Source organism: Vanessa cardui, chromosome 15, assembly GCF_905220365.1.
Source record: "Vanessa cardui chromosome 15, ilVanCard2.1, whole genome shotgun sequence".
Taxonomy (NCBI): Eukaryota; Metazoa; Arthropoda; class Insecta; order Lepidoptera; family Nymphalidae; genus Vanessa; species Vanessa cardui.
The window spans coordinates 11,198,914-11,256,871 of record NC_061137.1 but is presented as its reverse complement, the minus strand read 5'-3'; the positions used below and the strand labels follow the sequence as shown (position 1 = coordinate 11,256,871).

Here is a 57,958-nt window from a genome sequence, read left to right as displayed (position 1 = left end):
TAAAAGAATACTAAAATAAAAGTACGCAAAGTTCCGAGTTTCTGTAATAGCAGAGGTTCGTATCGGGACGTATGATTCACGCCAGAGGTCAGGACATCCAGTTGCGAGGCAAATGAATGAGCGCCCCTACTTCGATTACGCGAAACGTTGCTCTTTGCTGCTTATCAGAAGTACTTTTTAGGTTTTTAATTTCGGAAAATAAGTATTCCTCAATACAAAAATTGCTATTTTTTCTTGGACGTTCCTTTATCATTTCAAAGTGTAATACATATATCGTTATTACATAATATATATTTTATTAGATTTTTTTAATTTTTTTTATATTTTTCTTTAATTTCCTTTTATGAGATAAATCAGTACTTATACACATATTACAGCCCAGTAGGTACATGATAATGGTTTTGCCGTGATGGCTTAGTGGTTAGATGAATCTAAATTTTAACTGATAATTTCGAGTTCAAGTCCTGGCATTTACTAATGAATTTTCACGTTATTACTTTGTTTTCATAATTCAGTGAAAAAAAACATCGTGAAGAGACACATTCTAATTTGCCATTTGTGTCTTACCATTGGTCCTAGCATTGGATCAGCGTGATGAAGAAAACTTCCCCTCAAAAAAAGAAATACAGTAGATTTGACAACCTCCTCCTTTTTTTAAGTCGTTACAGACGGCGCAAAACAACTTTGTTTCATTACTTAAATAAGTAATTCTAAATTTCCAATAAATTGTTATTACAATATACGTTACTGATCATAAGGTAGAGTTAATTAATCAATATACTGAATATAGAGCTCTTATGCCTAGTTCATGTAGTAGGGCTACATGAACTAGGCATATTCTTTAGCACTTTGAACATTGAAGTAACGAGGTGTACCACACATATATTCTAATGTGATGTCTTAAATAAACAAATTTTTTGTGCTTACATTGGTTTTAAAATCCATTTTATATTATTTAGTAGAGGTTAAGGAACTCAGTAAAAGTTGATTATTTTATTTCTAGTACATATTTGCCGAAAAATATCTTATTAAAAAATCCATTTTTAAATAACGCGCGAAAACGCTACTTGGACAATATGGCGCAAGGGCGTCGGTGACGTGACATTGCTGTATATTAATCTTTGGTACGTACAGTAGAAAAGCAAGGTTTACAAGAAAGTGACTTCATCATAAGCCCGGCCAATCAGGAGCGTTTTGTGTCACGTGACGAACGTTTGAAAAACTGAATTTTTATTTATAGATTTCTGAATAAATTAAGTATTATTTTCAACTTTCGTTAGTAAATAACCATTTTTATACTCATAATATACAGTAATTTATTTTTCGCATTGTCAAATAGCCTGTCAACAGTTGTTAGACATTCTGTAGCATATCTAGAATCAACATTACAACCGAAGATGGGGCGGGTCGCTAGTTTATTAATAAAGAAAATTATATGATGTAGGTATTTATAGCAAGAAATAATGTAACTTTTTACTTGTGGTATCTTTTTAAATGTCTTATTAGTACCGGAGTTTTTTTATACAAAGAAACGATGGTTGTGAATTTTGTAAATAATGGAAGAATTATACTTAAATCTAATTCAATTATTTTTTAATTGATTTTTCTTCCTTGTATATTATATGGATTTATTTGAAGTATGAATGAAAAGATTATAGATAATAGCGACAAATAGATACATAAACCTAAAATAATTAATAATAAAATTAAAGACAAAACATTATACTATCCTCCTTCGTTAGTCATTTTTTGTTTGTTAATTGAAAATAAAATAATGATTTTGATATCTTAGCATTAACACAGATTGATTACTCGTGTTTTATACATTGTTAGAAATAAGACGAAAATGTTTTTTATTTGTTAATTTAAGATACGGTGGCTTATTTTATTACGATTCTATTCGGTCTAGTGGTTCACAAGCAACGTGTGAAGCGACCGTGACCGTTTTTATAAAAAGATTTATTTTTTTATTATTAACAGAATATATTACTAGATAATAGTTATTAAGGTAAGAACTTCATTGAAGGGTCAATGAACTTTTTAATTTACTTAAGCGACCGTAAATGATTTTCCTTGGCTACATTTTGTTTGTGAATATTTAGCCTATAAAACTTAATTTTAAATTGCATTCGTTTATAAAGAATCTTATCTACGAATAGCGACGTTTGAAATATCTATTTGATTTTCAAGTTAATGTTGAGTATCTTAATTAACGCCATGTTTTAAATTACCTTGTTTAATAGATAAGTATTAAATGGTTTTATAAAATTTATTAATAGTAAGTATAAAATAACATATCGTGCATGTTATTTCTGTCTAGCCAAATATACTTAGGGATAGGGATTGCTTGGAAGAGATCATGTCAGATATAAGTTTACTTCTGCATAATTTATAGTTTACATTTTTCCTTCTTTTGTAGATTTTTTTGTATATTCAAAAATTAGTTAAAGAATTGATTAAAGAATGCTTGGAAGGTACGGACTTATCCATATTGATCCTACGATATTTTCAAGAATATGGACCTGATCCGGTGAAAGAGAACTCTTCAGAGGGAGCTCGAAGCTTTGATGCGACAGGAACTATGAAGGACTCGACACTATGTTGAACCATCTCTTTGAGCAGTGGATTTACCAATAGGCTAAGTACGCTGGAGAGCCTAGGGCGGCAGATTTGTAGGGGAGGCTAATTTAGCCCAAATTTGTTACATTATCTTACAGAAAAAAAAAAAACTTATAATTATACGTATACACATTTCGTCCGTAATCCGTATACTCGTCACTACACAGCGGGCTAGAAAAATAATCTAGTAACTGATAGAAATGTCACCTATGTTATAATCATACTTATAACGGGAAAAAACAATACATAGATGTTGCAAAAAAAAGTAGGGGATTTGTAAATCCGCAACTGTCTTTGAGGGTCGAATGATACTCGTATCCTTACGATTTTTGCAGATAATGCTTGGTCCCGTTTGTTTTGTATTGCGAAGGAACCGATTCGTTTTGGAATTTTTAATTTTTTGGAGATAATCTTCGAATAAACTTATTGCTCTTACCACAGACTATATAATTGCTGGCTGGTAGAATATTTTACACGAGCATTGTATGGACAGAAATGGGTATGATTTATTTATGAATCAGTAAAGTAAATACGCAAGACGAATATATATATATATATAATATACCACACAAAGTCATAATATTTTTCGTATGATTTCTAAGTTTCGTTTCAATTTTTATGCTTTAGTATAAAGGTTACGAGGTCAATCAAGTTGCACGGGTAATAAGTATTCGGCAACCGACACGATTACAAGGACTGGCGCCAGCACTCGTTTAGAAATTCCTATAAAATTACGGATTATCTTGTTGACATTAATTAACAAAATGAAAATAAAAACAACTTCGGTATTTATATATTGAAGCTATAACCGGAATTATAAATATAAAAAACGTTTTTCATTATAAATAAAAACAGTAGGTAGGTATAAATTTAATTTTTTGATTTATTCCTTCATTCAATTTAAAACGAAATAGATTGATTGAAAAGCTTCAGCAAGAAGCGAGGGAACGGAATTTCCTTTCAAGAAAAGTCTAGCGACTGCGCTAATTGGGCATTAGTCGTAAGCCGTACTTTGTCGAGACACATTTCTGTTATTGCAATTACAACTCTATTTTCTCGAGTATATGACATAGTATCAGTTGATGAAGTATAAAAAATATTATATCATTGTTAAAAAATTGCCTTCTTGAGCATCGAACAGAAAGTATAAACTATAGATATAATCCTTTTAAGTCTGTTAAAGGCTTAATAGTGCGTAGATCTGACAGCACTCGTTTGTTCGGACTACATTTATTTATAAACCTGATATATATAATACCATGTCACAATAATCTATTGGGTTTTATTTTACATTCTATAGTAAATTCAATGCTACCTTACTTTGATATGGTCCTGCACACATTATTGATTCCGACTGTACGAGTACATAGATTATACGAACAATTCAAGCATAAAAAGTATCGCAATAGCTTTAAGAGGCGCTCTACTGGTAATATATCATATTTTCTACAGCTCTAACGACGTGTTTAATTCAGAATACAGTTTTTAAAGCATTCCTTCGGTGGTCAAACGAACGCTCGTTTCTCATGTCCTTTTCTGTTAATTAGGCTTGAATTGATTGAAGTTATGATCTCCTAAATAACTCTTGACAATAATTAAGCTAAGTTCGAAACATGTGTCAATAATATGTTGCCATTAAAAAATTAAATTACCACAGATTATGTATTTTTTTAACCACATTGAGTTTTTTAATTTGTGACAAATTTTGTACCAGTTACAAGAAAAAAAAGTTAAATAAATTGTTGTTTTTTAGATTATTTGACAAACTTGTTACTTATTCAAAAATTAGTTACTTGAATTTCGTTCAATATCAAGCGGTTTTTCGGTGATATGCTTTGAACTCTTTTCAAAATTAAAATTAGCTAATATATATATTTTTTTAACTATTAAAACAAATTCTACACGTGTCTACTAGTTTTAAAAGTTACTTTATGGTGGTCTATTTCTCATGAGAATTGTTCCCATAGATCGTTCCATCTATGAAACTAATTGGATAATTGGAGAGTGATGTCGATCACACAATAAGAAAATTTGTCGTAAGCTACGTTTAGGTAGGTACGTGTATTTAAAAATAATGGCTGACGCTTCTACATTTCGTACACGTATTAAGATGATTGTTTATCTGTAGAGTCTAGTTTGACGTCCCTTGTAATGGTCTTCACCTATTGCGACAAATACATAATATGTAGGTATATAACAATACAGAGTTTTATTTCTTGCCAATAACTTAGAAAAATTTTGAAACAACAATTTGTGTCTGATGATTTTTTTTCTATGATATTATGTAATTGAATGAATATAGATATGTAATTATGTAAATAATATTGTTAATTTTTGTATTGTAAAAGTTAAATTAAAATGTTGATAAGGTGTTATATTGTTTCAAAGAACATTTAGTACCATAGTTCAAATACAAGTTTACCCAGTTAGGACACTCTTTTAATATCCTAAAATCAATAATTTACAGTTGTCATTAGTTAATCATTATTGATATTATATTTTTATTTTATTTAAGCGCAGCTTCATGGCGATTGATGATAGTAAAATTTTTGAGTACAACTTTTCAATCAGAAGAAGAAGGTTTTACGCAAATTAATAATTTAATACTTTTACCTAAAGCTAGACCTAAGTTTTCACGACTTTTTTATCTGGAGTGTAAGTAGTAGCAAACGTTCCAAATTCAAATTCAAAATCACTTTAATACGGATACTTATGAATGCAAACCTAGATAAGATATTATCAATGGTCTAAGCATTTGGCATTGTTAGGGGTTAGATCAATGATATTCTAATAAACAGATATATTATACCCATACTAAACAACAGAAAAAAGTATGCCGCGCCGGGGACCGTTTATTTTACATTTCGTTACAAGTAAAAAGGATAGCTTGATAAAAACAATAATGAAAACGACTAAAGGCAAACGTCCCAATTAGGACGTTTTCTAGTCTTCACTTTTTGCGCGTTAATGACATATCTGTTTACTAGAACATCATTGGGTTAGATAGTTAAGTTTTGAATAGCGAAATTGTCAATGCACGTATTATGATCTTAATATGCTTAGGTCTATCTGATTAAATTCGAACACTTCATGCTACAAAGAAACTGAATGAAATTTATCAGGAGTAATCGTACCTTCTACATTGCGTAATGCATAATATCGAAAGTGTGTTAATTGAGTATACTGATGATTAATTCACTCGAAGGCGCCAAGTATATTTTACAAAAATATATTACAAAGGACGCATTACCTTTAAGTCAAACACCATATTTTGAATCTAAGCATATACAATCGCTATCAAATTGCTATTCAAAAAATAATAACAATCAATAATCACTTCTATGCTGTACTATCAATGTTCAAAATCGCGTAAACGATTTACTGCGCTCGTTAATTTTAATGTAAACAGTATCTTTGCTTAGACAGGGTTCTGAAGATCTAAATAGTTGACCATTTACAATGATATGTTTAAGTCAGCCTTATTTCATGCCCAATAAAGTTGAAAATTGAATATGCTATTTTAGTGGACTGCAAAATATATTTGACCAAGTAAAGTTGGCTAAATCTTTTAAGGTAATCTAGCAAGATTCTTGTGGTCTCGAAAGATGTAAGGTGCCTTGATCTGAGTGATTAGTGATTGATGTGTCTGATAAACTTTTGTATTGTGGCAACATTGTTAAGATTTTGCATATGAAGTAAAGGAGATAAATTGACAATAGATAAATAAATTTAAAAGTCACATGGGTCATTTGATTAATGGCCAAAAAGCTGTTGAAACATAATATTGGGAAACATTTTACATGTTATCACGGACATTTCATACACAACCTACCTTTCCTTGAATCCCTAAATTAATTACAGATCTATCATGTAACAAGACAAGACAATAATAAGAAAATTATGCTTTAGTTTATTTTCACGAAATTGGAACGGTTGAAAACGTTATTATATAGACAATTAATGAGTTCAACGTTGATTCCAGATCTTGGAAATAAAAAGACTATTTCTTTATGATATTAAATGGAAGTGAACTACCATAGATCGACAAAAAAGCTCCCTGAGGGTCTTCCAAATAATCTTCTCAGAATAGGGTATTTTCTTTTCCGAACACTAAACTACCACGTCTATAATTTGACAATCAATAACTAAGTGTAACACGGGTGGAGGGTGTGGAAAAGATCAGCTGACGAATAATGGAAAAAAGACGCTGCGCTGATCTCAAATCGTTTGGCAAAGGGAGCGGGAATAGACGAAGAAATAGGTGTTGAATTGGATTGAATAAAAGAATTAAATTCAATTTTACAGTAAACTTCTATCTGAGTAAGTATTGTAATTTAAAACTTGTAAATATTCACTTAAAGAAAAGGATTTCGCTTCATTTTGGGAGTAGGTTGTTGCACCGATGAGATTTGTGGATACCTTTGGGGCAGATTTTAGAGAATCACATGAAGATTTCACCGGCCCATGAGCCAATTTGTACGCACCAATTTACATTAAAATTCAGTGGTGCTCATCTGAGTGTGAATACACAATCATCGGTTAACGTTCAGACGTTTTAATTACTGTACTATCACGATAATGCTAGCTAATTTAATATGATCAAAATTTAGACCATTGCCTTACGAGATTCAATGAGTATTAGCGTAACAGTTGAATCACTCGATACAAAATTTCATTCATTAAATAGAATTGTTGCTAGCCTTCATCGTACATATGAACAAGTGATAAATTTTATATAGAGATAAGACATTCGTATTGTGACTGGCTCGTTGGTATAGAAGCTTATAAGCCTGCAGAGGTCGACGTTTTGAGTTCAATCCCAGGCTTGAAAGAATAGATACTCGGTTTTTCGTTCAAGAAGTTTTTAAAAGTATGCCGGAGATTGGTAGGTATATGGCAGTATTTACAGTCCTGTAACTCTGAAATCAAAATTTTTCCAATCGTGCAATTTTTGTTCCAGTCGTATCAATATAGTGTCCCATGGAATTATAAGAGTATGCATTTATGTTTGCACACACCCAAACAGACCTTGAGAATTGATACTGCCGCCAAAATTGGTCAGGAGAAATGCATCATCGCATTCAAAATATAAATTCACTTATTATTACATAGAAATACTAATAATAATTTATTAGTGCTGGTTCTTTTTAAATTAACATTCTTTTAAATCTGCATTTAAATTCATACAATGACCTGATTATTCCTTTTTGGGATTATAACACAAGACTAATCTTTACTGGAAATTTACGCGATAAGACTGATTAATTATCAATCTTATCGCGTAGAAAAAAAAATTATGGTACGTTGCCTTTGAGAAAATCTTACTATAATAAATCGATTGTAAGAATTTGGAGAAGGGTTTCTTGACTATTTTAGTCATCATTAACATATCACGTAAATGCAGGCATTTTATGCTTATGTCACCTCTAATATCTAAAATTGATAGACCTTAAACCATGTTAGCCTTGACCAGCTCATCAGCCTATACGAGAGTTGTCACTGACAGCAGTATTATGCTTGTAATTACGTCCTATTTTTATATTTTTGCCTGACTATTAATCAATTACATCTATTCTTTACCGTGCCCTATATGTAATGGCGTAACAAATCGTAACATATATTTCAACTTGACATAAAATTCAATCGTCGCATATTAAAATTAATCATTGCAAACTTGACTGAAACAAGTCGAATTCAAGTAAGAAATCAATCAATCACAGTTAGATAACGAGTAACATATAAAATCATCAATATTTTTGCCGACTACCGTTTACGGTCAATCTCCTTATATGGTGCAATGGCTGTGTCAAAGTGGTCAAATCGTGTCGCTCGCTCGCACTGAGTCACGTTTGTTATAATATTATTATATCAATATTTATTATTTTTCTTTATATATTTGATTGATATATGAAAATTGGATAGGAAATTGTATTTTATAACCAAAAAATTGGTAATTTTAAAATGTAATTGATGGAAATTGAAGAGATAGCCGATAGGTGAGGTAGGTACTTACTTTGTTTTTATTCATGAAATGCGTAAGGTACGTTCTGATCCGCGATTGGTTGTGAAGGTTGACAATAATATTTTATAGCGCCTTATTATATAAAGCTCTTAGAGTAATGAAAGGTTTTTAAAGTGTTGGAGTATGGACCTAATTTTGGATGGTTTGGGCCTATCGATTTATGGTTTATTATTGTTTTATACTAGAAGCTCTTTCCGGTTTCACCTTAATTTAAATGTAGTACTTCGAGCGCTGTAATAAATAGTCGTAATCTATTAGGTACTTTTGTCTTTAACGCGAAGTTTTTTTCGAGTCAGACATGTAAATACTGAGATCAGTTCGTTTAATCAAACAAAATTTAAGCCTTATCCATACTAATATTATAAGTGGGGAAGTATTACTTTGTGTCTGTTTGTTTGTTGTTCTTTCACGGCCAAACCACTGATCCAAATTAGACGAAATGTATTATGACTTTTATGGAATACCACTGCCACTAGATGATAAGTGGTCACCATCATCCATAGACATTGACGCTGTAGGAAATATTGACTATTACTTACATTATCAATGCGCCACCAACCTTAGGAACTAAGATGTTATGTCCCTTGTGCCTGTAGTTACACTGGCTCACTCACCCTTCAAACTGGAACACAACAATACTGAGTGCTGTTGTTTGGCGGTAGAATAACTGATAAGTGGGTGGTGCCTACCCAGACGGGCAAGAACTTGAAGGAAGGCTATAGGCTTTTTAGCCCTAATAACTGAAGATCAAGGCCTTACACAGAGAAGCCGCAGGCGACAACCAGTTTTATTCATATGCCCTTAAAGCATTCTTCTAATTAAATAGTGATTTTGAATTAGTCTTTTAAATGCAATTCGTTATTAATTTATAACGTTGCAAGCGTAATGTCTTAAATGATTCCACTTAATTGGGCAGTGTAAAGTAAGAATTAATTAGTACCGCCTACTGAATTGAGTCATCATAAGACGCAAATTTTATTTATGATTTCCTGAATCACGCTATAGATGCTTTGCGAATAGTTGCTATAAATAGATTGTGACATTATAAACAAATTTGAATAAACTTAAAGGTTTGCGGTTTTTTTTGCTTTACATTATCATTCAGTTTCTTTGTTAGTATAATTAAAATATAAGCATATTAATTATGTACTACGAACTTTTTATATTCGGACGGACGGACAAAATACTATAACATCTTCGAAAGAATCTTTCGATTTTGGTATGTCTCATAAAGGTAACGTGATTCTGAAGAAAGTCATGTCTTTATTCTTGCTGGTGTACAAATTTACACATTTAACAACGGTTCCAGTGATGTTCACCAAAGACGAGGGGGTTTTCGAGATAAAATCAAATCAAATTATTTTATTCAATATAGAAGCATTACACTTACTTATATGGATTGTCAATTTAGAGCTAGTGTAGTGTCTTATTTTTCCAGACTAATGTAAAAATGAATTTAACATTTCAAGCGTCGAGGAAAGATATCTGACAACAAAGGTTTTCTTATGGCATCTTATTTGCCATCGATTGCTTATCATACAAGATATTTTGCGAATAATAGTGGATACCAGGATTGGAGCTACGTTACAAACTCATCGTCATCATTATCCAATTGCAATCTGCTGCCGAATGAGGAGATGTCCCAAGGTGCACCAAAGCTCCCAGTTCTAACATGACAATCATAGAATAACAAGACATTTCAACAACAACCTGTAAATTCCCACTGCTAGGCTAACAGCCTCCTCTCCCTTTTGAGGAGAAGGTTTGGAACATATTCCACCACGCTGTTCCAATGCGGGTTGGTAGAATACACATGTGTCAGAATTTCTATGAAATTTGTCACCTGCAGGTTTCCTCACGATGTTTTCCTTCACCGCTGAGCACGAGACGAATTATAAAGACAAATTAAGCACATGAATTAGCGGTGCTTGCCTGGGTTTGAACCCGCAATCATCGGTTAAGATGCACGCGTTCTAACCACTGGGCCATCTCGACTCTTAGAAGACATTTGGTGCACATAAAATTTACTAATTCAGGACTGTTTAATACCTTCCATTTACAGGCACAAACATAATTTACTAAAGTAATTTATAGCGACACGACTTGCATTTACCTTGAGTTACGACATGTTGACATGAAAAAAAAAGTTTAATTTTATTTGGGCCACATTTCGTACACAAATTAGAATCGTTATTCAAAAGAATCGCAATGCCATTGAACCATCTATTCTTGTAAACGGATAGATTATGACAATCCATGATCTCACAGGTCTAAGCCTTTCCCAATCACACGTTCACCATTCCTAATACGTCCATGTCAGGTGGACATGCCCTATTTACGACAACCCCAAAAATAACACTCATAAAACGACAACGGAAACTATATTAAACTTTATCCCATTGACTTAAAGACTGTTTTAATCATACTTGATAAGATTGAGTTGCTTTTGTCGCTAGTCGTGTTTTCAAAGCTCACGATCATAGAACGTATTGTATTTCTTTATAAATGATTACAAAAATGAGCTCATGACCGTAGTCAGGTCTTGACAATTGGGCTACGTGATTGAGTGAAATATTAGACTGAAACAAGTACTTGGTAATGAGAAATGACAGCTTAGTTAGTACTCATCGATTCTTGGAGATCACTTGAGATCATCTTTATATTCCTGAAAAACAATTGAGTTCGTAATAACGATAAATCTGGAAAGAACAAAATGCTATCATTTTATGATAGCTGTAATTTTGCTGTTATGTTATTCTATCCCAAAAATTTAACTCTTTTTATATTATATTGGAATTTAATCCACAAACAGAATAATTATAAATACAATATAATACGAGGTTCATCAGTCGATTTTATGATTAGTATTCTATCAAGCAAATATTTGTTTTGTTTTTTTTTGACAAAACGTATATAACAAGCCAATTGAATAACCATAATATACAGTTACACAAATAAAAATAAGACTCTTACAATACATAAAGATCAAAAACTAACTGCGATAAATAACTTTTCAGTATATCATATTTCATATATTGCTAATTAAGTTTCAATAAAAATTTACCCTCCCAACTGACGATGACATTATAGAGATATAATTAATCAATGAAAAGTTGGCCGGATTAAACAAACTATGGTGATTTGAAAGTGGTACGTTGGCGTATATTGCCTTTATATTACGAGTCCCACGCAAGCCCGCAGGAAGCACTAGCTAATAGTGGGCGTGGGAATATGCAGTTTCTCTATGAGTAAATTTGCTGGTTTTTACAAAAGCTTGATTAATATCTAAGCATATACAAATAGGTAGATATCAAAAATATCATTAGTAGGTTTAATTGCAATCAAAATAACAGAACACAACATTACATAGTATAAAACAAAGTCGCTTACCGCTGTCTTTCTCTATGTATGCTTAAATCTTTAAAATTACGCAACGGACTCGGATGGTTTTAATAGATAGAGTGATTCGTGAGGAAGGTTTTTGTATATAATACATAGACACACTAATAATTTTAGATGTTTTTAATGTGATGTCGTTAATAAACAATTTCTGTAGTGTATTTAGAACAAGCACCTATTGCACCAGTGCGAAGCCGGGGCGGGTCGCTCGTATTACATATACTTTTAATAAAATTTACATATAGTCTTTACATTCTTGACGTTCGACGATCTACAGGAAAAAGTGTAGTTATGTGTTACGAGAGTAACCTTAGCCTTCTATACGGTTTTATGACATTTGATTCTATATCATAATTTGTATCACATTATTATTGCATATTATTAATATAGCAGGAGCTATTGAATTTACTTTATTATATACAATTATTATTGTAATTAATTGATCAATAATTTGTAAAACTGTAATTAATATTATTTTATATGGCATAGCATTTAATACCGGCATGTAACACTATTTCTTATTTTAAATATGATTGAGCTGTCATTACAAGACAATTGAACTATAGCGTGGGGCATTCTAACAAGAGATAGAGACATTGAAGCATAATTGTAGAACGATAATATTATTTTGGCCATCCCGAACTTCTGAAATTACATATGTGACAACCTATTTTATATTTGTAGCTATTAATTTTAACATATAGTTACCATAATACTGAATAGTAAGTTTTGTATTACAATTCATTTTAAGGTTTAATCGACTGATTCTATAATCAATATAAAAAATTATTCAAAGGAGTTCTTTATAATATATAAACGAAGAATAATGTCTGAGGAAAATCTTACACTTAAAATATTAAAAAAATTGTTTTATATTTGTAGTAACCATCTAAATTTTTTGTAATTGTATTTAAAATGATATCGTCATCGACAATCGATAGTAATATAATAATAATGACTCATATTTCAGTGATTTTCGTTTTTTAATTATAAATAATAATAAAAAGTTAGTATATTTTACATTGTTTATTTGTTGTCATAAACATTTATTTAAAAAATTGGGTTACTCTTTTGGCGCGGAATGTCGTTTTCGCTCGCGCAATTAGAAGTCCAGTAGATCATACCAGTTGACACGGTGTACATATAGGGTCGCAGCTCACACGAAGCGCTAACTTGTATCTAGGTGAGGGCTAGGATATTTTTCTCACACTAGAATTACAGAATCTAGATACACTGCGCCCTGCTAGGCGCCTGCGTCACCCGCTGCGTTCTTAGGTCATGTGTACATAACATTGTTTACCTAAAACGAATGTTTTTTTTTTTTTAAATATCGATGAAATATCGATTATGTGATAATTTTTGGTTTTAGCTCAATCAAAAGTTATAAGTATACTATTATAGATTTTCTTTTATAAATATATGTATACAATTGTAGAGCAAAAATTACAAAGACCGACCACTAGATATACTGTAAATAGATCGATGTAGAGACTAAAAACTGGCAACAATTCCCCTTTGTATAGCAACTATCAAATGATATTTGTAATATAGCAAAAAGGTACGATATTAAATATATAAATCAATATAAAACCGTAGAGTATATGAAAATCTCAAATAAGTCATCAAAGTGTACTCCTAAAAAAACTTTATTCCATTATATCTTGTATAATATATACATTTTTTTATCTATTGGACTTCCAAAACCAAGTTATATATATTGAAATAACAGAACAGAAAAAAAAGAATTCCAAATTTAAAACTTTCAATAATACTACAGTCCATTATGCATGTGCCCGAAGTTGACATAAAACAAACAAGTACAATTTCATGGTTATACTTCCAAACGTATTGGTAATCAATCTCACTGTTTTGGATTCCAACGAGGCATGTTTTAAAGTCTTCGCTTATTAGGACTGTAACTAATTTGATGTATTTGAGTGATATTGCTGTAATTAGATCGAGTGTCACTAATTATACTTCAAGTAAATTAAAAACAATATCGTCCTGTAGCTATATATATGTGTGGGATAAAATTATCTTTTTTTATAGTTATTGATAGATTTGAATTTAAAAAGTAACTGCCTGTAAATTTCCCACTGCTGAGATAAGGCCTCCTCTCCCATTAAGGATAGGGTTTGGAACATATTCCACCACGCTGTTCCAATGCGGGTTGGTGGAATGCACATGTGGCAGAATTTCTATGAAATTTGTCACATGCAGGTTTCCTCACGATGTTTTCCTTTACCGCCGAGCACGAGATGAATTATAAAGACAAATTAAGCACATGAATTAGCGGTGCTTGCCTGGGTTTGAACCCGCAATAATCGGTTAAGATGCACGCGTTCTAACCACTGGGCCATCTCAGCTGTTTTGAATTTACTTAACCTCCAATTATTTTTATGTTTATTATTATAATATTCCGTAACCTCACATTATATGTGAAGCCAAATATATTTGATAGAGCTTTGTACAAAACAATTTTGGGATGCAAGGATGTTGCCAGTTTCAGTTGCCTTCCCCTAAATCCGGGCCTAAGGTAAACAAACTTATGTAGTGGATTTATATAGGCTTTTATATTACTTTTTATGTTTACCGAAGTGTTTTATTTTATCTTGTGTCAACCATAACTGTTAAAAGTACATGTTGTTGCCAGTTACAAAAAAGGCTCAAATATAACCTTTAAGAAATGTAAATATAGATTTTTATGTATTTTTCCGTACATTTTTAAAGAAGCAATTATTCTGATTTATTTTCAACTTAACGGCATTTAACGACACCTTCGATGCTCCGAGAAGGTCATCATATTACAAGCGATGTTTTTTTGCGTCGACAAAGAGTTCGGATGTTAAATTAACTGGAAGTAATCAAAAACACGACTTACACATAATTGTTTTTAATTGTATTTTGATTTATGTCAACGGAACTCAGGTTTTCAGTTATGGGCAGGATTTTTTTCTATCACCAAGTTCAGTGCTTGTAAGAATTATTATTTTCTTGAGATTTTTATGTGAGTAGGTAAAGTTACATACACGATCAATGTTAATTTTTTTATTAACTAAGTAAAACTATGACTTATAATTCATCTTGGTTTTTTTCGGATCCGAGCGATGTTCCGCGTTCGACTGGGCTTTACTAAGGGTTGGGGTGTCTTGACTTATACAGAATCGAAAGGGGAGAAAATTATCCAAATCTAAGTAAAACATATAGTGAAATCAGGCCTCCTCAAAATAGGCTTTTACCAAATTCTTTGCCAAAGACTTCGTGTGTGTGTTGAATTTAAGAAAACAGTGCTTGTTATAGCCTAAGTTACTCCTTATCACATCTGCTTTTATGATATTTATAGAAGTATAGATAATATTTGCATACTTGTCCACATATCAATACAAAGAAATGTTAATGACGAATCGAGACAAAGATGTACATAAATATATTATGAGTTAAATTAGAAGTTATATCTCCTTGTTGTAAACCTCTGTTGACGTAAGTTAACAAAAAATTAATTGTATTGTGAAAAGTGTACTATTTTAATGTATGTAATGTAAAATTATAAAATTACCATTTATTTCAGACAAATATATTTAAAAATTATTCAATGAAAAAAAATAATAATATTATAAGGAAATTTAAATGCACATATTGTTATATAAGACTGGCGCTCTAACGTCAGATATTTAATCTTGATCATAAAATGAATCTTCCGAAATTCGTGTCTTATTTATACCAAAATATTATTCCACATGCTACTTGACTCTTAAACTTAAATCTTAAACAATGCTCCTTGTGCCTTATATGTCCTCGTAACTTTTAACAGATTAAAAAGTACGGGTCAATGAACTTTGTATTAAAAAAATATGATTGTTGTTAATACATTTAAACATGTACATATTATAATGACTGACTATCGTTGCAGTAATGATTCTAGCATACCTGATTTCCTAAAGTACATATAGTCAATAATTATTTTCTTCAGTTTGCAATAAAAAAATCTATATATTTGTTTATACAAATATCTTGTATAATATAATATATGCAACTGAATAATAATGGCAAAGCTTTTTATAGGGCGGTAGTTTGAAAATGTGATTGGGATTATGGGATTAGCCAATGATTGGGAGTTCAAACCCAATTAAGCAGCATTTAATTTATAATCGTGTACTTGATATTTATATTTCATCTCGTACTCGGCGTTGAATGAAAATATCAGAAGCGAATCAGCAACATTCACCAACCCGCATTGGAGCAGAGTGGTGTACAATCTCCAAAATCTCCGCAAAAGGAAGAGGAGGCCTTAGCCCAACTGTGAGATATTTTCAGGCTGTTATTTTACCATTTCATGACGTATTAACAGTGGATAGAATATTTAATACGATATAATATTTTGTATTGCCTCGCACAACCACTCTGTAGAACCAGCTTTCGCCAGAGGTTTTTTTGAACCGATACGACTTAGGACCTTTCAAGAAAAGAGCGTATTCCTTCTTTGAAGGCAGGCAACGTACCTGCAAGCACCCCGGTGTTGCAGATGTCCATGCTTGGTGGTTATCACTTTCCATCAGGGTATTTTCCTGCTGGTTTGCCCCTATAACTTAAGACATAAAAATACTTGAGATAATATTCATTTGTAAAAAAAAAGGTGGAAAACTGTCGTAGCTAAAACAGAAATTTAAATAAAAAACAAATACAGTCAGAGGAAGAAAACCTTTGTCAGTTTTCAAATTAATTCCTTTATCAAGTCTTTTACTCTTAGTACCTTTCGAATCTAAACGTCAAATCATTGCGACGCAATATGTCATTCTCGATCGGTAAAGCAGATTATCGTTCATACTGAGCACACGAAAATAGATCTTAAGGTGACGAACCTTTTCCTACCCCGACTGTACATTGAAATGCCCACGGAGTCAATTTAAATGACTTTTAAATTCTTAATTTTATATTCAACGAAATAGGGTTAAGGGAATGCGCACGTTCTGTTTTCTAGATCATTGGTAATTCAAATAGCAGTCAACGAATTTTGATATGTTTTTCAATGATCTCTGGAGCTTACAACGCCTTGTTGAAAATTCAGATACAGTGACTATAGGCAGGTGAATATACTGAAGTCAAAATCGTTAAGTAAAGTCAATGACTTTAGGTTAAGCGAATATAAATATTTTATAAAAATTACTTTAAAAAATCTACTTTTTATAAATAATGCTACCATAGCATAATCAAATTGAAGATTGTAATATTAAAACAGCCCTTTTTTACTCAATGCATATGATGTATACCAAAATAATATTTTTTTACAATTTTTGTCTGTCTGTTCTGTGTCTGTTTGTTCGGGCTAATCTCTGGAACGGCAGGACCGATTTTGACGGGATATTCACTGGCAGATAACTGATATAATAAGGAGTAACTTAGGCTACAATATTATTACTTTTTTGCTAAATTCAAATGCGTACAAGGTCGCGGGCATAGCTAGTAATAAATATGCCAATACTTTTATTTTAATGCAAATGACATGAAAACTTATTTCTGAAGAGACTTAAGAAATTAAAGTATGAGGTTGTATAACTATAGAACTTTAGAATGTAACAGATAAAAAATGGTATATTTGTTGTCATTTTACGACTCAAACATTGATTAATTCGTCCTGACTGATTTCGGTGAGGACATCCATTCGAGTATCTGAATATAAGAGTAAAAGAGTCCAACTAACTGCGCAAGAAATATGTTATAGTATATTGTAGAAGTGTGTATGCAACCACAAATGCACTTGTTATTCCCCTTTTCTTATTAACCGAAAAGACGACAAATCCCGGACGAACGTCATGAATTTAGGCGCAGTTACAACAGCTTTACTTGCTCCAAATATATATATAGAATATACAAATTTCTCTCTCCAGTCTTCGGACTGTTACAGAGAATTTCTCCATAGAAAAAAGTCCCAGTCATTTTTTTTGGTCCAATTACTGAGGGGTGATTTTTGAAGTCGACTTCTGAGGCGTCATATCTAGCCATTATTTGTAAATTATATTTTTATAAGTACATTTTTTTAATTCTTAGTATTTTTTACCTTAGTACTTTTATTGAAATAATATGTTGTCTTGTGGAACATCTTATGAAGTGGTAAGTGCTACTACTTTTGTTTATATGAACATTGTCGTTATATGATGTAGGTACGATAATGTATAAATAAGTAAAAAAAACCTTCTCGATTTGTTTTTGTTTAAATACCAATGTGGAGAATCCTTCTACTCGTTTTCTCACTTAACGAATCGATTTTAATCGTGTTGTGATAAGAGAATAATTACGCCCATTAGATAACTTTAACAATGCTATTGTAGATCTTAAAAGGATATTTAGGTACTATCTGATGTAAAACATTTTATCAAGATGTTGAAGAAAAAATCCACTAGGCTCATTAAATATCTACCTCGACCAATACACAGTAAAAAAAACATATAAATTAACATTAATGTAATAAATAAAAATTGGAAATGGCAACAAAAAAATAAAAATAAATGGTTAAAATATATTAAAAAAAAACTTATATCCACCCGTTCGAAGCCGGGACGGGCCGTTAGTTAAGTATAAATGACTTATCGTCTATATAGAAATATATTTTACTTTTATTATATGTTACATGTTATTCTAACAAAATAGGGGCGTGGCCAAACTGTTCGGCCAAATAAGACACACTGACGTGTTATCCATCTGGACTTATTAGTCTGATTACCTTCCCCACATTCGGCTGCGGGGGAAAGAGTATGTTTCATTTTGTGAAATGAAACATACTCTTTCCGTTACTCTTAGACAAAAGTATCTGAACTTCGGTGATGTGTTTGTATCACACCTTATTTGAGCATTTTAGAATGATTTAAATTGAATATTAATTATGAAATTGCAGAACACTGAAATATTTTCTTTGGTTTTTGGACAGGAGATCCAGATTAACACAAACTCATTCTGATACCACAGATTCATCTGATACTCAGGACTTTTGAGTGAATCGGTTCTTTGGAGTTCAGTAAGTGGCGGTGATAGAAGATTATCGGTAGCAATAGGCTATTTGACAATGTGAAAAATAGATTGTGAATTATTGTAATCAGTGTATATTATGAGTTTAAAAATGGTTATTTACTAACGAAACTTGAAAATAATACTTAATTTATTCAGAAATCAATAAATAAAAATTCAGTTCTTCAAACGTTTGTCATGTGACACAAAACGCTCCTGATTGGCCGGGCTTATGTTGAAGTCACTTTCTTGTAAACCTTGCTTATCTACAATATGTACCACAGGTTAAAATACAGCAAAGTGACGTCACCAACCCCATTGCAGCGCCATTTTGTCCAGGAAGCGTTTTCGCGCGTTATTTAAATATGGAATTTTTAATATGATATTTTTCGGCAAATATGTACTAGAAATAAAAAAATCAACTTTTACTGGGTTCCTTAACATCTACTAAATAATATAAAATGGATTTTAAAAACCAGTCAAATAGCCTATTACTGCAATGTAATGGTTAGGTGAGAAGCCACTTGATTGCAATGGACTATGTATGGACCGATGAACATTATGAGTTAGAAACATTCGCGACTTTCTCAGTGTCTGTTAATCCTGTTGTACCAGCAACCTGATCATGTACTATTGCTTAGCTAAGAATTCCTTATCGTTAATCATGAGGTTTGGGAGTATATTTTTGGGGATAACAAAGGGATACCGGGTAAAGGTCATTCACTTTCAATTTTGATCCAGACTTCGAAAAACACAATGACAAAGATCAGTATATACAGGTGAGTATATTATCGTCATTTTTGTGATCTCTATCGAAATATTTGCGAACGTTTGGAACCGGCCTTATTGTATAAGTGCATGTGGGCGTTGTTGGCGCTTTCTTCGACTTAGGGCTCTGAATAAGAAGCGAAATTATAACGCAGAGTGACCGACGGAACTTAAGTGATGTTTAACGGTATAAATACGTACTTTTGTATGATTCAATTATACATTTTTGTATTTTACATATTATACTCATATATATTTTAAGTAATGATCTGACCACCTCGCCTCAGCTGTAAATATTTGTTTCAATTTTAACAAACTTGAAATCCAGACTTCTGGTCTAACACTCTTTGTGCTTTCTTTTGTTATACCTTTATTCTTCCTTGATAACATTCCTTTCATATTCTTTTACTTTCTGATATATGATTTCGAAAATTAAACAGAATAAACGCTTAGCGTGTGCACAGCCTTAACACCGGAATAACCATCGTCACGTGCTTGAGTTTATTACTTGTCGATCTGACAATGTTCTGATAAATTCAACAGAGTAACCATTTTCGGAACGTCCTAAAAGAACATCAAACTTCATAATACTTTTTACTTAGTTCGATATTACTTTAGAAAATAATTATAGTTTTAGGGTTTTGGTTGTCAAGCCTCAAGTATAAAAAATGCCTATGACTTCCCTTGGAGGTGAAACTAGTTCCATGCCAATTTTTCATCAAGTTCAGTGGTTTGGCCGTGAAGAAGTAACATGTTATAGCATAGGTATACATTACGAATATATTATAAACGTATAACCGAATTTTCCGATTATGATTATTATTCCCCCAAATGATAGTGAATCTGTGATTGCGTATGCTTTTGGATCTCTTTCGTTTATTACCCGTCGATAATGACCATCGTGATGAAAAACCGTCAGCAGGACCTCAACATATTTTAATGTTCAACAGTCAGATCGCGTATATTATCCGAATTTTCTTAGTAGAAACATAATGTTATCTCAATTATATACAACAAACAACAACAACAGCCTGTAAATTCCCACTGCTGGGCTAAAGGCCTCCTCTCCCTTAGAGGAGAAGGTTTGTAACATATTCCACCACGCTGTTCCAATGCGGGTTGGTGGAATACACATTTGGCAGAATTTCTATGAAATTTGTCACATGCAGGTTTCCTCACGATGTTTTCCTTCACCGCCGAGTACGAGATGAATTGTAAAGACAAATTAAGCACATGAATCAGCGGTGCTTGCCTGGGTTTGAACCCGCAATCATCGGTTAAGATGCACGCGTTCTAGCCACTGGGCCATCTCGACTCCCTCTCAATCATATAACAAAATGTTAATAAAATAAATAAAAATATCATTTGGTATTAAAAATGTTATAGTTTATTCGTTATTGTTCGATTTTATAAAACAGATTTCAAAACGAAACTTTGAAATCAAATAATGTATACGAAAATACCTATGAATGACCTCGAGTGTTTATCTACGTGTTATTTTAAGAGCGCTTTACTACTAATTATTTATTAATCATCGTGTTTACTACTTAGTAATTGAATAAACGTTCAAGTAGTTAGTTACATGACTTATAATTTTCCTCTTAATAACTTGTAAGTAATCACTAAATACGTAATATATAAAATTGTATTCCCAAAGCTATTATTGATATATTTACGTAATCTATTCCAGGTGGTCATGATTTGTACAGGAACTATTTTTTATTTCTATTCGTATATAATTATATATATATAATAGTTAAGATTTTTATTGGATATAAATAACTAAATTTCAGAATAAATAAAAATAAGTTATTATAATTTAATCAGAATTATTAATCTTTTATTATTATTAAATTTAAAAGTTCAAATTAACAATTGAAATACAATTTATATTAAATAAGGAATAAACAGACTGCGATAAGTCAATTTAGCTAAAATTATCCTTATTTTTAAACTATATCCCGGTTCTTGTGACTCGCCTATATAATATTTGGCATTTCTGTAATCATTATGTTAATCTTTAAACCACCATTAAGTAAAGAGTTCTTAAAAAAAGACAAAATAAACCTCTTGTATAAAATGTTCATATTTATACAAAATAAGTAATTTAAACTAACAAGGTTTATCCGAATTGATTAGATTTAAGTTTTATCATGAATCGTAATTGCCGATAGACATAGCAGTTTATGGTCTGTTCCAACCACAAAAAAAAACAAAAGTCAAATAAACATTTTACAATTGTCAAATTGACGTGATTTTGTTGGTTGAGAGTTGGAGTAATCTATGTCATTATTACGGATTGGAAAAAATGGCGTTTCGAACGTTGACGAAACTTTCATCGGAACTTTAGAGGCAAAACTAAAATTGATATAAGTAATATGGAATAGTGTTGAATTATAAATAATGAATTATTAGTAGTGCACGGTTTAACCGAGTTATTAGTAAATCGCGTGGCATTCCTAAATCTAAGATTTGTTTATCTTTGTTTGCAATAGACGATACGAAGACTTAGAGAAAATATTTCATTTATTATGACTTTCTTCCATTGACCATAACAATAATTAATGTATTGTACAACTAAGTTGCTAGCATACCCATTTAAGATGAAGATTGATAAAGATGATTAAGAATTTATTGGGATTCCTTTATTGTTTTATTTTATAAATACCTGCAAAATAATAAATTGTTAATCATTTTTTTTTATAATTACCAAAATAACTAACATCGGTGAGGTGACTTATGACAAATAAGTATGGATTAATTCAATGTTATATAGTGTTAAATATCAAATAAAGAAAATTTAAAAGCGATGATAAAACAATGAAATACGAGTTTTATATTCAAAAGTCCCACAAAAGTATGCGCATACTTAAAAAAATCTTTTAAACGTATTTTTCCTTGACGGAGCGGTTTACCCACGCGATCCCATTACTTCTTGTTGCAATCAGAATGGCAAATAAATGTGAATGCATTTCATAAATTTTGTCGCTTTTATGTTTTATTTAAAGTAGCAGTCATCGTTCCTTGGCGCACGCTGAATTTGCACAGATAACTTAAGTACACAGTCCCAAATACATCTTTAATTTATTGTTTAGTAAATTGTTTACTTGTTTTATTGTTTACTAAAAATAATTTAAAGATATATTGAGCACGGTAACAAGGATATGTTACGTACTTACTACACTAAAAATATTCGACTCTTTTTGTAGTTAAAATACATGAAATGTTACCCCACAGATAATGCAATCAACGCGCTTTATAAAAGTCATAATAAGATGGACAGCTTCATGTATAACTGTTCGCGCCCAAAAAAAGTTTCGCGGCCAGTAACTCATATGTCATGTCATTTAATCACATAATTCAATGAACTGTCATGGCGGCCGTATTTGGCGGGAAAGCAATCCGCTTAAACCAAAACGGGCAAGCGCTGGGATACCGCTTGGATCTTTATTGCATGATACGAGCATTGCATAAGATTTGCATTTTTTTCAAGTAAACCCAGAAGGAGTGTTGATTCTATCTTAGCTTGACACGAGTCGAATGATTATGTTGCTCCGTGCACACTTATAATAAACGTAACTGGTTTTAGATTGGCTAATGCGTGGAAAGATCAGTATCAGAAGACTATTCAGTGTATATTACTGTTGTCAAAAACAGTCTGTTAATAATATGTATACATAGTATATAAAGACTATAATATACTCCCTGTGTAGAGTAAAAATAGCCTTGACTGATTCTATTAATCAGAAAAACTAAGTAATAGTCTACCGTTCTATTGAAACCATAGTCTTATAACTGGCCTTTAAAAAAAATAAAGTAGAAAATTTGCTAAATATTAAAATAAGAATTATATGGGATTAATTACGTTGTCGTATTTTTGAGTTGAGATTTAAATTACTTTTTTGAGTTTACAAAAAGTTTTTGGAATAGAAATGAAAACGTTTATTATAATCCTAGAATATACATAAAGTAAAGTAACAGCCTGTAAATTTCCCACTGCTGAGATAAGGCCTCCTCTTCCATTAAGGAGAGGGTTTGGAACATATTCCACCACGCTGTTCCAATGCGGGTTGATGGAATACACATTTGGCAGAATTTCGATGAAATTAGACACATGCAGGTTTCCTCACGATTTTTTCCTTCACCGCGGAGCACGAGATGAGTTATAAACACAAATTAAGCACATATATAGTGGTACTTGCCATCTCAGGTATATATACATATACAAAGCAAATTGAAACGTTTGTTTATATTACCGAATAAGCTGTGTTTTTGCACTTGTATTTGTTCCGTTTTGTATTGTTATGTTTTGACTAATGCAAACAAGCGTTAGTTACAGCTGAGAAATATGTCACAGGTTGTTTATCAGGTAGGTTTCCTCACCGCCAAGTAGAAATCATAGAAATTAAGACCGTGTGTGGAGTAGTAGTAGTAGTTGAGTGTTCTGCAATTATTTATTCAAATATTCTACCCGGAAATGACTATATTATAATACCTATATTTTGACCGTTAATATGAATGAATTGACATAATAATTTAGGTTTATTAGTAATTAAAATACCTTGATATATTATTCAGGCTCCTACGTCTACCAATATCTTTATAAATTGTAAGCAAAAAATGCAGTAATGGCGATTTATTATTTTTAACAAATTTATAAAAGAAGATTAGTATTAAAAAAATATACTTGCTTATAACAGTATACAAAGTAGACAAATAATTATTAATTTGGTTTTAGGCATTTATAGTTTCTTATACTATGCAACATTGTCAGTCATGTTTTATCTACTAAAACCTTCTTTGAAACGCGCTGCATCTTTTGCCATTAGTTATAACTTTATGCACATATTTAGCCGTAGTTAAATAACAGACTACAATAAAAAGTCGAATGCATTAATCTTCCTATCAATCGACAATACAATGAGAGATCAATGCGTGGGCCCGACTGCTTATTACGACAGGGTTTTATCTTCCGTGACGCGTGTCTCCAGGTGGAACCATGTAGTAGTACATTGCCCACGCTTCCTTATTTACTGGTCGCGTTTCGCATCACCACACTGAGAGTATTGAGCAATGTTAATTTTGTACGATTCATCTTAATGATACTTATTACTTTGTTGTGTTCAAAAATTAAGCTTCTGTTAAAGCACCAGACAAAAGTATGACAGAGGAATTGAATATCAATGATTTTGTTAAAAGTTTTGTTCTATTGTGTTGCGATTTGCTTGTTTGGCTAATTAATTATTACGAAATTCAGAGAAGATGAATATTGGCAGGAAGTGTTTTTATGGTCATTGTTATTTTGACTATGTATAATATATTTTAGTAAGTTAAATGAATGAAATGCACCAATTTTTCAGCTGTTCTAGATATGACAATGTCGCAAATATTTTTAAATTATTAGATTCAGTTATTTTCTAATAAATATTAAACTTTACAATTTATAAAAAAGAAAATGCCGTTATAAATTTTATACATTAAAATAAAATATATAAATTACTAAATTTAATTCGAAAGATAACAATATTCGACTTAAATTATATATATAATTTGAAACAATGTCTATTTACCAAATTATATATCGATGCTATTTGTATAGTGTTATTACATAAAGTTTTTCCTGTTACATTATGCATAAATATAATATTCTTAACAACTGCCTAATGTTAAAAGGCTTCAAATGTTGATCTAAACAGGGCATTTGATTTAAACCTTTTTCGATAAACCTTTTTTGATAGTCAAGTTTTTTTCTAAATGTTTCGCTAAGGTACACAAATAAACGATCTTCATCCCAGGTTTATAACATTAGACTTATATAAATGAAACGTAAATTTTTTATAAGCCATAAGTTAAGTTATATTTTAGCTGGAGATAATATCCATACAAGCTATCTATGGGATTATGTCATGCCTTGATTGTCAATAAAACAATTGAACTACAAGAGAAAGAAGAGTCTACGACATCGTATTTTTTATATTTTAAAAGAAAAAGTGTTGCTTGAACTTACTTGTAATTTGGAGTAAGTAGTTTAAAAAATAATATACAATAATTGTCCAAATATATGTAAATAGTAGAGGCAAATGATTTAGATACTGGGTACGGCTGGAAAGATCACTGAAAGCTGTATTTATATTTCAATCATTTATATAAATTATATAGATTTACACGAATATCATGATCCATAGGCTTTATAGGGGTACATAATATACATATCACTCATAAAGGAGTGTGCCCCTAACCGGTACTTAAACAAATATAAAAAAAAAATTATATATTTTTAACACATTTTCAATTTATTAAAAAAAAACATGCTATGACATCAAAGAAGTTTGATAAACACTTTTTTTATTTACAAATATTTAGATATCCACGAACATTTCTTTTAAATATTTTTAATTTAATTTTGTTGAATATGAAAGCTTTCAGATGTCACTACTAATATAAGAAATAAATAAAATCATCACTGTGATTCTTACGGCAAACACTAACACGCGTGTAATAAATATTTTATAACATTATGTTTTATATTTAATTATAGATTGCACTTAAAATGTTCAGATTATTTATTAAAATAAGAATGTAATATTTTGTTTATAACTATTTTTAAAAAAGAAGACAAAGTCGTATATATAATGTGAAGAAATTATGGTTAAGAAATAAATGATTATTTACGTCACAATATTAAAAAAATATATAAAGTGACATCATTATTAGAATAACATTTATATAAGAATATTTATACTTTTAGATCTATGGGGATCCAACGTTAAATAAAATATTGTCCCATGTAACAAAAACAATTTTATTAATAAAACAAATAAATAAAATCTCAAAAACCTCACTCGATAAACTATTTATAAAATTAATTAATATAATTAATATGGCAAAATGAGAATTGAGGAATACTTAGTAAACACTCCAACACTTCACTGTCACGAGAATGTCCTGTCAATATACTCGTAGTCGAATTCCGCGAAGAAGGAGTCAAAGGGCGACAAGGAGTCCTCGGCGAATTCCGACGGGGTTTCCTGCTCAGTTGAGAATTCCGACATTTCCGAGCATAGTGGTGAGGGCCACCGGTCCGGTCGGGAAGAGTCAGTCTCGGGGCTCGTGTCTCTCAAAGCAGAAGATAACGCCGTAATGTATCGCATTGCCAGACGCAGAGTCGTGATTTTGGTAAGCTTCTCGCAAGGAACGGGTGTGCCAGTGATTTCTGCAGCAGGAACTGCTCGCCGCAGAGCTTCAAAAGCGCGGTTTATCTCTCGCATCCTGCTCCGCTCCCTCGCGTTCGCTGTTTTCCTCCTGTATTTGCTGAGGGGCTGCGGCGTGCGGCGCGCACGCGGCTCGCGGGAGCGCGCCGTGCGCGGACGCAGCTGATACTTGTCGTGATCGGGCATCGAGTGCGAGCCCCACGCGACGCCCGCGCCCGAATTCCGCTTAAAAAATACGCTCACTCCGCCCACTTGCCCCGCTCCGTTCATGTATACTCGTGATGAAAATTGGAGGCTGTGTAATGTTTACGGTTGTGAAATTGATGCCTTCATTGATGTTGTAAAAATGATAACTGTTATCATTTTTGTTTATTATTCTCAGTTTTTCATAGTCATAAAGTTTATTTTTCGATCAAATAAATCGACCTTGGCCGTTAATGTAATGGTGGTGTCATTTCCTTTTGCTATAAATTCCTTAGCGAAGATGACAACATCAACAAATCTAAATTAATGTAAGTAGGCGTTAATGGTATAAAGTGCATTTAATATCTGAGTTCAGTCTTTTAGAGAATAAGTATAATTTATAGTGATATTCACGACAAGACTTTATTTATTATAATATCATTTTCTGTTCTTCTAGTGGATCTTTCGCAATGTTTGGTAGATAGATACTTCATATCAATACTTCCTATCAATTTATCTTAAGCACTGTAACACATTGATAACAAGATTTTAGGAGATAAATCATGGTTGTTAGAATACGCTATAACATAACATAGCAATAGATGATTTTAAAATTTACCAACATTGAAATAGCTTAAAATTAGATTGAATAAAAAATATACAATACAAAGTTGACACATAATATTTTTCTATAATTTGATTCACTTAATCACGCGAAGATACTTTGACACAATGAATGAACAAGGCGCTAAGCTACGATAGTGATCATTTTAACAGATTTGAATATTGGTATCGGCATTTCCGTTTAAAAAGAAATCTTAAATGTTAGCTAATTGTTAATTGACCTTGAAAGAGACCACGGTATTACAAATAATGCGTAGGCCAAGGCATTAAGTATACAGTCAGCGTAGGCGCTGTAGCATTGCCTTCAACATTTAAGTTCTACCGCTAATGCAAATTAAATATTAAGTATCGAATTTAAGCGAGGTGTATTTATTTAATAACATAGCGATGAATGAACTTAAGTTATTTATTTAAATGAATAGAAACAAGTGCCTATATAATTATGCATTACGCATTCATATTTTTAATAATATTAGTAAGTAGGCGGATGGACAAACTAAAAACCTGATGGTAATTGGTCTTCACAGCTTATATATAACATTGGCGCTGTAAGAAATATAAACTATTACACAGATCGCTAAAACGACAAAAACTTTGGCAGCAAAGATGTTATGTCCAGTGTGCTTGTAGTTAGTCCATAAATAATAAGTTATGATTTATTTAATATAAGGAGTTAATTTATTTTACTAAATAAATAATTAAATATAATTATTAAAGTAGTTCTTTATCGACTTTTTTTCGAAATATTTTTATGATGTTAGGAATAGCTTCATTAACTTAAGGCTCGTAAAACCATTTAAAAAAAAATTAAAGGGAAAATGTTATCTTTGCCTTGCTTATTATGATAATCTGTTCTGCATGTAAAATATTTTATTCCAGCAAAATGAAACTTATTTTGAAAATTTTGCTATATTTAGAAAAAAGGCGTTTCTTAACTGAAATGAAGAATCTTTGCGAAGCATTCTTAGAAGATTTGAATGAGAAAACATTGCGTAAATTTCCACCGCTTAGATTTTTACTTGAAGTCGACGTCATCGATTTACTCGATGTTTTCCCCGACGTAGGGGATTTTTTAATAAAAGAACCTCTCAAGTGGCAACGATGTTGCAATGAAATTCTGTTCGCGTGTCTGAAATCTTTAGACAATGATACGATACAGAATATACAGGCAACACAAGTTGGCGTCAATATTAGGTTTAAAACTATGCCTTATATCTTAACGACTAAGCATCGAAAATATGAGAATATAGTTTCTCTACGCGGATTGCTTGTCAATATTACAAAGCCTACCAGTTACGTATACCACACGGTGTGGTCGTGTCCAGATGAATGTGAAGGCAACGAAGTTATTATGCATTTTATTCCTAAGGTTCCTCCAAAATGTTATTTATGTAGGAATACACTTTTTGAGAATAGCGGCTTAAGAAGATGCGGAGACCAGGTTTATGCTACCTTTAAATTAAATAATGAATTACTATCTAAAAACTTCACTATTGTTGACGATCTTATCCCAAACTTAAAAATAGGTAAAAAATATACCATCAACGCTGTTATTTTGAAGAAATTAATAGCCGTTTGGTCAATCGAAGAATCGCATATTTTACCTGCACCAATCACAATGCCTGTTCCACGAGATATAAAAGAACTATACGAATCTTGTAAAGGTATTCCTTGGAAGTTTATATACTGTCTCGCTTCTAGTATTGGACTACACGTGTGTCCTTTAAACACCTTCATGAATATTAAAATAAGTCTTTTATTAAGTCTGGTAAGTGTTAAAGCGAACGCGTTGACAAGCTCACCTATAATTCACTTTTTGTCTGGTGGATTCGATACAGGTTACATAGGCAAGATAATGGAACAGGCTGCTTTATTAGCAGATTCCTATACTTACTTGGGAACTGCTCACAACTCCACATCGACAACGTTAATAGGAGCATCGGGAGGCGTTTGCGTAATGCCTTTACCTTTGCAAGCTTACAGTCAAAATCAAATACATTCTGTGCTATCCGCCATAGAAACTGGTGAAATCTCTGATGGAGTTAATAAAACAGCATTGTCGTGTGCTGTATGGGCTCAAGGAATGGACTTCAAAAAAATTGTATTATACAACGTTGGCAGTATCTTTGGGTTTGTATGTCGAGGTGATTTTGGCGAATATACCGATGAATTAGTGGACTACGCTTTGGAACAAGCAATAGTTCCGCCCCAAAGAGATAAACAGGAAAGACAAGCTCTTAAAGACATATCAATTTATATAGATTTGGTGGCCGGTCTAAAGGTTTCATTGGCAAAAAGCGCCGAAAATTTATTACGACGTTATTTCTTAACTACACGAAAAGAAAGACCGAAAGTGGTTACAATCGGTAATTTAGGAGCTCTGATCGCTATTTGTGCCACGTCGGCGAAGTTGTGCCGTCGAGAGATAGCTAATAATGATGACGCTGTTTTTGCAATTTGGTTGCATGTCAGTGGTATGCCAGAACCAAGGTTAGCACCTGATGAGTATCTTCAAACACCTGCTGATATAAAGAAGCTTAAAAAAGTCATAGACAATTTCTATTCATGGCTAGAGCAATTTACAGGTTATAGCATTTCTGATCGAAATGAATAACATTAGTAATAATTTAGTACATAACTTAGGACAAAAGAAAAGATAAAATAACTTATAAAACATATTTATTTATAAGTACAGATAAATATTAATAACGCAATTTGATTTAAAATTCATACTGAACAAAAAATGTAATATACATATATATATCATAAATTTTGTATGCATGACTAGACCCAAACATTGTTAAATAAACAATTTAATTTAAATATAAAATTATATTTTTACAGTACATTTCAGAAAAGAATAATTTTCATTTTGACTAAACAATAAACCTAAATAAATTATAAAAAATATTCTTCCCAAAGAAAGGACATTTTGTTAGGTACTTCATAATGATGAAATTTATAAAAATCTTTGTTACTCTATCAATTTGCATGTATAAAACGATAAGGCACATAATTTTTACTCACAGTTAGACATCTTTAATACCTACTAACAAAAACAGTATTGCACTTGAAACATCATAAAATTATACCTAAAAACTAAATCTCAACTTTGTGAAATACATATATAAAATGTATATACCCTTACATATAAAACAGCTGATATCATTGTGAAGTATCATTTAAAAATGCAAAATCAAAGATTGTTTGCTGCAACATTTTTTTTTGTGAATTTAATTTTTCACAAAGATTTGTGTGATTTTGTCTCAAATTCAAACTCTCTGATATCAAGGATTTCACAGAATCTTCTTCTCTGTGTGGCATAGGCACACTTTGGCGAGACACAGATTCTCCTATTTTAAAATCTTTCTTTTGAAATGAAACTACACTGTAAGGAAGATCGGCAATGTTATCTGCGTCTCTTACGACTACACTTATTGTGGACCAAACACAACTTGTGAATTCATCCATTGAATTTGATAAATCAGTACTTAATATTTCAATATTATCAGTTGCCTTTGCTATAATATCTGAGATCTTGGCAAATTCTATACTCAAATCTTTCAATTTTAAAATGAACTGTTGATGTTGTAACTCTTGTAAAATTTTACTTCTTAGCTTTAAAACATCATAACAAACTCTCACAATGTCTGGACACTGCTTTTCTCTTTCTCTGTTTCCATTGTAAAATTCACTTTTCTTATGTGAAATAAAAGTTTTGTAGGCATTAGAAAATACATTTTGATAATTATATTTTGCTACAAAGCTGTTCATGTCTGCAGAAATTCCATCATTGCTACGTCTAGCAGCAGACTGTACTCTAATCGACAACTGTGACCAAGCACTTTGTAATTTTTGTGTTTTTTCTAATAGAGCATCTATTTCTTTGAAAATCTTTCCAAAACCACCTAAGAAATTGGTCCCTACTTCACTTTCTTTTAACTGCTCAATATGTTTCTTTCCTTCTTCAGTCATTTTCGTGACAAACTCTACCTTAGCCAGGAATTGACCCAAATTCTTGTCCACTGAATTATGTTTCACAAGCAATTGCTTACTTTCTTGTTTCAATGATTCAGCTCTTGAGAATATTCCATTTATCAGAGCCTCATAAATGTCCATTTGGTTAATTACAAAGTAGAAAGCATTTCTATACAAATTTTGACTATTTTTATAATTGTATAAATCTTTGTGGTGTTCCAAACACCTCTGAACCGTTTTGGGTACATTTGGGGCACAGCTACTATCAATTATTTGATTTTTATTATATACATATAACATTACAGTACTGTTTTCATTCCAATATTTTATAACTAACTCTTCATTATCAATATCAGTATAAGATGTTGGTGAAATTAATATTTGATTTTCAGTAGGAATATTAGTGTCCTTACTAATCCAAGTCTTGAGGGTCGAAATTGTGGTTGAATCATTAATTTCATAGGCCACTTGAGAAATGGTTGTAACGGAGAAAATTTTGATAATTTTCCTTGCAAGTATCTCTTCCAGTAGAGTAAATATTATTACATTACTTCCTGAATTATTTCCCTTTTCTTCAGAAGGAATATCAAATGTTACTTTTGATGGAGTATTCCTTCCTCGCATTTTTGGATCCCATTCTAATGCAATTTTCAACCATTCTTCAATTAATGTCTTGAATGGTTTTGATATATGATTTTCAGGAAAAATCTCATTTGAGTAACTTATATCACCATGAAAGGTTTCGTATACACATATATTGTCATGTGTCTTTTTTTTAACAGAAGGCATCCATTCAACTGGGGCTTTAAATGGTAGAAATGGTCGTGTTCCACAAATAATTTCAAAGGCAAGCAGCCCCAAGGACCAAAAGTCAACAGAGTTGCTATAGCTCTTGCTGTAAAAGAGCTCAGGCGCTAAGTATTGAAGGGTACCAACAAAACTAGCACATATTGAATTTGAATCTATTTCTTTAGCATAGCCAAGATCAATTATTTTATATGTAACTTTCTTAGGAGTTTGATCCAAACCTACAACATCTTCCACATGCATTACGATGTTCTCAGGCTTAAGGTCTCGATGAGTAATTTTATTATTGTGAAGAAATCTCATAGCATTTCCAATGTCATTGAGTATTTTACGAACTTGTATTTCTTTTAGTCCGCAACATGCATCTGCTCTGGTTAATACTTGCCTCAAATCGCCACCACTACAATATTCCATGCATAAAATAGGTAAATTGGAGGGATTTGCACGAGCGAGACCGGTTACAAATTCAGGGGGTAATTCTTTTGTAGCAACGATATTCGGATGGTTACAAATTTGCAGCATTTCGACTTCTTTAGTCCATCTTTCTCTGTGTTTGGCGGTGAGCTCATCGCCCCACTTGCACGTCTTGATAGCCAATTTCTGTTCATTATTTTTGTGTTTCCAAAGAACTACTATACCAAAACTTCCAGATCCCAAAACTCTGTCCTTAACCCAATCACCAATAAATACAACATCATTCATCGCGGGATACCAGTGGATACTTTCATAGATTGATTAATAAGTAATATAGTAAAATTAGACAAGTTTAAAAATAACTTTTTTCTTCCTGTCTTTGTGTATTCAGAGAGTATATAAACTTAAGGCAGAGTTGAGAGTAATTTCAGATTTACCCTTTTAATTGACATATGACAACTAGTGATAATCTTATCTGTGGGTGTTTACATGTTGTGTTAACTGCAAATGTTTTTTGTTAATGTAAAAAGTCCTTTAGTATTTGTATTGCATTAAATTAAAGACACTTTTCAAGATTGCTGATGTCTTGATTAGTGAATTAATTGTCTTCTACAAATAGTACAGACTGCTTTTTTAAAATAGAAGGTAATACCGGATCGGTAGTAGGAAGTGCCTTTCCTTACAACTATTACATTTTTATTCCTTATTACTAGTTTAATAAACTTTTTAAATTAATTATAAATTTTCTGTGTAATATGTAGTAATTTAAAAAAATAATATGACACTGTGTGGTATAAAGGTAAACCTATGGTTTTAAGTCAAAAATATGACAAGCTGCCAAAGGAAGATGTCACTATAAACAATGTTATTTCGATATTTTCATTTTGCCTTTTGATAAGTTATGAAGTTACAAAAACAACAAATGATTTAATTTAATTAAATAAAAATTAACTCTGTATTAAATAACTAAAATGATAGATATCGAGAAAACTTGTCGAACTTGCATGAAAAGCGATGTGTCTTTGGTGGATTTGTTTGGTCCTATTAAAATTGAGAATAATAGTTCATTAAAACTGGCAGATGCGTTAATGGAAGCTACTCCTTTACAGGTAATTATTATAAAAGTTTATGCAGTTCTGTTAGGTATTTAATTTTAGTTTGACAATTATCGTAAATAAGTAAAAACGATAAAAAAAACAACGAATTATATACATACGAATGAATGATGATTATCCAACCCTAAAGTTTTAATGATTCCTTCATTTACATCTCTAGATAGCCAAAGAAGACGGTCTCCCTCAAAACCTCTGTGACGAATGTGTGAAAGCCTTACAAATCATGCACATATTTAGAACCCAAGCACTCCACGTCGAGAGCGAATTAAGAAAACTCATTCTTTCAAGTGCTTCTATAAAAAATGAAGAAAATGACTATGATTTAAAAAATGAATTTGATTACATGGGTGATTATGATGATTTTACAATTAATGATGTACTGTCGAATGAAGAAACAAAAGACAAAACCACATACAGTTGCGATACATGTAAGAAAAAGTATACAAACTATGAAAAATATTTAAAACACAAATCAGTCCATAATGAACCGACAAAATCTTGTCCAAATTGTAACAAAAAGTTTTACAGGAAGTCTTTATTAAAGGAACACATGAACAAGAGTTGTGGGTATATTGATAGTAATATTGAATCTGTTCAAGCTAACATTGAAGAAGAATTAGACATTAAAGTTAAGTTGGAAGATGAAGAACATAAGAAAACTGATTTGGTAGAACAAAAACTCATAGACTCAATACAGGAGCACGATGCAACCATAGATAATATAGAGGCAGAAATAAAAATAGAAAGTTCCTCTGATCAGTTTAAATGTTCACAATGTAATCTTGTATTTGAAAAGTATAGATCTCTCATATCGCATTCGAAGAAACACAAGAATCTGCCGAAGAATGGCATTTTTAAGTGCAATTACTGTGATAGAAGTTTTTCCTCCAAAGGACCTCTCAAGAGGCACTTGTTACTTCACTCCCAAGAAAGGCCATTCAAATGTACGAAATGTCCGAAGTGCTATGTTCGGAGGGATGCTCTTGTTGCTCACATGCGTAAACACAGTGATGTCAAGAGGTACACCTGTGAACACTGTAATAAAGGTATTTATACATATACTTAGTAATTAAAAACATTCTATTCAAATGTTAATAAATGTTAATTAATGAATATATTTTACAGAATAGATATACAGCAGGTTAAATATGTAGCAATATAACTATTAATCCATTGTCTGGAATCTTACTGAGAGGTTGAACTATAAACATTGAAAAATTAATTTAGTGTAATTTCAGACAACTACAAAAATAATTAAGAATTATAACCTAAAATCAGCGAAAAAATTATCAATAGCATAAAAATAAAATTAAATATTAGTAACAAAATAGTTGACATATACAGTCATAGCATACAAGGAAATGTGTGTTACTTTTCCTTTAAAAAATACATAGGTATATTAATACATACATACATAATATAATCAAATAGACTAATAGTAGATTTCAGTTAAAGTAATAGTTATCATAACATGTTTCAGCATTTATCCAGCTATGTACTTTAAAGGATCACATCAGAACTCACACAGGAGAGACTCCATTCCTGTGCTCCGAGTGTGGGAGAGGCTTTAAAAACAGTTCCAATCTGAGACAGCACTTAGCACGTCATTCGGGCGTCAAACCATTTGCGTGTAATCTGTGCCCTAAAACATTTTGTACCAAAGGTATGAATTGACAACTTTAGCATGAATTATTTAAATTTAAATTTAATGAAATGTAATATGTATATAAACCCAAACTTACATTTTTGATTGTTTGTAATGATTTTGAAATTATTTTATGGTATAGTACGATACAATTTAGATGTAGCACCGGTAAATTCAATAAAACCGTTTACTGCCGATTTATACAACCAAAAGAAATAGCTCCCTATCACGCCATTCGATGCTATTCTTCGCTATAGATTCTCGCTTCAGTTCAACCCGAAATGCAAGTGCATGTAAATCGACGTGTCATATTGACGCATATATGAGGTCATAATATGACATTACAAGTTATTACATCTGTGTAAAGAACATATTCACATGAAAATTAAATATTGATAATTTGCGATAGCATACTCAATTCGAATGTGATCGGTTTTACGAATTTTGCCGATGCTACATCTAAGTTGGGTCGTAATATAATTATCTTCAATTAAATAAATGCAATTCATTTTAACTTTTTTCAGGGCAAATGAAATGTCACATGGTGTCACACACAGGCGTTCAACCATACAAATGTAATGAGTGTGGAGCGTCTTTCACAAAGGCTAACTCATTGAAAAAACATAAATTGATACATCTTGGGTTAAAACCTTTCGCTTGTGATAATTGCAATATGAGGTAAATGTGCATGGAAATTAAACAATTACTATGAATCATGTTTTTTTTAAAGATGCTTTAAAAATCAAGTTGTTCTATATTGTTTATGATAATGTTATGGGATATATCACAATCAAATATTCATAAATGAAATAATTGATTCAATAAAAATCTAATAAGATATTTATTAATCTTAAAAGTCATTCATTATGTAGGTCTAATCGCTAACGTCACGGTAGCATGCGTAAGCGATCCCGTGGCGTCCGCCGAAAGACGGAGAGGGTACCGCTGGTTTTTTAGTGGGTAAACCCGGTGGTCCTGGGTGCACTCGGCGTCCAGGAAACCGGGGAGTCCCCCCCCCCCACTTCCATCACGTGGGGGAAGCGCGTAAAGCAATTTTCCAGCGAAAAAAAAAGGTCTAATCGCCGTCAGTGTAAGGAGTTGTTAAGCAGGGCTGTGGTCGGCAGGTTCACGGCGAAGGATCACCTGACGCGGCACGTGCGCACGCACACGGGTGAGAAGCCGTACCGCTGCCCGCACTGCGCGCGCGCCTTCACGCAGAGCAACGACCTCGCCAAGCACGTGCGCGCGCACGTCGGCCAGAACATCTACCAGTACGCGCGCACACACACACGCACACACACACACACACACACACACACACACACACACACACACACACACACACACACCACACACACACACACACACACACTAATGGAACTAAACAATATTCTGCATAATATACTTTGTTCATAGTTTTTTCTATTGAAATATTCTTAAAGATTTATCCCTCTGTTAACACCGCGTTAAATTCTAAATATATTTTTAATTGATGTGCCAATAACGAAAAATAAATTCGCTAATCTTTTCAGTCTTAAAACTAACAGTCATCATGGTGACAGCCATAAAACTAATCATTGTACTGTTTTAAAAATTGCTTTAAATTCTAACTAAAGGCTAACAAAGAGGGAATTAAATTTTATAAAGTTAAACCAATTTAGTAAGAAACAACCTCTTTCGTTTCAGATGTACAGTTTGCCAAGCCAGATTCAGGCTGATGAGAGAATTAAGACTTCACTACCCAGTTCACTACTCCGGCACCGAATCCGCTGCCCTCACCGACAAGGACGAGCCCTTAGTGATACTAAAAGGATGTTCTGATACAAACATCGATAATAATATCGATAAAACGGCGACAGACGCACAAATAACTATAACTTTTAATAGAAATATTCTCGATAAAGACGGTACTGGTGATATTACTATAAATATTGGACCGGAGAAGATTAATTAGTAGGTTTTTATGACTATGATACATGATTATGCTTTCTTTTGGGCACATATACCAAAGGATTTAAAAAATAATGTATACCCTATTCCAATAGAAGAAGCAGTACCTATAACAATACTTTAGATTTTGATATACCATGGGATTTGTTCATAGGTATACCACAAATTGTTGTTAGTCAATACTTATAATATTTTACTGCTTAGTTTTTCTTCAATCCGTAACAAATACCATAGATTATTCAAGATTTCAATATCATTTATGATGACAGTTAAATATCGAAGCTCTTTATCAACTAAATTCACTTCTGTCGGAATAGGCTATACATATGAAATATAGACTAAACTACTACTCATTACATTAATCTTACCTGACTTTTGAAACACTGATCAAAATATTAATTCTGACTGGTGATTGGTCAATGGCAGATGACGCAATAAACAACCAATGACGAATCAGTATATCAAAAATCTGGAGGTTAGTTTTCAAGTCATAAAGAAATGGAAATTTAAAGACTTAAAAGGATGTTTCAAATGGATTTATGACCAGTCACAGGTCAAATGTTCTGTTGAACCCTGTTAGGGTCAAAGATAATTGGTAGTTTTTTTTATCTTGGCCAAAGGAAACAATGGCGTTATTTGAGTTCGCGAGGAATAGTACTGTAGTTTCATTTGAATACAAAGTGTGCTAAAGTCTAGAATAATCTGAGAAGGCAACGTGCTTTCGACAATTGGACTGTGTTATCAAATGTCTTTATAATAATATACATTATGTTATTTAGAGGTGGTTACTATGACTAAAAATCTTAATTATTTTTATTAGCGTGTACGAGTTAAAATATTTTTGCATAACACTGCCTTAGTATGGAAGCGATTACATCGCCTCGATTATTTAGTAGTAAAATTGGGTATATCTTAAATCAGACACACACATCATTTTGATTTTTTTTGTATAAACAATAGCGAATTGTTTCATCATATTTTGTATTAACAAAGAAAAAATCCAACATAGTGCAATATCATTTTTGTTTTATAAAAAAAAAATGGTAAATAGTTCACGTTTAGTTAGGAATTATAATGGTATGTCCCTATTAGTTAGACTGGTTTAGCTACACTTCAAACCAGAACACAACAATATAAGCATTGTTGTTTCTCTGTCGACGACTCACGACGATCGTGCATAGAGGTTTTATGCCAGTAAAGTCTGTATTTGATAGTATTATTAGTAAAGTCTCAGAAAAGAATTGCTTAGGAAAATATATTAATCGAAGCAGGATCTCGATATAATTATGCATTCCATGCATATTGTGCAAGCTATGGACCAAAAATTGTAATTTATTTTACATATCCTATTTTCTTATATTATTCTTTTGATTCAAATTTGTTTCAAAGTTAACTAAAATCAAATTCCAAAAATATTTCTTATATTTATAATGTTTACGTTATATATATTACATACAGTTTGCATGAAGGTAATAATTATAATTGAATATTGTGTGTTTATATTGTAAATAGTTTTAACTATAGCAACTAATTAGATATAGAGGACTTTATTTGATAAATTATTAATTTATTATGGTATTTCGTAATGAACTATAATTTAATTTATTACACACGTTATAGAAACTGTGTTAGAAAATAGTTTTTACAACACGCTTAATATTACCGACGGAAACATTTCACCAATCTTTTTGACGAGTAGAATTAGTTGAGAACAAAATGCTCGCACCTCATTGGTCGGTGCGCACCGCCAGTAACACGTCCGACGAATCCGACATGTTTAACAAATTATCTGAAATGTTTTGGCCAACGAAGTCACGCGTAATTAAGAACAAGTTTCTTTGGGAGTTAGTGTCTTGAAATGGACATATAATTCTGTAAAACACAAGAAGACACGAACTATGAAAATAAGGCTAACTAGCACGCGTTTTTAATTTTTATGACTGATAACATATATGTAGGAATTTATTTTTAATCTTCATTCTAATATTGCCAGTTGTAAAAGTATTCTGTCACCAAAAACTTGAGAAGAAATGTTTCCTAAACAATCCGTCAGGGACGCTGCATGTTCCTGTATTATTTTTGCCCAGGAAAAGTTCCTCTTATAATATTCTTAAAATAGTATAATAATAGCGTACTCTATAGTCGATATATCGACAGTGATAATCTGCCTTATATTTTAGCTCTCTAGTAAATAATTAATATATAATGCATCTTCTGTGCTCATATGTTTTTTATAACTTGCATTCGTATTTATTAACATAACTGTTAAGATTTATATAATAGTGTATAATTATTTATTTAGTTGTCGGACCAAAGGTCGATTTCAGTGCTTAAGATCACCGTTATACAAAAAAAAAACAAAATTTAAAAAAGCAATTTATGCGCTGAAATAATTAGTTTCAGTTAAAGTAATGTGTATATAAAATAATATTTTTTAATGTTTCCTTTTTGCAAGCACGATTTTTGTATTACTTTGAAACACAGTTGGTGCTTATAAGGTACAGATTTTTTATACATAATATGCCATAATGTTGCTACTTTTCTGTATAATCAGTTTGTAATTTTTATCGAATAAAATATTAAGATCTTTATTTAAAAATAAATTACGCCTATGATGTATTGAGTGCATCAAAATTATGGTCTTTTATTTATTTACGTCTGTAATTTAAAATAATATACAAACTGTTCAAGTAAATTTCATAGATCTTGATTTACGATTGAGCTGCTAAAGAGAGGCTTCTAAGAGTTTATGAAACAAATTATTTTTTAATTTATTACAAAAATAATTTCTTTAGACGTTTATAGGTTTTTTTTCTCTATTAAAATCACATTTTAATTATCTTGACAGTCTTCTAATTGAGCAGAAACAAACCATTATTTAATTTTTTGCCCAGAGGATCGGAATTGCGATTCAACGGGGAAATGCTGCTAGCATTCTTGCCACCATTCCACGTGGTCAAGATTTATACAGTTACTAGTTTTAGTTCATATTTGTATACATATATTTAAGTATTTAATGTTGTTAATTCTTATGTTAATAAAGATTATAATGTATATAATTATTTAATACATTTGTGGGAAATGTCAAGTTTGTGTGGACCATACATGAATTGGTTGATCTATGAACAAATTGTACATGTTTTTTTCTTCTTTGTTGTTAGGAAGACTAACTGCATCTTTTTTTTTTATCAGTGTCATGTGTAAAAAAAGAACCAAAGGTTACTGGCATATACAAAACCGCTGATATTGAGTCAGAAGTATTGGAATTTGTGACTTGACTAATTTTTGATGCAGAAAATTTGCCTCGATAAAGATTTTTATTAGCTTTCAAAGTTTAGGTTACATACATAACATAGGTATCTATTTATATATACAGGTATATATACCTGCCCGTAAAAATTACATAAAAGCCAACGTCTCGTTTTTCGGCTGCGAGAAGCGAGAGAACACAATTTTTCCAAAATGTCTACTCCACCCTTAGTTTGATTGTAAAACTAGACCATCGTGGGAGTTTTAGTCATCTCATCAATTGTCCCTTCCTCATCACAGTTGCATTCCTCACCATCTCTTTTATAATACGGATTAGCCTCGGCTGGGATTCTTTCTCATTCTCAGAGCAGTTTTCTTCGTCACTATTACATCTAATAACAGCTGACGAATCGTGTCTTAAATAAAAATATATTCAAATAAAAATAATGTAAGTTCTTACTTAAATGTAGGCAAATTAAGTACAAAGTTTAGAAGACACCGAAATAATTATAACACAAAATAAAAATGTAAAATAACTCTGCAAAAATAACGTTAGTACCAGCTCCCTGCTAAATGATCTAGGGATAAGCTATTTGTATACGGGCTTTTGAGAGTTTGTAAGAAGTGAGTTCTATACATATATTGCGGGTTCAAATCCAGGCAAGCACAACTTAATATTCATGTGCTTTACTTGTGTTCATAATTCATCTCGTACTCGGCGGTGAAGCAACACATCGTGAGGAAACCAGCATGTGTCTAATTTAATAGAAATGCTACATGCCACATGTGTATTCCACCTACCCGCATTGGAACAGCATGGTGGAATATGTTCCAAAACCTTCTCCTCAAAGGCAAAGAGGAGGCCTTAGCCCAGCAGTGGGAAATTTACAGGCTGTTGTTGTTGTGTTCTTTAAAAATGTATTATTTTATATTAAATGCATGAATAAAACTATAAATATTTATAAAAACATAGTTTATTTTTAATTAGAGCGGGTCAACTGGTAAACCCGCCTGATGGTGAGTTATCGCTATTCATACATAATAGTACTATAAGAACTTTTAGTTTTTCTTCTTCAGTTCTTTAAGATGTTAGGTTCTGATCTGAAGTGAGTGTGGCTTCACAGTACTCTGGCGCTAACACTCACCATTCAAAACGTCTGACGTGGGTATTGATGATTTACGTTATCTATTGATGTACAAGTCGCAGGATCGAATCCACTCCTAACAAAGAAGTGATGTGCTCAAAAGGAGAGGCAAATAGGAATATTACCAATTCCTTAATTAATTTGGGGCATTGTTAATATTCTTAAAAAAACCTTTTGAACTATGACTAAGGTTAATTAATCTATGATATTATAGTTTTTAATTATCATATATTCACGATGTGTCTACGTAATTAACAACGTATAACCCTCAGCGCGGCGCAAGTCTATGAAAGTAAATTATATTACCTACAAGGCAAGGCAGCTCTTGTGTTTCATATCTATTAAGGAGACACATTAATCTAAGAGCATAATAGTTATTAGGTGCAGGCATGATATACACTATGCCGCTTGATAAATAATGTTATATACATAATGTTTTTTTTTAAACGTCAAATTATTTAATACACAAAGAATGGCTGTATTCTTACGCTACACGCTTAATAAATGCGGGTTCAATTTCCGGTTAGGCGATATCTTCGTGTTCATGCAAACGAAATAATGGGAATAGTCCGCAATAATCCTTGGTAGCAATGTGTAACGTAGTTAACGTTTATTAATTCACTGAATAGCAATAAAAAGGTTATTTTTATTAGGGATGTTAAGAAAAATAACAAGCGCAAGGTATACAAGGTCAACAAGTCCTACAGTTATTAACGCCTTAGGAACAGTAATTCTATAAGGCAATATTATATAAAAAAAACAGCAAAGTAAAAGGATTCTAATGTCCCACTGTGATCAAAGCAATCCTTTGAATAATGTTACGAGATTTTTTGAGCTTATTTCAGGTAGTTTCAAAACGGATTGGTGTAATACACACACGACTGATTTTCATCCAATACTCAAATTTCGTTCCGATGTTTTCCTTCATCACCGCACAGAATTAAGTATAAATCAAGCACATAAAAACTTTTTGCTGCACGGGTCTGATCTGAAAGTGCATTATTTGCTTAAGATTTACGTATTGTAGCCACTGCGCATATAAGCAAAAAAAAAGACAAAAGTTATGAAATAGTCAAGATGAAAAATGAGTTGAATATAAATTTCTGTGAAATACTATAATACACCCCAATCAGTCTTATATCACTTAAGAAAGGTAACATGAGAAGTGTTCTCGTATCAAGGATGCTCTCGTCTCGGCCGACGTGACCCAATAAATGAAAAGTTAGTACGACCCTGGTGCCCGACATTATTTCTATTATTAGGCATATACATTTATTTAATTTGAAATTATTATGTACAAATTTACCATTCAATATATTTCTACAAATAATTTTATTTAATTAATTATTATATAATACTATATACGTACGTTTTATTTTTTATATAATTGCTTAAAAGATATTTACGTCCTATAATTGGCACTATGTTACATTCCTTGGTTATAGATCTTTTTTTTTATAAACTGTTATGAAATTATTGTGATAAAATAATTAGCATTGCAAATATAAAACATGTAGGATTTTTCTAGTCTTTGACAACATTAATAAAAAATATTTTTATGGATATCGGTATTTTAAAACAAAATATCTTGATAAATATTTTATTGATTTAGTTAACTTAACTTACTATAATCTGTTTTAATTATTATGCTTTTTATTGATATGACATATTTCTTCATGGAAATTTGCGTTCGTTCCCTGAGGTTCGTTATTAATTTATTTTGCTCCAGATCTAATTTTATTTTAAATACAAAGAAAAATTGGTAGATTGATGCCGTGAAGGTTCTACGTGTTAATCTATGAGGCTTGGGCGGATGGCGGGCGTGTCGTTATCACAGTGCGCAGGGAACTGCCGTGGGCGGCGCACGAGGTAAGTGAAATTGCATTACTACGACAACACAGCACTATTTATATTTAACAATAAATCGTTATGGAATAACAGAATAGTATATGATAAATTACGGTATTTCTTAGTTAAGTGGTTGATTTTTTGTGATAAATATTCGTTTATTGAGACATTTATAATTGATGGCTCGTTATTTATATTGTCCATGGAATAAGAGAGTCCAAAATGACTTGATTTATTTTTGCTAAAATTATGAAGCTCTAACGGGAATAAACAATTATTTATGAAATATCAATGTCTTTTCCATTGTAATAATTTAATAGATACATTGTTTTGTTTTTAATTGCTTGAATGTTAATTGCGTCCTATATTGCACTCTTGTACCATTACTTTGTTAAAGAGTTTTTAATTACTTATATTTATAATACATTTTTTTTATTTAATAATCACACTAGTAATCATTCTCTAAGCATTCCTTTGTCTAAAAAGCTTTTTTTATCATATTTATCTACCTCAATGATATAAATATGAATCCTTTATGATAGCTTTCAATTATAAATATAAGTATTTTAATGTTCCGATTGATGTAATTTCATTTTGATAAAATGATCCAACGTACTTTTTATTTAAATAATCTTTACGTTTATTCGTACATAAAATTGAATATTAAAACATGTCTGTCATGTTGGCATCTATTTCTTGTAAACCCGGTTTTATATTCTAAGACGGGGTACAGCTATCATAAAAACAGACTTCTTTTGTCTTTTTAACTTTTTTATTGGAATTTTAAGGTATTAAGATAGCAGTATAAAGGTATTACATAAACGTAAAATAGAATAAGATGACATGAACAACAATATTTTAAAATCATAAATATTATATTTTTTACGTATATATTAATACTGGCCGTACTCAATTTGAGCTCGTCAAAAACATTCTTGCTAATGGGTCGGAAGCCCCGGCGTCCTCTCGGAGTCGTTTCAGGATGTGCTAAGCACAAGGCTTAGGATTATATAATTTACAAATAATTTAAAAAAAACCTTTTTTTACTCTGTGGCTTCTGTTTGTGCCAAAAATGCACAGATTATGTCATGTGTTATGGAAAAAACACGATAGAGATTGATCGGTATGAAAAAAAAAATTACCGATATTTAAACAAATTTAACTGTCAACTGTCATTTTACCTTTTTTATATTTATGAAAACTAACTTATATGCTGAATTCATTTTAATTCGAGCTTACAATTAAGGAATAAAAGTCTTTAGTAGTTGGTATTCACAATAGTAATTAAATAATTAAAACGTAGAAATAATTACGATAACTAAATGGATATTGCAATAATTAATTAGTAGTTTTTATTTTTCTCTTTTAATATGATCGTTCAGTGCTAAATGCAGACGACCACTTCACTTCTAATCGATCTTCTAATTAATTATTTAGAATAACTTCAACGGTTGTGTGATTATTAATAAAGTCGTGAAAATCAATATAATATATGCTTATTTTAATGCCTTGGTAAAAATTTCTAAATATATTCTGTCAAATATTACCAACCAAGTAACCAAAAATGTATTAACTATTATATATGTATCTAGTAACTGTAATTAAACACTACTTTTATACTAAATTCTTATTGCTGGATCAAATTTGAACCTTATACAAGCTTATATAAGGTTCAAATATTAACCTATATAGCGACCTACATAATATCCAGAAGCTACAGCTACATTGCCTAGGGTCGTCCCTGTGGCTTAATCCCGGTCCGGGCTTATCCTTGAGGCAATCAATATAAAAGTATTTAAAAATCGAAAAGCAGAAATCACGTTTGAAGGTTCATCGTGATTCTTACCTTTTTTTGTTCACTTCTCAAGAACTTGACGGATTTGAATAATTAATTTTGAAATTAATAATTTCATCCTATTGCGGGGAGTCATTTGTATATTTTCATCAACATTTTCAGTGTGACAGTTTGTAGTTCATAGTTAAGTATAAAACCTTGAATAAAAACCTCAATTGAATTGAGCTACTAAACTTTTTATCATAGGCTAATATCTTAGAATTAATGTTGTCTTAAAGTTGTTAGTCTACCCGTGACCACGAACACTGCAAAGTGCTCGAAACGTCGGGATGTTTAAAAATAATTAATATACGCGATTCATCCGTTATAATTAGTTTTATTTAAATCTTAGAATTACATTAAAAGGTTTCAGATACAATTTGAGTAAAGTTTGACTAAATCTCGATGTCATACTTACGATTATCTATTTAGAGCTGAATCGGTTCTTTCCGTTTTATACATAATTACTTGCCGTGTAATATGTTAGCTATTTTTTTTTTTAATTTATTATATGCCATATCCATGCTACATTTTCTTGCTCATCTGTAATGCTCCTATTGTCACCACTTTACACGACCCTGAAGCAAACGATCCGTCGCCGAAAGTAATTAATTACGAGAATAACTTACTTGGTATATATACTGCGGCTCTTTTGTAGTTCTGAACGAATTAGTTAGGCTACATTTATTAAATGCATTCATTTTAGAATCAAATTAATTTAATTAAAATAATTTCTTTTTACGAAAAAGTATTATCTAACTACGTTCCATTTATTTCTTTTTCTTTGATAATATTGACAACTAAAAACTTTTTGTATTTAATTTTCGAACACGTATAAACTCTTGTTATAAACATATTATGTGATAATTAAAAAAATAATTGAAAACTAGTTGGCTTGAAAGCTATGCCTGACTTAATTATAAACTTGGCTCTTTCTAGTTTGTTCCACGAGTATACGTCAGTTGCATATTATAGAGGTTGTACTGAATAAAGCCTATTATTGAGTCGGTACGAGAAACTTTGATGAAGCGAGCGGTACGTAATACCCGTTCTCTCTGTGTCTTCTCTAATTTACAAATTTTTTAGACATTTTGATTGGATGTATTGATCTATTCAAGTTGAAACACGTTTTTTATGTATTTAGTAATCTCACATTTAATCTTCACATAAGAATTAACAACATTAAATGCTTAAATATATAAATATACAAATATGAACTAAAACTAGTTACTGTATAAATCTTGACCGCGTGGAATGGTGGCAAGAATGCTAGCAGCATTTCCCCGTTGAATCGCAATTCCGATCCTCTGGGCAAAAAACGAACCAGCCCTCCTGTCACCAGTGGTGGCAATGAGGCGAGGTGTACTTTTGATGAAAAGACGAATTGCCGAATTGAAAAATTGAATTGAAATATATTAATTAGTTCAAACACCGGTTTAGTTCGTATATTCTTAGTTGTATTATTCATCTAACGTGACATTGCTGTCCTTTTTGCACAAATATATATAGTTCGGTTCCGGTTCGAATTTATTAAGTACTAGCTGTTGCCCGCAGCTTCGCTCGCTTTTTAGGGGTTGATAGTCACGTTTTAGACAAAAAGTAGAATATATCCTTTCTTGGAGTTTAAGTTTGCTTCATAACAATTAAGTATATAGTATTTATAGAAGTATAGATTGCCCTCTTAAATTATATCTTTGTAATTTTTCAAAATGCGAACACTTGTTAGTTATTATTTTTTAGGCATAAAAGTTTAAACTTTATTTAAGCTTGGTTTTCTGTATTCTATGCATTTATGACCCATAGTGTTTTGTTGAGTTGATACTTTGTACTTCTTAAAGGCACTTACGGAGGCTTTCTGGCATAGAACCATCAAGGTATAATTATAAATGTTTTATTTTATTTTATTTTTATTAGGACAACCAACAGTAGATACAATATCACAAGAAAAATAAATAACATTTCAAAATTATCAAAGTAAAAGTTCTACTATTTACAGGTATGTCAACGTGCATATTATTGAAAATATAAATTAAACATTAATTAAACTAAAATTATATACTACAAAATAAAAACGTACATTAAAATATACGATTAAAATTAATTAAATAATAATTAAACAAAGTCTAGTTTGCCCATCAGTGGGCAATGTTCAAGCAGGTGATTAATGTTTTCTTTTTACGAAAAAAATATTATTTAACTACGTTCCATTTATTTCTTTTTTTTTTAATCTTAATGACAACTAAAAACTTTTTGTATTTAATTTTCGAACACGTATAAACTCATGTTATAAACATATTATGTGATAATTAAAAAAAGAATTGAAAACTAGTTGGCTTGAAAGCTATGCCTGACTTAATTATAAACTTGGCTCTTTCTAGTTTGTTCCACGAGTGTACGTCAGTAGCATATTATAGAGGTTGTACTGAATAAAGCCTATTATTGAGTCTGTACGAGAAACTTTGATGAAGCGAGCGGTACGTAATACCCGTTCTCTCTGTGTCTTCTCTAATTTACAAATTTTCAACTTTTATACATTTTCATTGGATGTATTGATCTATTCAAGTTCAAACACTTTTTTTTTAAGTATTTAGTAATCTCACATTTAATGATAACATATGAATTAATAACATTAAATGCTTAAATATATACAAATATGAACTAAAACTAGTTACTGTATAAATCTTGACCGCGTGGAATGGTGGCAAGAATGCTAGCAGCATTTCCCCGTTGAATCGCAATTCCGATCCTCTGGGCATAAAACGAACCAGCCCTCCTGTCACCAGTGGAGGCAATGAGGCGAGGATACTTTTGATGAAAAAACGAATTGCCGAATTGCCGAAAATTTAATTGAAATATATTAATTAGTTCAAACACCGGTTTAGTTCGTATATTCTTAGTTGTATTATTCATCTAACGTGACATTGCTGTCCTTTTTGCACAAATATATATAGTTCGGTTCCGGTTCGAATTTATTAAGTACTAGCTGTTGCCCGCAGCTTCGCTCGCTTTTTAGGGGTTGATAGTCACGTTTTAGACAAAAAGTAGAATATATCCTTTCTTGGAGTTTAAGTTTGCTTCATAACAATTAAGTATATAGTATTTATAGAAGTATAGATTGCCCTCTCAAATTATTTCTTTATAATTTTACAAAATGCGTACTCATGTGGGTGGGTTATTACTTTTTTTGCATAAAAGTTTAAACATTTTTTAAGCTTGGTTTTTAGTATTCTATGTATTTATGTTCCATTGTGTAATGTTGAGTTTATACTTTGTACTTCTTAAAGGCACTTACGGAGGCTTTTTGGCATAGAACCATCAAGGTATAATTATAAAGGTTGCAAAAAGCTGACAAAAATTCGCTAACAATAATATTTATTATCAATAAAATGAAAACTCTTAAGAGAAATCAGGTTTGCCCATCAGTGGGCAATATTCTAGCAGGCGATTACCGTTATTTTTTATCTAAAAGAAAATATCTTAAAAACAATAGACTTCTCATCACTTCGATATTATCATCGTAATTATCGATTATCACGATAAAAAGTGTACAACACTATTGTACACTGTATACGTATATGATAATAATGTATGTTGGTCCATTAGGATCGAAGCTATCAATCCACGTCCAATATTTATACAAGTCCACGGCCCGGTTCGAACAGCCTTGACCCGAGCTGGCTTTATTAAAGCTCCCTCCATGCTTTCACGATAATGTTCTTCTAAATTGAAATTCCTCTCCGTCGATGGAATTTATCTTTTATTTATTGTTCAGCATATCTCGAGCCTACATCTGGCTTAGGTAATATTTATGGCATTCGTTCTTATTCTTTGTCATTAAGGGTTATTATTGCTTGATATTGAAAAAGAATTAATTTATGATATGGAACGCACTGAGTTGTCTTTAGAAAAATAATTTTATAATTATAAATATGATCTCTATATTTAAACTACTTTTACATTTTCATTGATTTATTTATTTCTCCATAGAGTGCAACCTTAAGTAATACATTATCATATGTTTGTGGAGATTGGTGTTTGTACATCAATACAAAACTGGAGTTGAAATGTACTCTAGATAGTTAAGCGTTTATAGGTTCTTTTTCCTGTGAGGTCCGAAAAGCACAGCCTGCATAGTTTAAATCAATACATTTTGAGGAAATCTGCAAGTGTAGATATTTAAATTCTGACATAAAAGTATTAAGTTTTAAACAAAACACATTGATAAATAACGAGGATGTATATATCTAATAGAGGAAAATTTACGGACCTTTATGTAAAATGCTTTTAAAAGTCGTAATGTTGTTTGGAAACTCTATGAATAGCTTATCTTTAACAATTTTACTTGAATTGGAAACAATAACCAAACCCTAACCTAAATCCTTTTTATTACAATGAATTTTATTACGCGTTAAAAAACTAGAAGGTCGGAGTATCATATAGCATCACTTAGCATGTTCGAAAAGGAATTCCTTATTATATTTTCCATATACAGTGTAAACTCTATATAACGACACTGAACGGACTGTGCATTTTATGGCGTTATAAAGAGCGGTCGTTAAATGAAGAGAAGAAAAATCAGAATTCGAAAAAAATGTTTATTTTAGTCTATTGTTAGTAGTTATGTACAACAAATATATATATATCTTATTTGAACGTTATTGCGTATACTCTGTTATTTTTGTCTGACGCCTTTTACTGCACCAGTAATTTTGTTGTATATTTTTAATTTTTTTATTTATATCTTATATAAAAGAAGTAATTTTCCAATAATTTAGCTGCTTTCAGAACTTCTTTAACGCTTGGCGGAGGCTCAAGCTCATCCGTCTCATCTTCATCTTTTTATTCTTGAACCTCAGTTTTTCTCACTGAAACCAAAATTTCTATGTCTGTGAGTGAAGCTGTTGTAAGTTGTCTACTTCGATGTAGGTTTGAAAATTTACCGTATTTCCTGCCATGTTGACCTGCTGAATCCACTCAGTTAATGAAAGGTCGTCGTCGCTATCAAACTCAAGTTTTGTTTCCACCTCATCAATCGTAGAATACATATGATAACGTTGTAATCCATGACTTCTACTTATTAGGCATGGTCACAGTCTACACGAGCAAGCAATCCCAATTTGTAAACAAATTAACGAATTTCTTAGAAAGTTCCTAATGCGTGGTGCCGACATTCGAGTTTATTGAGGGCTAGAATAATAAAGCGACAAAAGAACGTACACAGATGCGCAGTTTTCTCTAATTTTAGCAACTTAAAAGGAAAAAGACTTAATTTTTATTTCTCAATTTTTGTCGTTATTGAGAGTGGGTGTGATGCTATGTAGAGTGTATCATTGTATAGAATACAAGCTAAACCAACTAAAACCAATTGATTTCGACGCTTTAGAGAGTTTGCCGTTAAATCGAGTGACGTTACATGGAGTTTACACTGTATATTGTAATTTCAGTAGTTCGGGATGTCCAAAATAATATTATCGTTTTACAATGATGCTTCAATGTCTCTCTATCTTTTGTTAGAATGCCCCGCTATCGTCCAATTGTTTTCTAATGACAGCTCAATCATATTTAAAATAAGAAATAGTGTTACATGCCAGTATAAATGCTATGCCATATAAAATAATATTAATTACAGTTTTACATATTATTCATCAATTAATTACAATAATAATTGTATATAATAAAGTGAATTCAATAGCCCTGCTATATTAATAACATGCAATAATAATGTGATATAAATTATGATATAGAATCAAATGTCATAACACCGTATTGAAGGCTAAGGTTACTCTCGTAACAATATATTTAAATAAATTAATAAAACAAATGTGTACTTATATATTTTAGTCATGGTGCTTTACACAACGATTACGCCTGAGATGAGCGACGCAGTGCTCCGGCACTTGCGTGACAGTTTCTTCGCCGATGAGCCTCTGAACAAGGCCGTTGAACTCTGCCAGCGTGGCCAGCCTCACGCCGCCCTGGAGCGCCTGTGTGCTGCCACGATGGCTGATGGACTATCCATTGCCGCTGTTGAGAGAGATACGGTAAGTTAAGCTTTCTACTTCCTTTTAATAAATACTACGTACATATAGTATGACACAAATTAGATGTAAAATAAAACCGTTTACTGTAGATTTACACAACCCATAGAAATAGCTCCCTATCGCGCCATTCGATGCTATTCATCGCTATAGATTCTCGCGTCAGTTCAACCCGAGAAAGCAAGTGTAAATCGACGTGTCAAATTGACGAATATATTAGGTCATATGATTTTACAAGTTATTACGTTTTTGTAAAGATCATATTCGCATAAGAAATAAATATTCATAATTTGGGATAGCGTACTCAATTCGGATGTGATCGGTTACGAATTTTACCGATGCTACATCTATGTTGTGTCGAACTATATCCAAACTGTTCTTTATAATAAAGTCTTCGCCAGCGACTTCGCTTGAGTCTAAGGGCTGGTCGTTAGACGTCATATAGAAACGTAGTCTTCCGTGAGCGCTTGCTTCATGCATGGTATGAAGTAAGCAAGTTGCATCAATTTAATATCGCTTTAATATAATGTTACTATTTAATATTTCACGTCAGCCTTCGTATGTAGTTTTTTGTTTTTGCAACTCTACGTGTAGAACGTATGAACAGTCAGGATAAGAAAAGGTTCGTCACCTTAAGATCCACATTCTTGTGGTGTTGATATATTAGTGGAATAAGATTATATATGTCTGGATTGACTGTCGAAGTTCAGAACACGTCGAAGATGAAGCCAACAGTTGGTTACTCTGTACACGCACACTAGCACAGTTCTATGACGTTTGGCGTTTGGTTAGTTATCACGCACACCAAGATAATATATTAGGCTCGGTGGTATCAGTGGGACACTATATATTCTATGTAGATATATAAATAATCTTACGCCAGTTTACTGGTACAGGCACACATACAGCACACACACACACACCTGGTACAGGTACAGGCATAGGTTATAACCTAGCGTGGGATTGGAGTACTAACCCAGAAAGAAGTATAAAATGTTGGTTTGGGATATATTTATACTTTCTCGGGCAAAGTACTCCTAGGTAACATTTTGTCAAATCCTTTGTCTGAAAAAAAAAAAAAAAAAATATGGAATGGATACTAGTATTAACATTCGGTATTATTTATTACGACTTTGTAGTATTTTAAGTTCTGTTCATCAGTAACATGGCCTTTTATTGTCGTTTATCGATATATTTTATAATTAATTTCTAGGTTTTGGGAGTAGCCTTAAATGGCATATTGTGACCCGGGGACATCGAACAATCCATTGAGAAGATCCACCAATCCTCTGACGAGAAATACAATAAGGTAAACACTTGTGACGTCTTATGTATTGTGTCTGTTTAGAAAAATATACAGGGTTATTGGTAATTCGACGTAGATATATCCGTTAAGAGGTTATAGGAGTGACTATTTGCAATAATTTAACCCCCATATGCATACTCCAAAAGTGAACCATTTTTCGAGTTATCACGTTTTTTAGCTTTTTTCAAAATTAGTCAAAAATGTAAATAGAAAAAAATATAAATCAATTTTTTTCTTCTGATTTATACAAAACGAATAAACACTGAATATTTGTCAATATTTAAACTATCATTATCGGCCCAAATTTAAAAATGGAAAACGGAAAACGATATTATTTCAATATAGGTATTTTTTATATATTTTCCCCAAAAATGCCTTAAAAACTAAAAAAAATCACTATGAAACTTGATCTGCAGATTATTTTAAAATCATAACCGTTGTCTTACCTTTCCAAAAATGTATAAAAGCAGGAATTTCAAATCTATCGAAATAAAATCATCAGAAAGGACGCTGGTGGACATTCGTATTCGAACATGAACGAATTCCTCACCCTCAAGTGTGCAAGGGCCATAACATCGTAATTTCCAAACTTAGCGGGCCATTGCAATCTAAGGAATGATTAATATGATTAATATGCCGAAATAAATTGATAAAAAAAATCAATTTATTTGGGCAATCACTAAATCAGTAGACGGAACATTTCCAGTTTACCTATACTTTTTTAATTCAAGTACCCAGTGATTTTAATTTTAAAAAGGTTTTATATTGAAAAAAATAAATAAGCAATTGTTCAAAATTTTAAAGTGTTATTATATACGAATAAGAGAATAGCTATTAGATGGCTACCGAAACGCTTGTGACTTATTAAAATACCTGTCCAACATTTTCAGATCTTTAGTATTCTTTACACGGTGAGCCGTGACCTGGATCTATTCAACACGTTTCAAGTGGATCGCATTCTTGAATGCCGAATCATATCCGTCTCTCAACAAGCGCGCGGCAAAGGACTCGCCAAGGAACTCATGAAGCGAAGTATAGAAAAGGCTATGGAACATGGATTTAAGGTTTGTTTATGAGAATATAGTCCGCAATTGCTTCTAAATTCAAATTGTTACTTCACAAAATGCCACCAAATAATTCATAAGATGTTGGATAGATGGCGCTGTTGTAAAACAGTTCAGCGTCTCTTAATATTTTTATAGCGAAGTTTTATTATGAAATGCAAATAAAACATTCATAGTAATATTTAATTGCCTAATATACAAATATTATAAATTATTAGAATAGATAAATGATATATTAGATTATATTAGTTATAAAAAATGTAAAGAAACTCTACATAAAAGCTTTCCTAGTGTTGTCAGAGCTTTCACACTAGATGTCGCTGTACAATACTAGCTGAATTCTGCATCGCGCTGGCAAGATTTTTTTCCTAATAGTATATATACTTTGAAAATCGGTTCGATAGTTACTCTGGTTTCCCTTCAAAACGTATAAATCTTTCGCCTTTTACTAAAGATTTCCGTGGAGGGGAACACTCAAATGAGTCTAAACATATTTTTGCAGCCTCACTTTCGGGTGAGGTTAATAATCGACAATCATATCCTTAAAATATATCCTTATAATACATAGTTTTACTGCTAAATGTTGACAGTATATCTTGAAAATTGTCAAAGATAACAATAGTCTATATATGATACCATCGATAAAACTGTCTCGTATCGTTGTCGATAGTACAGATAGCTCTCTGTGAGTAATACTATTGATAACAGCGATAGCATCAAGGGTATTGGATTATCAATAGCCAAGGAGGTATTGCTTTATAAATTTAAGAAAAAACATTAATAACAGCAACAGGTTTGTTAATATTAGTTCACTTATTCAGGAAAACTAATGGTTTTTGCAATACTATTGGTACTATCGATAAACTATCGATGCTCCATTTTTTATCGATTATGATTTAACATCTTAATTATCAATAGAAAATGTATGGTTACGCAAAATATAGTTATTAAGCAATCTCCCTATTGTGACATTTAATTTTGGATACTTTTCAGTATCACTGCATAGCCACAGTTTTTCCTAACAGTCAACGTCATTATTACACGATTTGTTTTATCTAAATAAAACGCATAGGTACAAATCTACACGAACCTAAAAAAATATTTTAAGCCGGTTGTATAGTACTAAAAAATAAGTTCGATAAGTTAATAAAAAAGGAACGTATTTTAAAGAAATAAAACTTAATTTGTGTAAAATATCAATAAATAATATAAGTTAGAGTTCCATTGCTACACTAAGACCTGATCTACGTTTTATAATAAGGCTTGAAGTTTATTTAAAAACACAAATTAAACAGCAGTAATGCTTGGCCGCAATCTTTAGTATGATATGATTGGCAGCTGTTTAAAGTAGACGCGACGGGCGCGTACTCGCAGCGCATATGCAGCAGTCTCGGCCTGCGCGTGTTGCAGAAGGTGCGCTACGCGGAGCACTGCGACGCGGCCGGAGCGCCCGTCTTCAAGGTGCCGCCGCCCCACGACTCGCTCTGCGTCATGGCCTTGGAACTGCCATAAATACCTAACTTATGTCTCATTGAATACATCACTATTAAAAAAAAATCTTCTGACAAGGATTTCGGCACTTACGACATTTATACATCACAACAACACTACCCATGCAGTATTTTAGGATGTCATGTTGATTTGAACATCACTATTAAAAAAAAATTCTTTTAAAAAAATGTAATTCTTCTGATAAGGATTTGGTACTTACGACATTTATAAATTACGACAACACTACCCATGCAGTATTTTAGGATGTCATGTTGATTTGAAAAATACATGATACCAGAGGAAGCTCAACAGTAGATACGTATGTACGATCAATGATTTGGGATTCGCACAATGTTTCATTGTTCCTTTTTTTTTTAAGACACTGAACATAGTATTCCTTTTTCGAATTTCATCTTCAAAGTGACGTTTCCGCTGACTTAGGTCATTATTTATTCAACCCAATTCTGTCTAAACTGCCCATTAAGGAGGTTAGTGTCCCTATCAACTAAAATGTTTCTGTTACTCCTTTCTAAAGGCGATTAATGGTGTCAGTAGTTGTGTATAATTAATGTTTTGGAATATGTGTATTCTTGGTGGAAATAAAATGTATTAAAAAACATTTATCAATATACTTGACAAGTAATCGTAAATAATCAAGTAATTGATGTAAAATAAATAATCGTACATAAATTCACTACAAATATTATTAAATTGTACGTAATTCGACCGTCATTTTATATACATACTATAATAATACACGTAGATACTTTCTTCTACAAATTTATAAATGAACTTGGAAAGATATTCCAGGAAAGTGTAGTCCTCAATTCGCCCATGATGGCTAATTTTAAAATCTATTGTGACTTTTTTGAATAGGAATATATTATATGTCTATTTTTATCTAAAGTTAGAAAGGACACATAATACTGTGAGTGTTCTTAATATATTACTATGATAACATTTCTAGCTCTTAGAATTTGTAATCTGTGGGTAGAATTCTTATTAGAGTCTGTCGCATAAAAATTAAAGTCAAAATTTTTTATTACATGATTTAAAGTATTTTTTCACATATTTTGATCGCATCGCAAACAGTATATAGACAATAAATAATCTGTAAATTTTGTAATTTTTTTTTTATTACGTGTGCTTGTTGCCAGTTCGCAATATTGACGCGACGAATAAAATTTGCGACAGACAATAAATAAAAATAAAAACTAAATGATACATAATATTTAAATGAATATTTACGAATGTTTGAATGTATTAATAAAATATCTATATCAAGTTATATGTGTATTAACGATAAAAATAAATAAAAAATGAATATTATGAATACTTACTTGATGTTTAAAAAATAAAAAGAGTGTTTATGGCGATATAAGTATTAAGAGAGCCGCTAACCGCACAAATCTTAAATGTAAAGCATAGAAGATTCTTTGCACAATAACGAACATTTCTATCGATTTTAATTTATATATATTTCGATACTATAAATGTATATCTTTCGATCGATTATAATAAAAACAAAAAAAAATTGATTTTTATTATATTTTTACACTCAACACACATTTTAAATATAATCTGTCTGTATTGCAACACAAAATATTTTCTGTATCAATAATTTTATGAAATAATTTTTGTAATTCCTTTACAATGTTTATAGATATTAACTTGTAACTATAAAAAATATTTATATTCGTATTTACCTTAATATATAAAAACTATATACACTAGAAACTCTATATGTGTTAGATGTTTGTCGTAGACGTTTGAAATTGTTAATGTTGCGTATGAGAATAAATATATCTTATAGAATAAGAACTTGTTTTGTTTAATTTACGGTTTATTTCCCTTCTCGGTGATGTTATGTTATTAAAGCCTATATATGTTATACATGTTATACAATATATATGTTAGCTGATATGGCTCAGTGGTTAGAACACGTGTATCTCAACCGATGATTGCGGGTTCAAATCCAGGCAAGCATCACTATACATATGTGCTTAATTTGTGTTTATAATTCAACTCGTGCTCGGCGGTGAAGGAAAACATCGTGAGGAAACCTGCATCGAAATTCTGCCACATGTGCATTCCACCAACCCGCATTGGAACAGCGTGGTGGAATATATTCCAAATACTTTCCTTAATTTAAGGGAAATTTACAGGTTGTTACTTTACTATTTTATACCATATACAGGGTTATTGGTTACTCGACGTATATCCGTTAGGAAGTGATAGGGGTGACTATT

The 57,958-nt window shown here is 31.6% G+C and overlaps 4 protein-coding genes, 1 non-coding gene and 1 pseudogene across 6 annotated transcripts; 4 read left to right on the top strand and 2 right to left on the bottom strand.

Annotated features, from left to right (window-relative positions):
- Positions 1 to 26,595: 26,595 nt before the first annotated feature.
- Positions 26,596 to 27,232, bottom strand: LOC124535851 (helix-loop-helix protein delilah-like). The gene has a single exon (XM_047112240.1). It carries the CDS (start codon positions 27,202 to 27,204, stop codon positions 26,740 to 26,742), a length of 465 nt encoding a protein of 154 aa, XP_046968196.1. The 5' UTR covers positions 27,205 to 27,232; the 3' UTR covers positions 26,596 to 26,739.
- A 1,476-nt stretch (positions 27,233 to 28,708) lies between these two features.
- Positions 28,709 to 30,439, top strand: LOC124535913 (minichromosome maintenance domain-containing protein 2-like). Its single transcript, XM_047112315.1, has one exon. It carries the CDS (start codon positions 28,709 to 28,711, stop codon positions 30,437 to 30,439), a length of 1,731 nt encoding a protein of 576 aa, XP_046968271.1.
- A 99-nt stretch (positions 30,440 to 30,538) lies between these two features.
- Positions 30,539 to 33,474, bottom strand: LOC124535557 (inhibitor of nuclear factor kappa-B kinase subunit alpha). Its single transcript, XM_047111795.1, has one exon. The coding sequence runs from the start codon at positions 33,310 to 33,312 to the stop codon at positions 30,991 to 30,993; it is 2,322 nt and encodes a 773-aa protein (XP_046967751.1). The 5' UTR covers positions 33,313 to 33,474; the 3' UTR covers positions 30,539 to 30,990.
- A 47-nt stretch (positions 33,475 to 33,521) lies between these two features.
- On the top strand, positions 33,522 to 38,764 carry LOC124535558 (zinc finger protein OZF-like). 2 transcript variants are annotated; one of them, XM_047111797.1, is made up of 6 exons: positions 33,522 to 33,669; positions 34,300 to 35,185; positions 35,620 to 35,802; positions 36,309 to 36,462; positions 36,909 to 37,055; positions 37,471 to 38,764. In XM_047111797.1, exons 2-6 carry the CDS (start codon positions 34,363 to 34,365, stop codon positions 37,736 to 37,738), a joined length of 1,575 nt encoding a protein of 524 aa, XP_046967753.1. In that variant the 5' UTR covers positions 33,522 to 33,669; positions 34,300 to 34,362; the 3' UTR covers positions 37,739 to 38,764. The 2 variants fall into 2 exon arrangements, with proteins under 2 accessions (XP_046967753.1, XP_046967752.1); XM_047111796.1 differs by lacking the exon at positions 33,522 to 33,669 and adding an exon at positions 33,861 to 34,133.
- A 5,181-nt stretch (positions 38,765 to 43,945) lies between these two features.
- On the top strand, positions 43,946 to 56,005 carry LOC124535503 (annotated as a pseudogene).
- Positions 54,623 to 54,739, top strand: LOC124535964. Its single transcript, XR_006966847.1, has one exon. It is a non-coding gene; the product is annotated as a U5 spliceosomal RNA (small nuclear RNA).
- Positions 56,006 to 57,958: the final 1,953 nt, after the last annotated feature.

Coding starts and splice junctions, on each gene's coding strand:
- LOC124535851 (XM_047112240.1), bottom strand. CDS start 27,204: ATGCCCGATCACGACAAGTATCAGCTGCGTCCGCGCACGGCGCGCTCC.
- LOC124535913 (XM_047112315.1), top strand. CDS start 28,709: ATGAAACTTATTTTGAAAATTTTGCTATATTTAGAAAAAAGGCGTTTC.
- LOC124535557 (XM_047111795.1), bottom strand. CDS start 33,312: ATGAATGATGTTGTATTTATTGGTGATTGGGTTAAGGACAGAGTTTTG.
- LOC124535558 (XM_047111796.1), top strand. CDS start 33,996: ATGATAGATATCGAGAAAACTTGTCGAACTTGCATGAAAAGCGATGTG. Junction 36,463..36,908: donor TGTGATAATTGCAATATGAG/GTAAATGTGCAT, acceptor TGTGGTCGGCAG/GTTCACGGCGAAGGATCACC. Junction 37,056..37,470: donor GTCGGCCAGAACATCTACCA/GTACGCGCGCAC, acceptor CTTTCGTTTCAG/ATGTACAGTTTGCCAAGCCA.